This window comes from Notothenia rossii (genome assembly GCF_949606895.1).
Source record: "Notothenia rossii genome assembly, chromosome: 5".
Lineage (NCBI taxonomy): Eukaryota > Metazoa > Chordata > Actinopteri > Perciformes > Nototheniidae > Notothenia > Notothenia rossii.
Window position 1 is genome coordinate 8,853,329 of NC_136903.1, and position 67,638 is coordinate 8,920,966.

The window sequence follows — 67,638 nt, forward strand, 5'->3', positions numbered from 1 at the left end:
TCATTATTTAGTTAGTTCTAAGTGGTGCAGTTTGAGAATGTACAATTGGCCCAGTCTCCTCTGATGTTACACTGCAACCTGCCTGATACCCGCCTATGTAGAAAAGCGCTAGGCCTTAAATATAATGATAATAGGCTAATAATAATAGCTTATAATAATAAGTAATAATTAATTATTAGGCTACTTATTAGTAGTCTAATAATAAGGCCTAGCGCTTTTCTACAACTCAAAGACGCTTGCACGCTTACACATGTCCTTACGCATGTGTATTACATGCTGCAGCTGCCCAGCTGCTCACCGTTTGTAAAAGTAAATAAATAGTATTTTCATTTCAATAATGTACTTTCTATACCCTGCTTCATAAACAATACTGACATCCCTGTGCTCCTCCGAGTCTGGGGGTCCGGGGATGTGAGGACAGCGCGAGGACACAGGGAGGCTGCTTCACTTCATAAAGGAAATGGCGGTCAATATTAACAACACAGGAGCTAAAACGCTTAATAACCTTCATTACGTATTAGAGAAAGAACATAAGAAAGTTTGAAAAAGATGAGGCTGTTAAACGGGCAGCGGATCCGCTGTGTGTAGAAAGAGAGAGAGACGCTGAGCTGCACCATGCAGCGAACAGCTGATCCGGAGAATAGAGAGAGAGAGAGCTGTGGTCCGCGGGGCTCGGCCTCGCCTCCTGTCCCCACAACTCTTATTAATCCCGGTACCGGACAATTGTTATTTGTTCCTACTCGGAACAGAGTTTTGCTTCCCAACCCTGCCACTGTGCTACACTTCCAGCGCTGCCCCGCCCCGCCCTAACTGTACAGAAAGCGGCGAGATGCATTCCCTTAGGAATCGACAAGCAGAACCGAAACTAACATTTCTAAACAAACAATGGCGGACACTGACAATTTGCGAATGAGTTCTGCCTTCTGTAAACTGAATTTATCAATAAATCAGGGCGAAAAACGTCACTTGTCCGCCGGACAAGTCAATTGAAATATCTACTTGTCCGATATTGTAAATAACACGTCCCGGACGGTGGGACGTGTACTTTTTCGCACACTGAAACCAATGTGAGTTTGGAAAATTGCACAATATAAATCTATTCTAGTAGACCTGAACAATGGAATTATGATCAGTGGAAATGGCCATGACATGGGACCTTTAAACTTTGGAAACAGGGCTACAACATTGAGGCTCCAAACATGATAACGATGATTAAAAACTACAAAAATAAAATAGTCTCAAAGGAAATCACATACAGGTTGATGAGCCACTCTCTTCCTAATATAGCAACTTCAAATTTGAAATAAAAAACTGAACTTCATATTCCAATATTATTTTTAAACATTAAGATAATTTTTTCAGTTGCCACTCAGATGACACATTACCTCTGAGTACTCGGGGTCTTCTGAGGCGTCTTCATAGCTCCGGAAAAGTTTTACAGCCTTCAGGTAAGACTCCATTAATTCAAGTTTCTCCTGGGTAAAATCTGGAGGAAAATGAAATCACGTTAGTTCTAAACCCTCGCAAAATGCTGTGACACCTCTCACTAAGCAGAACTACTCACTTGTGTTTCTAAAGTGCTTCAGTGTGACCTGGTCGATGGGGAAGAAGCTGACGGTGGCGTTGTACTCGGGGCACATGTTGGCGATGGTGGTCCGGTCCGGTGCCGACAGCTGGGAGACCCCCGCTCCGAAAAACTCTACAAACTTTCCGGAGATCCCAGCCTGCCGCAAGTGCTGAAAGAAATCAATGCACAACTCACATGAGTACTGAAGGAAGGGCCGAAGTAAAGAGTTTTTCCTGCAAATAGTGTCATATAACCCTTTTTTGCAAGTCAGATTTACGTGTGTGAAAATGTACAACACAGTTTCTCAAAGTCCAAAGTGATGACTTTAAAAATCATGTTTTGTCAATCCGAAACTGAAGAGGGAAAACCACATTTAAAATCAGAGACAAAAACAGGAAATCTACATTTCTGATCTGTCATCTATCACACAAAGCAGATATCTGTTCCTCATTTTGAGATGATACATTTGATTCTTGGAGCAATAAATCTGTCCTTGTCAAGTCTCGTATTGATGACTCAGACTCAAACTCAAGAAATGGGAACTTGTGTGACGAGGCGTGTCGATTCATTCAATTGTATCTAGATCAACTGAATGCTTCTGCAACCAGGTTAAGACACAATGAAACAAATGTGCAACTAAAAATGTAAAAAGAATATCTCTGCGCAGCACAGAAATTATGAACTACAATTTGAATGTCAAGGTTATAAATCTAGCTTCAAACTATTTGTAACAGCCCTTGAAGACACACAATCCTGATAACACACGAAGGCGAGCAGTGCTACCTTATGCCGCTTTCACACCAACGCGTTTTCAGCTCGGAGCTGGAGCCTGAAAAGTACCGGTTTTTCCTGTTCACACCGCGGCGGCGCCTACTCTTAGCTCCGGAATCCGGTTCAATTCCAGCTCCAAAAAATGGTCGGCCTAGAGGCAAGAGCTTCGGAGCTAAGAGGTGGCGTCGCTTACGTCGAGGCGTGCAGGAAACTTAACCCACCTCCCCTGAACATGGGTCGACTGAAGAGTCTCGTCATGCCTGCCTACAAGCAGGAGTGCTGAGCAAAGTGACTAGAAGGCAACCACACACTTATAAAAAAGAAACACACTTTATAAAGTCAGGCAACACTAACCAGGCTTCGTGTGATTCTGTTTATTTGTATCTTCCTTTGACCATCCGTGTGCTGTTATTGATCATTGTGGAGAGAGGCAGACGTTTTGTTTTGTATTATAGCAGCTATTGGATGGAATCCATACATGGGCTGCACAGGTTGAAAAGTATAAGGTTGGAGTAGTCGGTATTTAATTTAATCTGGCTTTGCTTTAAAAGCAACCCGATCATCGACCCGACGCAGTCCCCCGTTGTTGTTTTTGTTGTTATGAGCGCCGTAACACCGTTGGGGAGCAAATCAGCGATGTAAACGGTGACGCCATGACGCAGCAGCGGCAGCACCAGTCGGGCTCTGGGTGGTGTGAACAAAGCGGGAGCAGAAAAGGGAAACCGGGGCTGAACCAGAAAAGCTCTAGCTCGGAGCTAGAAAGGGAAAAGATGTGATGCTGATAACACACAAAGCAGATCATTACTGTCGGAGCCACACGTAAAGTATTTCCTGTGTTTGTAACGTCACATCTTTTGAGTCACGAGAGGTGGCGTGTCTATTGGATTTGTGTGTGGTGACGTTTGCGGTTATATCCGGTTGCTTTTACCTGCACACTTTGTCATAGATGGAGGGGGATTGAGCTGGGGAAGGACTATTTTTGTTGACCGCATACACAATCATATACTGGATATGGACTAGAAATAATTGTATGTTTGCTTGTTTCGTTTGCAAATAAAAGGTCAAACGCATACCAGTGGAAAGACAGTTTTCTTGCACGTCAGACAATGTTTTTCTCTTGTTTCGTCCTCGCAGCACATTTATTGGATTACTACAGCCGCAACAAGTACCTTAGTGATGCCGAGCACGACGTCTATGGAGGTGGTCAGAGGGTTGATGGAGCCCACCAGCTTACAGCCCACCACCTCGGGCAGGGTCAGAGACACCGGCTGGCCGAGCATCACGGCCTCCGACTCGATGCCCCCAACACCTGGGGGACAAACGACTGTTAAACACCTGGACTTTTGAAACATCCATAACATTCATCTGTTTGAAACTCATATATATCAATATTCAGATTACTGCATATAGAATATTCTGAACTGTTTCTATTATATTCTATTTTATTTACTTGCACTATTATATGTTGTATTGTGTTGCACTGTTGGAGGAGCCTGTGACCTAAGATTTTCATTGTCATGACTACACTGTAGCTACGCACACATGGCAATAAAAGCCTTGAAACCTTGAGAACTAGGTATTAATCTACATGCCTGATAAGTCAACAAAATCACAAATACTTTCAAGCTGAGAGTTTTACCCCAGCCCAGGATGCCCAGGCCGTTGATCATGGTGGTGTGGGAGTCGGTCCCCACCACGCTGTCGGGGAAGATGAAGCCGTCGCTGACCTGCACCACTCTGCACAGATACTCCAGGTTCACCTGGTGGACCGCACCCACGTCCGGAGGAACCACGTTCACGTTCTTAAACGCTTTCGAACACCACTGAAGAAGAGAAACAGGGGGGACGCATTTAACTTTGTGTCTCACTAATTTTGTTCTGTTCTCTAAAGCAGAGGGATAACAAGTTATTTTAAAGTTTTCATCAAAAACTACTGAATATTTCCATTTACTTCATTTTTATTTTTTAGTTTGACTTTAACAACATATAAACTAGTAAGCTCTGTTATAAAAAGTGTAAACGACACATTATGATAGTCCACCACCCTCTCTTTCCAGACAACATTAAAGTGCAGTTCTACAAGTTGGGAAATGTGGGGGAAACTTCTGAAGCAATTGGAAACAGGACTCAGAGAGGCACGAGGAGAGCTGGAGCTTTGATGGCAAACACTGACGGTTTATTTTGAGTTACGGCCGGAGAATTGACGAGACAGGTGGTGTGTCACGAGATGACAGAGCGGTCGCCAAATCAATTCTGGAGAACTCTTTCTGCAGCTTGAGGTTTTAATTACACTGAACAAAAATATAAATGCAACACTTTTGTTTTTGGTCTGGGGGGGTCCGAAAACCAGTCAGTATCTGGTGTGAGGGTTAGGGTTAGGGTAATGTTGTGAATCGAGTGGCCTGTGTTCATCGTCCATACCATACGCCTGCCCATACCATAACCCCACCACCACCATGGGCCACTCGATTCACAACATTACCCTAACCCTAACCCTCACACCAGATACTGACTGGTTTTCGGACCCCCCCAGACCCCCCCAATAAAGCAAAAATGCTCGTTTCAGAGTGGCCTTTTATTGTGGCCAGCCTAAGGCACACCTGTGCAATAATCATGCTGTCTAATCAGCATCTTGATATGCCACACCTGTGAGGTGGGATGGATTATCTCGGCAAAGGAGAAGTGCTCACTATCACACATTTTTTCAGATTTGTGAACATTATTTGAGAGAAATGGTTATTTTGTGTATGTAGAAAATGTTTTAGATCTTTGAGTTCATCTCGTGAAAAATGGGAGCAAAAACAAAAGCGTTTATATTTTTGTTCAGTGTAGTTCGGAGTGTAATAATCAACATTCTTTATCAGCGAGACTAAACAATTATGGACCCTGAATCTAACTAGAGCTCTCGTCCATAGGACAGAATGTGCGCCAGGGAACCTTCGTCCCTGAACAGTAAACTACCTCATGGCGGCTTGTGCTCTGTCATAGACTGGCAACAACAATGCGCCCAAGCTGCCCCTCCTTAAGAGAGATAGCAGCGATACCCAAGGCCGTAGACCTATGCCGTGGGAAAGGAGACAGTGAGAGGAGAAAATGATGAACTGTGTCGAAGGTTGAATACCTAAGCAAATTATTCCCTAACAGGAAATACATTTCTTGCAAATAGTTTGATCAGAAGATTGATACCACTCTTGAGTCTGTTAAATAACACATATATAGGTATTTGCTTCTACCTTGAAGAACTGAAGCCTCTCCTTGTTTCTGATCAGCTCCATCTCTTGATTCTTCAGAGTTGTTTCAGTACTGCGGAAAAGAGAAAAGGAAACTCAGTGACCTAATTTGACCTTTGTAAGGGATGAAACTATATAGTTACATTTATCAGTGACTAGGTTTACGTGCACAACATTTTCGTTTTTTAACTTAATACGAAAAGACAGTATTTTTTCTAGGCTGTGTACATGGCCAGCAGACAGTGCACACTCTGATTAAAGTAATACACTCAAATGAAGTACCTCCTATGGAAACGCTGTTTAAATAATTTTACTGTTTTTGACCTATAGTCGTGTGTTTCATAATTTTTTATTTTCTATTCTATCAGTATTTGGGTTCTCTTTTTAACATGCATCTCTATCCCAGCTATGCAAACAGTTGGATAGTGGTTTTGCATATTACATGCTGGGCGTAAACAGACAGAGGCTGTGTGTTGCAAATTGCAGTAGGAAACAAACAATTGAGTCGAACGACTGATCCTAAAACCTGAATAACACCTGCATTTCCCAGATGTATTAATGTAATATGCTACATTCGGGAAAAGAGCTTAACGGGATATCAAATTAAATATGCTCTTAAAAGGTAGGGTAGGTAAGAATGGAGAAACCAGCTCGAGTGCGCTAGAATTTGAAAATACACAACCGGAAAAACTCTGCCCCTTCCTTCAGACTTCCTTACAGAGCCCCTCCTCCAACACACACCAACGCGCACATGACCAATGAGGGCACGAGATAAGTTTGTGCACAGATGGAAGGCTGACAGGCAGGTAGGCCATCCAGTTATTTTAGCCGGGCCGGCTCAGATGATTGGTCGTGCTTTTTACAGCGCCACGGCTTCCACAGATGACATCTTTTTATGTATTTATTGTCAAAGCATTTAATATATTCATTGCTATCGGGATGTTAAGAGCATTCCATGGAATATAACAAGTGTTTCGGAAGTGAATTACCTACCCCCCCACCTTTAACATTACCCGTAAAGATATTCACATTAGAAAGTCCACAAGTTTACACGTTTGTTTGTTGATGTTATAGGTGTCTTTCCTTAATGCTCGCGGTGAATTGAGCTGTTACGTGCGCATGACGTCATCAGTGCTGCCGTGCCGGTGATATGTTTACTTTCAGTTCCATTTAAGACGGTGAGATAATGAGACGACGGTGCTTTTTTCTCACACACACACACTAATTAAATATCTGAACTGTGAAAGTCTGTTCTCCGTGTTCTTACACACACACACACACACACACACACACACACACACACACACACACACACACACACACACACACACACACACACACACACACACACACACACACACACACACACACACACACACACACACACACACACACACACACACACACACACACACACACACACACACACACACACACACACACACACACACACACACACACACACACACACACACACACACACACCTCTAGAACCCAATTTCCTGGAGACCCCACCTCCTTCACATTAGTGTACCTGCAGATTTTCATGTGATTCTCAAAATGCAAGAGTTTGTAGAGGATTTCAAACTCACTCAGACACGGGCTGCAGGTGGAAGGGACAGAGGAGCGGCGTGTTCTCGATCTGTTGCCCGGACCCTCGCCCTGCGGCGGGGGGAGGGTCGCTGCAGGACGACTTACTGCAGGACCCCCGCTGAGCCCCACACTGTGAGCCCCGCCACGAGGGAGCCGGACGGGAAGGACCTGGTCCCTGACTCTGACCGTCCCCTGCTCCTGGGTTAGGAGCATTCTGTATGGCACTGTGGCTAAAAACAAAAGAATGTTATACTAAAGAAATGATCACAGTGTCGTTAGAGTAAATACATTCAAGATAAATAACTCTTTCTACTTGTGCTTTGTATGAATATAATAAAAAAGATCTAATTATCTCACAATTATTTTACCTCTCTGATCTAACTAACTTTAGCAGATTGTCAATTTGTAAAAAAGGGAAATGTAAACACACCATTTGCTATAATCAATCTGTAATGAGTGGTCTACGATGAGGTCTGTGGGGCATTTGGGGTTCACCAGGCTGGGGTCCATGCCATGTTTGGCCACTGCGTCCCTCATGGCTGCCAGGTCCACCATGGCAGGAATACCACTGTGAAGGAAAACCAGGAAAATAAAAAATAAAGTCAAACACATTTCCTTCAGGGATCTATCGGAATAGACTGTCTATTAAAAAACAACTAAAGACCCATATCTTTACACTGGCTTTTGTTTCTACTTGAGATGTGTTCTGTTCTTATGTTTGTTCCTCTCAGGACTCCACGTGGTGTGTGTTTTCTTTTTATGTTACATTTCTGCCTCATGTCCTATTCATGTTTCTGGGGTCTTAATTTAAATTGTTGTTCTTTCTTGTGAAGCAAATTGTATTGTCTGTGAAAGGTGCTATACTAAATAAACGTATTACGATTATTATTATTATTATTCAAGTATGACAATATGAATCATTGTCTAAGTCAATGAACGCAAACAGAGATCATGATGACAGAAGAACTAATGACTCGGAGACTCACGTGAAGTCCTGGAGGAGGACCCTCGCTGGAGAGAACGGCACCTCGGCTTTGCTCTGCTGCCGCTGCCAGTCCAGAACGTTCTGCACGTCTTCCTCTTTAGAGAAGAAGCCATCGCAGTTACGGACTGCCGCCTCCAGCAAGACACGGATGGACAAAGGCAGCTTGTCTACACAGAGAAACAAGATACATTCGCCCTTTAATTTTGCACAGTAAACAATGTGTAGTTAGATAAAAGTGTGTATTCACCGTTGACTGTGTGATATAAGTGCAGGTTAATGCAGCCTGGAGATTTCCTACATTTAAAGGCATATGTAAAAATGTTCTTGTGCTGTTTACTTTCACATGTATAAATGTTTACGCTGTAACCCTGGGTAACCCTGTGGTAAAAACAACCTAAATCTGTAATAGAACACGCTGAAATATTTAAACTGTACCATGCTGTACTACTACTTCTAATTCTTGCACATCTGGGTAAGAGACGAGGAATGCTACCAGGATAATGTGAGATACACGTGTTTCAATATTAGCTTCTTTTTTTTTTGTCAGAGAGGCCGAACTCACCGTATCTTGGGTCACTTAATTTCTGTAGATTGAAGAACTGGATCTTGCCATCTTGTAGTGTGTCTATAAGATGGCTGTACGGGTGCTCTGCAGAGGGGAAAACATATGTATTAGTACAACAGCAATCCAAGCTAGTGTGTCTGGACACTTCCAGATTCTGCTGAAATCTGTTTTCCTTTAGCATGTCTTCTTGCAGGTTGGCTTGGTGTAATCTGTGGGAGTTTAAAATGAGTGGTATAAACAAATTACCGAACTAACAAAATATACCCAGTGGGGATCTCTTCAACCAAGGTACTTCACACCATGAAGAGGCTTAAAAGGTATCTCGGACATACTTCCAGAAAGGCAAGGCAAGTTTATTTATATAGCACTTTTCAATTAAGAAAATGGCATTTCAAATCAGTCATTAAAAAGAAAAGATCATAAAATAAACATTACCAAAAAAAGTACATGGATAAAAGTTACAGTGCAGTTTAAGATGTGAATAGTTCAATTAAAAGCAGCGACAAAAAGAAAAGTCTTCAGCCTGGATTTAAAAGTAGTAAGAGTTGCAGCGGACCTGCAGGTTTCTGGGAGTTTGTTCCAGATATTTGGAGCATAAGAACTGAACGCTGCTTCTCCATGTTTAGTTCTGACTCTGGGGACAGAAAGCTGACCAGTCCCTGAAGACCTGAGAGATCTGGATGGTTCATCATTTAGCAGGAGGTCAGAAATGTATTTTGGGCCTAAACCATTCAGTGCTTTATAAACAGCAGCAGTATTTTGAAATCTATTCTTGGACACACAGGAAGCCAGAGTAAAGACTTCAGAACTGGAGCGATGTGATCCACTTTCTTAGTGTTGGTAAGGACTCGAGCAGCGGTGTTCTGAATCAGCTGCAGCTTTCTAATAGATGTTTTAGTGATACCTGTGAAGACACCATTGCAGTAGTCCAGTCTACTGAAGATAAAAGCATGGACACGTTTTTCCAAATCCTGCTGTGACTTTAGTCTTTTAATCCTAGATATGTTCTTTAGGTGATAGTAGGCTGATTTAATAACTGTTTTAATGTGACTGTTGAAACTCAGGTCAGAGTCCATGACTACACCTAGATTTCTGGCTTTATCTGTTGTTTTGAACATTGCAGACTGAAGCTCAGCGCTAACTTTTATACGTTATAAGAAAGCCTTATTTCCAGTTTGTTCATCCATAGAATTGACTCATTACTTACATACCACAGCGTATTAGTGGTTATAAGTAGCTGAGAATAGCCACACTTTGAGTGTACTATAGTTAAGCTTCTTAGAAAGGATGAATGCCTTTGGGGCAAAACGTAAAAGCAGAGAAATGTGATTTCTTCTTTTAGGCTTTTAAAGCAAGATGTGGTTATGTTAACCCCAAAGGAGGCTGTAAATGTTTATTGTTCATACTTTTTTCCTTGCTGTGTAAAAAGTAAGCTACGCCAGCGCTGAGCCCCTATGGACAGTCATCTTTCGATGCACAACAGAACTCTGCTCTCACACAACAGGACATCCTGTGTAACTGAACCTCTCAGGTGGCTGGCTATGAAAGCACACACTAAGCTTTCCCAATGAATTATTAGTGAAATATTGTGTAAAATAACTTTATATTGCTTTGGTTAAAGACACACAATGCATGTTTGTTTTCCCAAATCCTAATGTACCTACTCTGAAGAAGAAATGTCCTCAAAAACAATAATACACCTGTAGTGGCCGTTTGTCCTAAACTTAAACTCAAAATAAGTTAAAACCTTCAAACGGATCACTTCTGGCACCCTGGGCAGGTAATGTACGCAGTGTAGAAAGTCAACCAATTTCCAGGCATGGGTTCTGTCGTTGAGGCTGGTTTTATCGTTTTCTCGGTCACAAACAATTCTTTCTCCTTGTACAAACAATCCTCTCTCGTGCTGGTAAAAAACCATGTGCCCATTACCCAGGTGCAAAAACAGGTGGTCTGCCACTTCCTGCCTATATACACCCTTACCTGTGCTCACCACTACCCCCAGGTGTCTAAACCAAAAATCACACTAAATAAATTAACCCAAATAAAGACTAACATATAAAGCAAAGAAATTAACTAAACAAATTATTATTAACTTAACAGAATATTATCACAAATATATACTTCTAATGTGAGCAAAATCATAATAAACAAATTAAATGACAAACTACAATTACTATATGCAAAAGACTGTGTAGCTCTAACAACACCCATGCACTTTGTCATGAGGGCATTCAAATATGAAACGTGCGGAAAAGGTGTGAGCCGCCATCTCACAGAACTGGTTTCGTAAAGTCGTACAAATCTATGAATAACACAAATATTTAGTTTCATATCTTCTTAATCTGAAATATTTCCTCTTTAACAAAAAAAATGATTAGCTGTGTAGAACTGCAGAAAGAGCATTGTCACTGCTGACAGAGAAAAAGGCAAAAAAAACAAAGTATGTATTTAAGCTCAATTGAACTAAGCAGGCCTGAACCAGTTTTGAAACAAAGCTTTTAATACCCAAATAATGACTTAATAAGTGTTTCTGTTCTCAGCTCCACGGCTAAATATTTGCTAGCAAAATGAATTCTACCATGTATATGACATTTGGCATCTCTTGGCCAGATAAACAACTTGCTGACTACTCTCATTTGGTGTTTTTTGAGTGCATGACAAATGTCTCTCTCTCACTGTGATGCCTTTGTCAGCTAGTCTTTCAGACTGCATGCAAACATCTAAAAGCTGTAATGCAAAGCAAGAAGAGTGGAAAACTGGAATACAGTTTCATATAAAAGATGTTCTTCTAACAGAAAATGACTTTTCCACTTCTCAAAATCTTATCCTTGATTTAAATCAGGGGGGTCAAACTCAAATACACAGAAGGCCAAAATAAAAAGATGGGTACTAGTCGAGGGCCGGACTGGTTCAATGTTTATTGCAAAAATTATTGCACATATTAAACCTAGAACTAACAAAGCTTACATTATTGCCTATAAAAGCAACATTAAATAATCAATTTCCCTCAAAGAGAAAACCAAACATGCCCTGTTGTCGTGAGAGTAAAAAGTGCAGAAGGAAACATCCATTAAACTCAGTGTGCTGCTCTGTGATGCTAGTTCAAGCCAGATACTTGGCATCTCATCTTGGGTGCAAGGTCATCAATGTTTGGGCTCAGGCTCTGAGCTGAGGAGATCCTCGGGATTGAGTGAAGGTGTGAGTGCAATATACCGGCGGGCCAGACCTAATAGTAATTAGAAATTATCCTGCGGGCCGAAATTAAATCCACCAAGGGCCTGATTTGGCCCCCGGGCCTTGAGTTTGACACATGTGATTTAAATCATGAATTTAACAAGTATGGAGGACATGTTCAACTACTGAAAACAAGATAACATGTCAGCAGGTTTTCACAACTGAATAAAATACATGTACATAATAAATATTCCACCCCTGTCAAACCCTGACATCTGTTTATGTTAGAACTGGCTGTCCCACACATAAACCTTTTAGATGAACTGTAGTGAAAGGTGAGCACATAACAGCCATGCACTAATATAAGTATATAGAAATGCCAATGTAAAAGTTGTTTTTTAATAACTTTAAGAAATATGACAAGCGAGATCATGTGGAGATAAATCATTGAGAGAAGCAGTTTAGCCTGCTGTAATCCACTGGTATTGGATAGCTTACATACCTTAAAGATGACTCTTTGGATGTTTGTCTCATCAGAAAAGATCATAATCATGGCCTATAATCCCACATTCAACACATCCATTGTGCTCTGAATTTAAAAGCAATCCTCTTGTTCTTTGCAATGTCCCTGTGACTAATATGCCAGTCAAATCAGCCATTGCACATACAAGATGAAGTGTTGCTTATATTATTAGAGGTGACGTCTGAGAACATCTCTTCATCTGTTACTGACACGGCATTAAAGACAGCTACAAAGCTAGCTCTTATCGTGTAGCACACTCGCTAACCAGCCACTTATCGGGCTTCTGGTTGTACGTATTGACAAGATAAGAAAAAGCAAGGCAATTAAACACAGAAATAGGTAGAACGTATACTACATTTGTGTCGTTTTTAGCACATTAAAGACACCTATAGCTAGCGAAGTTGGCGACATTAACGTCTCTATTTGTAAAGCAAACAAGCTAATGTTAGCATCAATGTCTCCAACAGTTTACTTTATGTAATGATCACTAAAAGCTAACGACAGCCATCTTGATCGTAAGGATGATTTGTTGTTTAATCGATTCCTGTCTTTGACGGTAATCGGGTGAAAGGATGACTGCTTAGGTAAGGTAAGGTTAGAAGAAGATATTTACCTTTGACTGGCGGAGCGAGCGCCATGATGACTTCTGAAATGAACACGACCCTTTCTCGCAGACACTGCACTGGGGCAACACTGTGCCGACCAATCAGAGGCCAGAGATCCACAGCCACGCCCACTCAATAATTAATAAAATAAAAACAAAGCATTTTAATTGCTGATGTAATTATAACATTTTATGAACTGACCAATAATAAATAACTGACAGTTAAAAAACAATATTTTAATTACTGATGAAATAAAAGTACAATTTTAATTACTGAGAAAAAAAGGAGGAGGACATTTTAATTACTGACAAAAACAAAAAACATTGAATTACTGACCAAATTAAAAAACACATTTGTATTAATGACAGCATTCTAACCTACTTACAAAATAAAAAATAAATAGGATACAAATAAATACAATACATGACTAAAACAAATACATCTTTATTAACTGAAAGTTACTAAAATAATTTAGATTTGTAAAAAATATTTTTTAAAAGTATTTAAATTTTCAGAGGGAAATGTACTTTTTGCTACAATACCAGTATCTGATATAGTTACTAGTTGCTTTACAGACACTAAAAAAAAAGGGAACAGTTGATCAAATATGATACTGTACTCCAGATTGAACTCTCCAACAGTAGTTTCCACTTTCACCAGCTGCTATCATGCTATATTTGAATAATATAGTGTAGGACCATACCTATATAATGCATATTTATACTTTCTATTTTTCAAAATACCAAACAGATCATACATTTTAGCCATTCCTCATTTCGCTCAATTCAACACTGTCTTTGCAGGCTGATTCTTTGAGAGCAGCACCATCTACAGGCCTGGCATATTTACTACAGCGTCTCCAGCGCTTTCGAACGGCAATGTCCGTGGCTGTCTCCTCCTGATTGGTGGAGTTGGCCCAATAGCCGTAGCGCCACTTCTGTGATGTCATAGAAGTGTTCAAATCTGGATCAGCCAGTATCAGATCCGTTGCAGACCCTTTTTAAGAGATTTGGGTATGGAGGAAAATAGAGAGGGTTGTGTTTTCTGACACTTGGTGAGTTCCCTGGAACACCGGGGACACATATTCATGTATAAAAGACGTACAAAAGTGCATTTTGCATGATAGGTCACCTTTAAAATGAATCCCCTATTATACTGTTCTTCAATATTATAGATCTCATATATATACAAAACATGTCTCTGAAGTGCTTGGCTCCAAATACCAAACAGATCATTCCAGCATCCCATAATCCCCTCTGTTTCAGCCCTGTTTCAAAAGTGCTGATTCTCTGTCTGTTACTTTAGATGAAAATAAGGAGCCACTCCCCACACCCCTCTGAGAGATATTAGGTTAAAAAGAACACAATAGCCGCTTTCAAACCAAGTACTTTGCCGTACTTAGTGCCCCGGCACTTAGTGCTGCCCCGGCACTTAGATCGCGTTCACACCGGAATAAGTTCCCTGAGGGAAGATTACGCAAATGAGCCACTGACATCACTTCGTCTTCTTCTGCTTTGGGTTTACTGGCAGAGCGCAAACAACTTCACAGCGTATACTGCCGCCCGAAATCCCCGGCCGGAAGTCCCCGGAGTTGGGGACTGGCCACCGCTCCCATGTTTTTTTTTGTGTTGCCATAAGTTATTTTCTCTCCGTTGGTGCGCGGGGCTAATGCTAATAATGCTAATGCCACAAATACAATGGCGGCTTCACAAAACATTTCAGAGTTGTACAGGGCGTGGTTTGCAATTCGCCCAGCCAATAGACATTGGTACTTTTTTGGTACCACCTCTCTTGCAGGCACTAAAAATGGGGGTAAAAGTTCCCGGCACTAAGTGCTCTTTTTGGTGTGAACGCAAAATAAGGGGTACTAACGGAACTAAACGGGAAAAGTACGGGGAAATGTACTCTGGTGTGAACGCGCCTAATGGTGATCTAGGAGGAGATTCAGGTGATAAGGTGTGTGTGTGTGTGTGTGGGGGGGGGTTACCTTGGTTGGTGATTGGCTAATGGTTACACAAGCCAAAAAATCGTTATGACATCATAAAGTGGCCAAAATCTGATCAGCTCATTTTCAGACAGGTTTTTATATAAATGGATCAGGACAAAAAGAGAGAGAATCTTTTTTCCTGAAACTTTCAGAATCTCTTTACATAGAGGGGACACATGTTTATGTATAAAAGACATGAACGAGTGGATTTTACATAATAGGTCACCTTTAAGTGTTAAAAGCATCAGTAATATATAATTCACATTATATATAATAATATAAGGGTCAATCCAGAATTGGACAACATTTAGACATACAAAAAAAAATGGAAACGGTAATAAACCATCAACATTTTATCTGTATTTGGCCAGCTCAATGTACACTTTGTATTTGTGACCCATAAACTATCTGAAGAAGACCATTCTGTCAAACAAATGCCTTTCCTTTAATACCTTAAGTATTGTGATGCTAACACGTAGGGCTTTTAACTAGTTTTGAATCACATGTAGCAATATTTTACACTGTGGTATTATTTCTAATTTAGCTTGAGTAGAAAGATCTGTTTGTTCATTGTTTGTACTGGTTTCTTGTAATTCCTACTTTTGCCTCGGGCCTGAATGCATCATCATCGTCAAACTGCTAACTCGCTAATGTAAACATATCGGGTAAACATCACCATTACAGGGTCATCTGGAGGAGAAACCTAACGTCAGATCACATATTATTAATCCAAGGTAAGTTAATGATATCAACAACAAAACGCTACCTTAAACCGAGCAAAACACAACCCATGAACTTTAACCTTTGACTGTGTGTTATATCAGTGTGTTAAATCAGTAATGGACGGAAGACATAACCCACCTTGCAGCAGAGCAAAGAGTTTAACAACAACACCAACAGAGACCCTGGAGCTACTAAACCCCCGCACAGGTATGTTTTATCGGTGTGTTTTAGTTACATCTGCCTTATTTCTTACACACTTTGTATCAGTTTTGTTGTTTGCTAGCTAACACAGCGCGAGGACACTGTGTGACATTGCACGTGTTTCCGCTTTCCTTCACGAACCACTGCATAACAACATCAATCGCTAATTAGACTTTAACATGGCATGTGGCTGCTTAATGTGTCGTTACATATGTATATAAGGATAAATCCTGTTTTTGTTTTACATGCTGACCCTCAGTGATTACATTACCAGCTGCATAGAAGCTGTACATGTCATTCTCTGCTGTAAACTTCCCTCTTTGTCCTATAGTTCCGCATAACATGAAGTGAAGTTACATAAGGTAGTTCCTGAGATATGGTTTCTTTAATGTAGCATGTGTAAATACAACCAGTGGCACAGCCCTCCACATTCTTCAGTTGGATCAGCCACAGGTCTGTCCTGTTGTGACAAGTACCTTTTTAAAATGTTGTTACAATAGCTGTGTGTGAAGGGAAGTAAAAAAAACTCTTCCCCTATTGTAATCCTGCGACATGTCCTTCAATTTATTCTGCAGAGATGTATTGAATTATCTTGTAAACTGAGAATTCAGACATTGCCACTCTTGTGTTCTCAGGAACATATAATAATAATAATATATTTTATTTATAAGCGCACTTTTCATTTGTATAAACAAAACTCAAAGTGCTAAAAAATAAAAAAGGGTGAAACAAAAACAATAAAAAACAATTAAAACAACATAATAAAAGCTGTGACATTCATGCCGGCATGGCATAATGTGGGGGATTTAAAAATCTAGTTAAAGGCTATTCTAAAAAGATGCGTTTTTAGACCTTTTTTATATAGCTGCAAAGCCACAACCCATTGACCTACACATATTAAATAATAAGCAAAATAAAATGAGTATGTTTGGGGTTTTGGACCTATTATCAATACATCTAAAGACATTCCTTTTGATATATATTTAACCTTAAGATTGAGCCCTTTGATCTTGGACACAAACGTTTTGAAAGGTGTTCCTCTGGCAGGAAGGAGGCCGAGTTCCTTCAGTACTAACATTTTTATCCCATTCATTGGCCTGCCTGACAGCCATCATCCATTCCCATTCTCCACAGGCCAACACACAATGACCCTAATAAAGAGGGTTAGGACCCCCATTGACATGCATTTCCTTTCCCTCTTATTGTTTATGTATTTATTTAAACAAGGACCATGCATACATAACATTAATCTCAGAAAAGAGAAGATTTGTTTTTTGCCAGATTTGAGCTAATGGCTCATTTCCATCTGCAGTTTCTTCCAAATACACTAAAAGCAGAGTCCTAACCTTGAAAGCATAACTGTTAAAAATAAGTATTCTCAAACCTTCAAGACTTTTTACAAACCCTGGTAATGGCTCTTAACAACCATCCAAATCTGATCCTAGAAATCAGATAAAATAATTAAATACTAATATTGTATAACTTCACTAACGGTGAATGTTTTTGTTGACAGGTGTGATGGCCGTCGGAGGACCGATGACTTCAGATCCGTGGCTTTAGTGGCGCAGCGCTGCCCTCACTGGCACCATGCAGCAGAAAGGTGTGATGCAGATCATCGAATGGGAGGACCTGGACAAGAGGAAGTTCTACTCCCTGGGCGTGTTCATGACCTTGACCACCAGGGCCAGCGTGTACCCGGCCAGCCTGATCCGCACCCGGCTGCAGGTGCAGAAGGGGAAGGCCCTCTACTCCGGCACCATCGATGCTTTCTGCAAGATCATTCGAGCGGAGGGTGTGCGAGGCCTCTACCGGGGCTTCATGGTCAACACCTTCACGCTGATCTCAGGTCAGGCTTACATCACCACATACGAGCTGGTGCGCAAGTACGTGTCCCAGTACTCTCCCAGTAACACCGTGAAGTCGGTGGTGGCTGGAGGAGCAGCTTCTCTGGTGGCTCAGACCATCACAGTGCCCATCGACATCGTGTCCCAGCACCTGATGATGCAGGGCCAGGGGGAGCACCTGACTCGCTTCAAGGCCAAACCCAAGAGGATGCTCGCAGCGTCGAAGCGTAAACTCACTTTCGGCCAATCGCGGGACATCACGGTGCAGATATTTGCTGCTGATGGTTTCAGGGGATTTTACCGTGGATACGTGGCATCGCTTCTCACGTACATCCCAAACAGTGCACTCTGGTGGCCTTTTTATCATTTTTATACAGGTAAGGAAACACCCTGTTTAATAAAGTTTATTGATACCAATGTCATTATTGATTCAGCACACCGGTCAGATTCTTTATGATTTCCTGATGCATTCTCTATGTGAAAGAAAAGTTGGCCTGTATAGGATTTCATCGTCGGTGCCCGTTTCGAAATATTAAACGGGTACGTAGAAACAACATATTGGTTAAATATAACACTGAAGGACTAAGTGAAGGGATTCAAATGGAAAGCACCAGTTGGACACCATGAAGCATGAGTTTAGCCAATGTAAGAAAGAAATGCCAGCATTAATAAATATAATTGATAACTTAGGAGGCATACAATTTCAATCAGACAGATTTGAAAACAATTCTCAATTTCTCTTCATACACTCTGTTAGATTGGATTCATATTGAATGTTCTTGGCTGCTGGAGGCATTTAAATAGTGACCGAAACCACTAGTATATTGGGCTTACAGTGTTTTTATATTCTTTACGTTTCCAGAGCAGCTGTCCTTGATGGCCCCCACCGAGTGCCCCCATCTGATTCTGCAGGCTTTGGCCGGACCAATGGCAGCAGCGACCGCCTCCACCATCACCAACCCCATGGATGTTGTTCGAGCAAGAGTTCAGGTAAACACTGAGACACCATGTTGGAAAACATTAAAGCTGACATTTACTCTGTGTTGACACTCAATACAGCTGGAGTCAGTTCGTTTCTCTGTGTTGCTACACTTCCTCTTGTTGCTAAGATTACTCAAGAGCTTCCTAACATGCTCTTAACTTCATTTACTCATCAGGCTGATTCGACAAAAGCAAGGCAGGACTATATTCTGGTTTAAAAATGTTACTTAAATCTCTTTTTAATTAATCAAACCAGACTCAACAATTTTCATTGACTTCATACGATTTAAAAACCTAACGAGCAGGTGTTACACAGGACCAAGACTAAATCAAAAACATCTGACAAAATGAACACAAGTGCTCATTCATTTGGAAAAAATGAAGTAGAACTGGAGACAAATATGCAACATACAAATAGTAGAAAAATGTGTCCTTTAAGTTGCTGTTCTGGAGCTTTCCATTGTTTAACATGATCTTCCTCAGCAGATTGTTTTGTTGACTTTGAAAGACTTTACGTGCATGTTGCCTCTAGATCAGGGGTTCTCAAAGTTTTGATGAGTGAGGGCCAATTTAGGTACCCAATATTGGATTGAGGGCCGCCCAAGAAAAAACGGAACACAAAATTCCAAAACAAATCTTTTCTTTATCTCACACACACACACACACACACACACACACACACACACACACACACACACACACACACACACACACACACACACACACACACACACACACACACACACACACACACACACACACACACACACACACACACACACACACAGAGTATTGCGCTGGAGTTAGTGATATGCTGTGGATTTCCTGTCTTATCAGCAGGGCCCTGTTTCAGAACCAATTCCAGCTACTCAAGCACCACAGGATAGTCTCTGCAAGACAAATACAGAGAGACAGAGAGGGGGGAGGGAGAGAAAGAGACTTTTAAAATAGAAGCTTACCAAAGACCACAATAACACAGTATTCATCATCATCATTGTTATTATTATTGTTGTTGTATTTGTAACACAAATCGGCTATTATTGCCTGTCATCAACATACCTTTTCCTACTTTGAATGGGATTTATGGTGCTGTCGTCTGTTGGCTACTATTCCTTTGATGTCCGGTTCCATCTCCGTTGTTGCTATACGAAGGACAGCGTGTAGATGGGCATCCGTCAGCCTGGATCTCAGCTGGGATTTGTTGATGGCCATGGTGGAGAAGGTTTTCTCACAAATGTATGTGCTTCCGAACAGAGAGGCCATTCTGATGGCATGTTGGCGAAGTGCAGGGTACGTAGATGGGGAAAGTCCTTTGTAGAACTCGATGAGATTCTTGTCTCGATATGCTGCTCTGGCCTCAGAGCTCTCCTGCAGGTCGATGAGCTCGAACTGCATTTCTGCAGGCTCTTCTTCGGGTGCACATGTGAAGGGATCTTGGAATAGGTTGAATGACTTCTCGTGGTCACTGAAGTCCGAGAAGCGGTGGTGGAATTCCTCTTGGAGTTTTTCCATGAGGTTGTGGTTCTTGTCTGAACACAGGTGATGTAAAACGTCACATTCACCTGCGAGCACCTTGCAGGCGGGGAAATGGGTTAGATCCCCCTCTCTGAGCTGTCCCTGCACTAGTTGAAGTTTTCGCTGGAAAGCTTTGACGCTTTCAAACAATGTGGAAATGAGCTTCCCATGGCCCTGCAGCTTCACATTGAGATCGCTGAGAAAGGTGTTCAGGTCAACAAGGAACGCTAGGTCACAAAGCCATTCAGTGTCACTTAACTGTGGCAGATCTTGTCCTTTTGATTGCATGAACTCAGCGATTTCTTTCCTCAAATTAAAAAAAAACGCTTCAGTGTGGCACCTCTGCTCAGCCACCTGACAGCAGTGAAGTATATGACGTCACCAAATTCAGCCTCTGATTGCACCAAAAAAGTTTTGAATTGACGGTGATTCAGACCTCTGGACTTTATGAAATTCACTGTCTTGACAACAATGTCCATGACATGTTTCATTTCAAGCGTATGAGCAGCAAGGGCTTCTTGGTGAATTATGCAGTGATATTTGATTAGGTTCTCACCTCCGTTATTGGCCACTTTGTCGCTGAGCAAAGAGACAGCGCCCGCCTTTCTCCCGACCATGGCTGGCGCTCCATCTGTTGTGACACCGACCATGGATGTCAGCTCCACATTGTATGCATCGAGACTACGACACACAGCATCACAAATGTCGATTCCCCTTGTTCTGTCTTTGATACTCTCCATGCTTAGCAGTTCCTCGCCTATTTCAAAGTCCTCCGTGACCGTTCGAATGAAAATCAGCAGTTGTGCAGTATCAGAAATGTCTGTACTCTCATCCAGTGCTATAGAAAAGGACCCCTTGCCTAGGCCTTCCACACGTAGTCCCAATTGCTCTTTGAGATCATTGGCCAGATCTTCGATTCGTCGTGTCACTGTGTCATTCGATAAACTTATGTCACAGAACTTTGACTTTTGTTCAGGGCATACAATGTCAGCCACTTTCAAAATGCAGTCTCGCACGAATTCTCCATCACTGAACGGCTTGCTCCGCCTGGCAATTTCGTGAGCTACCACATAGCTAGCCTGTGTTACAGCTTCACCGGATTTTGCAAGATTTGTGAAAACTGACTGCTGGGCAGTTAAACCTCTTTGAAGTTGTTCAAGTTTAGTTCTGCGCTCCTTGCCCATGAACTCGTCATACATTTTATGATTGGTATCATAATGGCGTTTTATGTTATACATTGCATTCACCTGCTTGCAGATGAGGCATATCACTTTATCCGACCCCTGAGGTAAAACGAAGTAAGCGTTGCTCCATTTCTCCTGGAACTTCCTTTTCTCCTCACTGACAAAACGTTTTTTACGCGACGGCCCTGGCTCCTCCATCTCGCTTACACAACGAAAACTTCCAACAAATGTTGTTTCCGCTGTTCACGTGAACACTTTGCCGCCTTTGGGACGTGCATCCAATCAGGGAGTGAGTTTGGGGATGCTCGCGCTGGGGGTATTCAGTGGAAATAACAGTGTGCCTGAGTGTGGACGTTGGGAGAGACAGCTTGTTGTTTTATTATTGTATAACCGGACTTTTGTGTGCGTTCATATACTTAACCACACACGCAAACACACACACTCTTTCTCTGCCGTTACATAGCAGACACTACTTTATCTGTCAAGTTGTCTCCGATGCCACCACAACTTCCTGTCAAACAAGTTATCTCGCCTTCAAAATAAAAGCATGCAAACGGAACTGGAAGTTAACCTAAATTAAATCCAAAATACACATAAAACTACAACGAAGGCAACAAAAACAATGCAACATCTCCTTCAGTCTCAGAGGACACAAAGTTGGATTATCTACAGACAGTGACTAGCTAAAATCGCTAGCTAACTCCCGTTTCTGATAACTTACAACAGATTTTCCGCTTAACTGCAACTCGCGAGATTTGCGAGATTCAGGTTACCAAATAAGGAGTGAGAGTGACGCGTAGAGGAACCGGAAGCTGCGCTAGCCTCCGGTGGCTACCATAATGCTATCATTTAGTTTCTCCTAGTGATGGGATTTATGGCTCTTTGAAGGGAGCCGGATCTTATGGCTCCGTTCCTTTCAAAGAGCCGTTCAAAAGAGCCGTTTTTTTGGCGGGGTTACTTGGTTTGTCTGTGAAATAATCACCAGGATAATGATTGACTGTATTGCCAGACCTAATGTCAATAATCTGCTTTGTAAACACGACACAAGGTGGCGCCATATCCATGTCATTCATGTCCGTGAATGTACTACTTTGAATTTACCCTCCGTATTTGTTAAGTAAATAAAGTTGCCTTGCCTTGAATGAAATTCACGCAACTCTTAATATTAGATACTGTGTTTTTAAGTGGCGATGGAGATCATTTGTTGGCCCTGATTTAAAGGATATTTTGCCTTTACAAATGGTGCGCTTTTTTGGTTGAAGTGCATCAAAATGCTGCTGCGTTTTCGCCTTTGGCTCATTTTCCATCCGAAAAACACGTCGTCTACCTGTCCTGTAGCCTACCACTTGTTATGACTTCTCTCTCTCGCGTATTCCGTTAACACCCACCCCATCTCACTCCTCCTGCTGAAACCTACTAATCAGAGTAGGGGCGGGTCTTCACAGAATACGTTTGGGGAACAAAATCAAGCTTTTTAACAGGCGAGTGGATTTTGGCAGGCAGTGAGTGCGGACTAACAATTGAACGATAACAAGAACGGCTCTCACCAAGTACGACTCGGTTCCCCTCGTTCGTTCCAAGAGCCGTTCAAAAGAATCGGCTCGTTCGCGACCGACAGACACATCACTAGTTTCTCCGATTTTTGCACAAAAATGGATTGATGGACCATCAATAATTTTACTGTACTTGGGTTTAACAGGTTAACTATCGCGGGCCGCCAGAAACATTTCCGAGGGCCGCCATTGGCCCGCACTTTGAGAACCCCTGCTCTAGATCAAACGTGTATTCTTGTCATTGGAAACAGCTGTTCAAACAACAAGAATTCACTTTAAATCTCATCCCAAAATGGATCCACAAATATCTAAATATCTAACGATGTACCCCTCTCTCCCGTCTCCTAAAGGTTGAGGGCCGATCGTCCCTCATCGAGACGTTCAAGCAGCTGCTGGCGGAGGAGGGGGTCTGGGCGATGACGAAAGGTCTGTCGGCCCGCATCATCTCCTCCATGCCCACCTCGGTGCTCATCGTGGTGGGATACGAGACTCTGAAGAGACTGAGCCTCAAAGACGAGCTGGTGGACTCCAGACACTGGTGAGGAACCAGGAGAGATCGCACCGTGATTCACATCCACACAGAAACTCTTCCCATCCACACAGAATCTCTTCCCATCCACACAGAATCTCTTCCCATCCACACAGAAACTCTTCCCATCCACATAGAAACTCTTCACAGGAGAGAGGACCAATATCTGTGTCCAGCATCGCGATCACTGCTCTTCTGTTTATCTGCTTTTCACGAGCCTTTTTAGATCTGTGTTATAATGTTGGTACAATACAGCAGAGTGCAAATGGTGACGTTTAGGTACAATTGGGAGTTACCCTGCCTTTTTTCTATTCGTCAGACCCATTTCTACTGGCCTTACCGTGAAATATAAAGATATAAGTGAAAAGAAGGTTCTGCATTTGCCCAAAATGTCCAATCTGAAGAAAAACACACAACAAAATGATCCTAAAATGTAAAAACTATTTTAAGTATAGCATATATCTAAGTCTCTGTTTGATTAATGCCTCCCGTACTGTTTATTAACAATATGGTATGACTGCAGCAGGCGGTTTCTTTTTTTACCGCGTCATATTTCAACAACTCACAAGCAGCCTAAGCTTGTGAACACTTGCTGCACCGTTTGACTTTAAATTGTAAAGGAGAAATACATACTATCGCTAAAGTGTGAAATGTAAGCTAAAAGTGAAACCTAGCTCGATTCTGTATCGTTAGACCTAAAGCCTTTCTGTAATGTGTTCAGCTGCGTCTTGTGATTTATTAAATAACAGTCTGTGAAGTTTGAGGTGGTGCGGGTATAATGATGAATTCTACTTAAGGATACGTTGATCAGACAGGCTTCTCTGCTTCTCATTGTTCCCGCTTGTGTAAATGGACTGTACAAAACAAATGGAGATTGACAGAAAATAGATGTATCAGCCAAAGTGTAGAGTTAATGTTATAGGCCTTAGATAACGTTGAAGATGTGGACACTACTACTGATTATTTTCTACTTTATTTGGACTGTTCAGATGACTGGGGAAAAGATCTGCCACTATTCGTTTAAAGCTAACACAGAGAGAGTAAAGGCAGCGGCAACACATCAGCGAAACTTTAACGTTGCCTTCAGATTTCACCGTCACAGGCCATATGACTATTACTGCCAGAAAACATCTCGTGAGCTTTTACACGCCTCTTCTCTTGTATAAACTTCTTGTTATGCAAACTGCACTCTTGTTTAATGGACCCCAGATTCTGATGTGATTGATTCCTGAAAAGCACATTTAATGGACCTTTGCCTGAAAGGAGGAAGTGTGTTGTGAACATGTGTTCAACAACCATCTGCCGTGTAAAAACAAAAATCCAACAATTGTTAAAAGTGCAGTTTGATGTGTGTTCAAAACGTGTGGACGTTTGTTGAAAAGTAATAAAGCATTCTGAATCACTGCAGCTGTTTTATGACCCGTTCTTTATGAAAGATTTATATTTTAAATAAATGTTTAGTGCTTTGTGCAACTTTAGTTATTTGAGGCTGCAGTTCAGCTGCTGGCCCACAGAGGGAGCTCTACATCACTGCATCTCACTGCTGCTCAAACAAGATCCCTCCAAACATTTCTAATGCAGCTCTAATGTTCTCCATTTATAGGATCCCAAAGTCATTTCTTCGAATGAAGGAGCAACACAAATGATGAAAGGCTAATAGTAAAATGATCCAGTCTGAATTTAAACAAAACAGAAAACAGTCCAATGAATAAACGTGCACTCTCAGCCCGTCCACACGGCGGCGTGCGTTGAAGCTTCAACGCTTCTTTCCATTCACTTTGAATGGGGTGACGTCGGGTGACGTCCATGGATGTATAATAAGAACTTGATACAGCGTGGGAGGCGGGGTCTCGTTCTGTCCTATGAGAGCTGCTCATTGGCCCATGATGACAAAATGGCCCGACTTTTGAGAGAACGAAACGTCACAGATTACCCATCATGCCTGGCTGTCGGAGCAGAAGAACCCGTATGTGCGCTCACAGAGCATGCGCCCCTTAAGCCCCGCCCCCCGAATGAATGGAGAGAGAAAATAAATCTAGATTCGGCTTTTAGTGCATTTTACAACTTTAACGACCGAATGATTCTAATAAGGGCTATAAAATAGTTCATACTGGGTAGTTTATTTAGTTTTAGAAAAATGATCCGCTGATTTAAATACGTCTCTTTCCCAATGTTAGTCAATGGGAATAAGTTGTTTTGGGCCGGGTGACGTCACGGACTGATACGGAAGTTGCAGTACCGCCGTTTGGACACAACGAATGTTGGGCACAGAGTCCGGCGCAGTTCCTGGGGGCTTGGTGACGTCACGCTTTGCCGAACTGCATTGTGGTTCCGTCGCTTCGCTTTGCTCGCTCTAGCCAATCAAACCGCGTGCTCGTGTGTCCGGGGCGGGAGATTCATGTGATTGGCTGTTGCTTCAACGCATGCCGCCGTGTGGACGCTGCGTAAGACCTAAAAAGAGGAAACCTAAAGAGTATAAATAAAAAACACTTTTACTTGATTCGATAAGTTTAAAGCTGTATATTTCCTAATACCCCATCATTTGTTTAATCTAAAATTCCTTTACTGCCATTTGACAGTTTAAAGGCTCCATACTCATTTGCTATTTGATCTGAAACCTCAAGATAATCCATTTAAAATGATATGCCATCCAAAACAAATCCTGCTATAATACATAACTGCATGGAGAGAGCTCAGCCCGTTAACCAGAAAAAAAATACAAGGGAAACGTAAGTACAAAAGAAACCCTTTTATTGACCGCAGTGGGCCAGTGCAAAAACCCAACACATGTACAGCCCCTCCCCACACCCCCCCCTCTCTATTAGTAGCGTCCACTCCCTGATGTAGTAAACCTCTGCAGCTTCTCTCTCTGGACCCCCCTCACATGGGACAGTCGTAGATGTGGATGGAGCGGTCGTCTCCGGCCGAGATGATCTTTGAGCCGGTGCTGTTGTACTTCACGCTCCAGACCTGAAGACCACAGGAACAGAGAGGACGGGATGTTAGTTAAAGATTCACAAAACTTTACCCACAATTAGAACAAATATATTTATACAGCTTTTGATGATAATGATTATTATGATCATCTTTATGGATTTATATCACAAATCATTTTAGTTCTGCTCCTGCACAGCTGCATCAAAGATTAAAGAAGTGTTAGGCAGTTAAACAACTAACCTCCACAAGTAACACAAAGTTCAAATTGGAGCGGTCATGGATAATCTTCCAGCTTTTTACAAATACACAAACAATGCAATTCGATCAGAAACAAGGGCTGCACTATGACATGCTTTAATGTTCAAAAGGGACCTCTTTAATACAAAAAATCCTTGTTTGGTACAGACCCACCCCCCACAAAAAAAAAAAGATCAGTTTAACCCTTATGTTGTGTTCGGGTCTCCCGTGAAGTTAAAATGATATAATAACTACGCTCCAGTTTTTTATATATCCTCCACAGCAGCTATATAAACACTGCAAAACTGATTTTGAAAATGTTTGCCAAGTCTAAAGGTCTCTTAAAAAAAAGTGTGTAATTTGGTGTTCGGGTCTGGGAAGACCCGGCAGAATTGTTTTGGGTGACTCGAGGTCAAATTTGGCCCAATCAAGATTCATCTTTGACTTTAGATACCCCTCCCCCACCCCCTTCATCCACTGTAACAATAATTGTTCGCAACATGCACCTGGTCTCCCCCAAGCCCCCAGGAAGTGCGCCGGACTCTGTGCCCAATATTCGTTGTGTCCAAACGGCGGTACTGCAACTTCCGCATCAGTCCGTGACGTCACCCGGCTCAGAACAACTTTTTCCCCATTGACTAACATGGGGAAAGAAACGTCTGTAAATCGGTGGATAATATTTTTTAACTAAATAAACAATCCAGTATGAACTATTTTATAGCCCTTATTATAATCATTCGGTCCTTAAAGTTATAAAATGCGCTAAAAGCCAAATTTAGATTTATTTTCTCTCTCCATTCATTCTACTGAGCCGAGAGTGGGAGCTCGGGGGGCGGGGCTTAAGGGGCGCATGCTCTGTGACTGCACACACGTTACGTATGTTTCAAAAATGATCAGTCCCACTAATATCGCAAATCATCAAAGTTGCAAATATAAAAAAAAACATCTAAACGACGCAAAGCCAATCTATTAATTGTCTGCAAATGATCACTGTGGCATTTCTAGTTGTGCCATCTTTTTGTCATGACTCAGAAACACTAAGGCTCTGTTGCCTCCCTGAGCAGCTGTGATATTTCATTAGGAGGTTTTGTTGGAGCGCAGATCAAACCCCCCCACAGGCGTCAGCAGCCGGGATGCAATGAAGGTTTATTGCTTTAGTGCGAGCTGGAGCGTCAGATAAGGGTCATGTGAGGGGCCTCGCCCTGACGTCGGCCATATTGATTTCCCCACAACACATCAGCACCTGCAGCAGATGGACTTTCTCCCTCTGGATCTGATTATGACACTCATTATGACACTCAGTGAGGGGTTATACAGGGGAGGACTGTCACCTGGTCCTGATGGTCGAAGAAAGTGTTGATGCACGCTCTGGTGCCGGCGTCCCACACCTTCACACTCTTATCAGACGAGCTGAGGAGAGAGGAGGCAGCTCATGTTACAATCTGACGCTGCGTTTGCTTTGGCACTGTGAACTGGAAACTTCTGAGAAGAAAAAATCTTTAACTGACAAATGCTTTCACACCACAGGAGCATGGGAAAGAAGAAAAGAGTAAACACGTCTAATGTGAAGGGAGAAGGCTCACACAACTACTGGATGTTTTAATTTAGTGTATTTACCATTTTTTAACACCTATAAACATTTGTAGGTAGAAAAATGCTACGTTGCAGAAATGCATTGCTGCAATTAACTTAATTTCCCAAAGATCATAAAGTAATGGCTTTAAAGGTCACCTATCATGCTATTTTTAGGCAATAGCATTGGTCTCAGATATATAAAAATATATAAAAAACATGTCTATGAAGTGTTTTGCTCAAAATACCAAACAGATCACCCATTCTAGCCACGCCTCATATCCCTCTATTTCACTTCCTGTTTCAAAAGTGCTGATTTGGGGTATAAAGCTTTTAAAAAAAAAGAAAAAAGGAGGGGGCTGAGCTCATGCGGGAGATTCTACCGGCAGATTCTGCGGTGATGAAACGCCATATCATGGATGATCAAGGATTCTTTCTGAAACAGTATGGAGCTCAAAAGCTTTCTCTCTTGCCGGTTATACCACAAGGTGAGTTCCTTTTGATTTCCTGCTTCTTCACACACATGCTCTCCAGGACAGGTTAGCTCTGAGTGTTAGCAATGCTAATGTAAACACCGACCATATTACGTTCAAAACAGTCGGGCATTGTTTCTGATAGCAACGTTTCTGATAAGGCCGTGGGTGTAAAGCCAGCCTACATTTCAGATATTACGTCATATCGGACGCAAATCTGGATCAGCTCCGTTGTAGCCCCGTTTTTAGAGATTTGGGTATGGATTAAAAGAGACAGGGTTTTATTTTTCTTACGCTGCGTGAGTTCCCCGACACACCCGACATTTTGCATGATAGGTCCTCTTTAAGTTATGAAGCCACAAGACTGATGAAAGTAAAGTCCTCCCTTATCAGAAGTTTAACAAAGACATAACAACCACATGTTTTAATGAGCACCAAGACCAAAAAGAAAAATGTTTTTTTTTTATTAAATGTATCGGTAAGTAAAATATAAAACTTTTTTAAATGTTATGTTAAATCAAAGTGCTTTTATGCATCAATTTCACCTCTTTTTGGTCGGAACATGAGGTTGTTTTGATTTTACCTGGAGACAAAGTGTTTGCTGTCTGGAGAGAAGGCGACATTAAGAACCCAGGAGCCGTGTCCACTCAGCGTGCCGGCCAGGTTCGCATGTTGCCTGTAAAACAAAAGCTCAAAGTTTATTAAAGCAAACACATTTTTTACTTTCTTTTTTCCCCTCCTATCGTTTATTTATACCTTTTTAATGTGTAACAACTGAGGACACCCTTTCCCTCCCTTTATTTGTGTGTATACAATATAAATACTGGATATGATGACCATATTTCGGTTGTACATTATCTACAGGCCAACTGAACTCACACGTCGTATATCTTGATGTATCCGTCGTCGGAGGCGGTGACCAGCAGCTGGGAGTCGGGGGAGAAGGTGAGGGATCTGATGGGCATGGCGTGACCTGAAGAAAGAAACAGGAAGTTATATTTCTCACTGACGTCTTCTCAGGAGGCACCCTGCGCGCTGTAGGCGTCTCGTTGCACGCTTGAAGCATCGATGAGAGGGGCTGGTGTCGACTCCTCTATTCTGCTTATTTTGAATAGACTTAAAATGGTGCTTATGGCAACAAGAAATTACCGAAATTGCTGCGATCTACCGGCACTGCCTTGGCGATCTACCGGTCTATCGCAATCAACCCATTGGGCACCCTTAATGTATATTATTATTAATATATATAGTTTATTTTTGGCCTTGTATATTTATTTCTAATCTTTTTTCTGACCGATAAAAAAACAATGATCAACTAATGATTGTATATTGATTAGTCAATTCAAAGAAAACTCCTTTAAGTTGAATTCATTTATGTAAATTATCTTGCAAAAGCCTGAAAATGATACATTTCACAATTTTCAAAAGGTGAGAATTTGCCACCTATTTTTTTTGTAAATGTGACCTCATTTTTTGTAGTGAAAAAGATGTACCTTTTTCATTATTTTCTGACATTTAATAAACAAATGCTTAAATTATCAATCAAATAATCGATAATCAGACAAGTTTTGTCGCCAGTTGCAGCAAATGATTCATGCAACTTATTAATATTCAGATTTGTATTTGACCTTCCAGCGTATGGAGCAGCTTTCCAGTGGCGATGTCAAAGATGTTGATGATCCCATCGATGGCTCCGCTGGCCAGATATTTCCCATCAGGACTCTGAGGGGCATAGCATAGAGAACCATTAGATTTATTTAACACAGGGTATATGCAGGAATCCTGAAGTCAAAGGTAATACCTTGGCCTTTCCATACATTTGAAGACCTCATCGCCACTTGGAGTTCTAACCGGTTACCTTGGCGACACACTTTACCTCACATTTACTATATACAGTATTGATTGTCCTTCCTCCTTATCTTCCAACCATTTGGACGCAAACTTGCATTTCCCCATAACGATGTTGTTTAACAACCGGCGTAAACGGACCTTCGCGCTATCAAGCAGTGAGCGTGCGATGTCCTGTTCAGATCACGTCAAATCCAACGGGATGCCATAAATAAACTCCACAGAATCACACTACACACCTACGCAATGATTACATTCAGGCACACTGTAGAATACAACCTCTTTGGACAATTGATATACTTATTGGAAACAAGCTACAAAATGTAATACCTTGGAAAATGCATCAAGATGAGTGATTGTAAAGACAGAGAGGGCTCCATGCAGCCGGCCAGAGGACGATTTATGATTCCTTACGTAAGCTATGCTCAGGATGAATTTCCCTCGAGTGTCCAGAGAATGCTCCTTCTTGCCACTTTCCACACCGAAGATGTTGACCTTGCCGTGGTGGCTTCCTGTGGCGATGTATTTAGAGTCTGGGGAGAAGGCGACCGACCAGGCGTCAACTAAAGAGAGAAGAGAAGACAGAGGGAACGTTGAACACATCAAACTGACTGACAGAGTAAACCTGCTGTAGAAATAAGACGACTAAGTATTTCTGCTAAATCTTGACAAAACTGTTATTTATAAGCTAAATGTTGTTATGTAAATCCACAAATATAAAACAAAGGATTTACTTCAGATATACCAAAATACATTTTGTCCCAAGAGAGTAAAAGAAAGGTATTTAATCCAGTGACCCGGACCAACCACTGAGTGAAATGGAGTGTCTCTAATGGGAGTTGACATGTCATAAGATGAAGTACAGCTCGGTTCAAGATACACAACGACAGAGACATTTTTCTGGGAGTGGGGTTCCTGAGAGGTGAGAGGAAGAAAAAGAAACAAGCTAGCTAAGCTTCAAAGCCGAACAGAGGAGCTGACGTCACCTGCACTTCTGTTTGGGTATTTAACCGAGTGACAAAAGCAGTGACTCAACACTTAATACTGCCCGGTAACCGCACATCCACAAGGTCCAATCAGAAACCTTTATTTCAGAAGTGACTTTAGGAGCCACGATATTCACAGGCGTTAGGAATGTTCTAATAAGGGAATCATCTATACCTGTAAAATGGCAACTGGAAAGTCTCATAACCAATTACGGTACTTAAATTAAACGGTGAACATTTTTTAAGAAATTTGGAAGAATTAACTATTCTCTAAACGGAAAGGTCGGAACAAAAGGCCATTACCTAAAGATATTCAGTTTACTATGATATTAAACCACGAGAAACAGTTAATTATAGCAAAAATAAGCTACAATCATCAAGTGTTTCATAAACAGTTTGAAGAATGTTGCTTGACAACAGGCTTTAAACAATGAATCTATATTTAAAAAAAGTTGGAAATAATGTTTCTAACTAATCATTTAAACTCTAAAAAACAGTGGGTGTTTCTCAATGTCGAGGACGCTTCCTTGGTAGGACAAGCCCCTCCGAGTCAGGTCCTTCAGAAGCGAGGCAAGAATCCTTCCTAGCCTCGGAAAACGAAGAATGGTAGAACAGGTGTGCAGCATATGCGAGGCCCCGCCTTAAATGGAGCGCGATTTCCGCCAAAGATTTGGAAATTGGTCCGTGTGCAAAGCATTGTGGGGATTTTAAGACCGCGGAGGATACACATGTGCAGCCTCAAAATTTCCCGCAACGAAGGACGCCGGCCTCGGTAGAATTCAAAGTATGCTGGACATTGGAACAGTCCTTTGGCGGGACTCAATGACGTAGCATCCTTGAAATAGTGGCTCTGGAGCATCCTTCCTCGACATTGAAAAACACCCAGTATCTTACATGCCAAAAAGTATTTGCCGACTTTAATTTGTCAAAAGTTAGATAATTAACCTGATAAATTAAAATCCATGGCAAAAACGTTCTTATTCAAAGTCTTACTGAAGATCAATCATACAGGAAAAAAAGAATATATATTTAATTAAAGTCAAATATAGATCTGAGGGTGAGGCATACTGAATACAATTTAAACCAATACATTATTATCCATGATCCTCTGAGGCCTCACCAGGTCCGGCGTCCATGGACTTGATCTGTTTCCCGGACTCCAGATCCCAGAGACGGATGTGAGCGTCGAGGGAGCTGGAGGCGGCGATGGCTCCGTTGTGACTGATGTCCACCGACACCACGCCCAGCTGGTGGCCCTCCAGAGACCACTGCAGCTCCAGCTTCTCATCACACCTGCAGGGACACGTGAGGACAAACTGTCAAATAACATCACCTCAACTTTTAGGACAACATGGAGGAGAAAGTTCTGAAAGTGCCTAGAAATAAAATTCTACATTAAATGTCCCCGATTACACTTCTTTTCATCAATATCTTATAGGTCTCAGATATATACAGAACTGGCTCCAAACACCAAAACAGATCATTGCAGCATCCCATAATCCCCTCTGTTTCAAAAGTGCTGATTCTCTGTCTGTTACTTTAGATGAAAATAAGGAACCCCTCCCCACGCCCCTCTGAGAGAGATTTGGTTACAAAGAACACAATGGTGCTCTAGGAGGAGATTCAGGTGATAAGGTGTGTGTGTGTGTGGGGGGGGGGGGGTTACCTTGGTGGTGATTGGCTAATTGTCACACAAGCCAAAACATCATTATGACATCATAAAGTGGCCAAAATCTGATCAGAGACATTTTCAGACAGGTTTTTATAGAAATGGATCAGGACAAAAAGAGAGAGAATCTTTTTTCCTGAAACTTTCAGAGTCTCTTTATGCAGAGGGGACACATGGTGATGTAGAAGAGACATGGAGAAGTGAATTTTGCATAACAGGTGACCTTTAAACATCCACAATTCCATGACAAATGTCTAAATCACATTCAATAAAGATTTCTGAGAAAATGGGGGATAAAAAGGACCAGAAACAAATCCTATAGCAACAGTGAGAGGCCCAATAATGTCAACATGGCATATTCTTTTTCCTTACATTAACTATGTGCTGTTAAATACTACTATTGAAGATCTGAAATTAAATTGTAAACATTTCCTGATCTGATGCAAAGTTGAACCGTTGCTACAGATTTACTTCATGTCATTTTGGTTTGTAACAGATTTTGTTGAAGGATAAGTTTTAGATTTAAAAGCGGGGACATTGCTAAAAAGGGAATAAACTGAGGCGGGCAGTCAGGTGTGCTACTGCCATCTCCATTTATGGTCATAATCAATACCCTCACTACCCCTACAGATCAATACAAAATGACAACCGTCAGGCTTAGTTAGGATTACCTGGAATGAACACAGACAATATTATCTGTGCCGACAAAATAAAACGATGGTTTGGCTCTATGGGCTGAATGTAAAGCCTTTTCAAAAAAGACAGTTTATCTATTCATTTTGATTTAGCCTTTAAAACATAAAGCCTTTAGAACATAAAAAAATGAAGTTTCATTCTCATGAGGGAAAACAATTAAAATACACTCACCATTTCCAGACTTTCACCATGTCATCCAGTGAGCCGGTGACGATGGTATCGGAGCCGTCCGCCTCACTCTTCCCCCACGCTGCGGTCCAGATCGCATCATCATGAGCTGAGAGGAAACACACGGGTTAGAGCTCTGATGGGAGTGTGAGAAGAAATGATCCAAACCTGAAACTAGCAGAGCTGATTGGTAAAACAGGATAAGTCGAGCATCATGTATAAATGTATTTCTTATATGTCTACTCTATGCTATTGTTTGTTTTAACTGAAAGCTGTGTGATATCAATTTCCTGTGAAATGTCTATGTGAAGCGCCTTGAACTGTGCTTATTTTATGAAAGGTGCTATACAAATAAAGATGACTATTATATTATCAGCACAAATCCATGAAAACTTATGTTTGAGTTTTCAGTATGTCTTTAGCAAATGTCATTTTTTAAAGAGTACATTATGATTTCTGCATTCACTAAGGCATTTTACTGTGTGTGTGTCGGTTGAATTTGTATGAAATGTTAAGGTGTCATTAAGTACTTAAAAATATAATATTATTATAATTATCGAGGATTTACAACAGTGGATGGGACATTGACTTAAACTAAAATACAGTGTCCATGGCCAGGATAATGAAGGAATATGTCACTGCGTATCCATAATGTTACTCACCGTGTTCTTGCTTGAAAAGAATGCTGTACTGAAATCAAAACACATCTTATAGTTAATATGTGAGCTCTTTCAGACATAATGCAAACAGTCATAGGCAATATTCAGTACGAGGGTCATATATTCATTATATATACTGAATTTAATTTAAGTCATTTGAATGATTCTAAATGTACCTACACAGAGATACATAACAGTCAAAACAAAGAAATGGCTGCACAAATAAAGGTCAAGAATGGATAGGACCACTCAAAATAGCTTCAAATGTGTAAATATAGATACGAAACGCACCAATGACCAAAACACATGTTGAGTTAGTTGAATTTATTGCTTACTTGAGTGGTCATGTTTCGGTCCTGGGAGTCAGAGAGCCAGTTATTAACTTACTTTAACCTGAAAACAATAAAGTGTGTTCGTTTGACCAAGTAGGACATTGTCATTCAAAAAAAGTAGTGTCACTGACAAGAGCAACACCACATTAACAACACAATATTAAAGTCGTACAGCTGCCACAGTTAGGAGGGAATGGTCACAGAATAACAAATTAAACTTCACAGCTAAATATGTATACGGTGAGCAAAATTGAAATTAAAAAAACACGGCTAACAGGAGCTAGCTCTAACTAGCAGCGGGTGTTCTTGGGGTTTTAACAGTTAACCAGAATAGCGGGCGATCCCCCAGTTTAGCGGACAATGTTTATTGAAAATACAGAATTTAAATGTGATAAAATGTGCACACACTTACCTTCAAATCACCTTACAATGTGTTTTAATCAATATCTGAAGCTCGGTGATTTACATGTGAGACTCCATGACAACATCAGGCGTAACTTCCGCTCTGCGTCTTCTTCGTGTGTTGCAAAGAGGTAGACGGGTAATGTAAGAGGCGCACTACTGCCACCAGCGGACTGTGGAGGAAAGATGCTATTACTTAATTTGATAATATGTTTTGAAACGACTGATTTGGTTGATTTAAAGATACAAATAATAGTGCACAAATTATTTTAAAAGGGATTGTTGTGAATGAATGAAAAATGTCATATTTTTTTGGTAAATTGTTATTATAGAATAAGCCAGTAAGATTGGTGAATACATATTGAGATGGCAACAAAAAGTACAACAAGTATAAGAATGACTGGAAATGTTATGATTGAATTGCCTACAATATAAAAAAGCAGGTTTCTGCTCAGACTTATGATTAATATTTTACTTCAAACAAGCCTTCAGGATGTTCAGGAGCTTTCTGTTTCTCTTCACCACAACAATAAGAATAGTCCATGGAGGAAAGCCTCTATGTTGCAGAAAGACAGGCAATCCTGAGCCTGAAGAGTAAGCAGAAACATATTTTGACAGTTGCTGAAGCAGCAGTCTGAGCTTGGCACAAACAAAATAAAGGCTGTCAAGAAAAAGTTTCAAGAGAATCATTTCAAGTCGAGGAAAGTGAACACATTCTTTTCTAAAATAAGTCTGAATAACTGAAGGTAAGCGGATATCGGCGATTGTGTTTTAGAGAAAGGGCATCAGTGCTGACAGCTTGAGTGAAGAAGATGAGAGATTTCCTATTTAGAAAAGCGTGTGTGTGTGTGTGTGTGTGTGTGTGTGTGTGTGTGTGTGTGTGTGTGTGTGTTTGTTAAAATAGCAGTAAACCTATACTTAAACCCTCCATTAAACTCCATAAAAACAAGATGAACTATAGAATTGGCCTATATTTCAGTCAACAGTCAAGGATTTTATTATTACTTAATTATCCTGTAAGTGTTCTTTGTTAGGAACCTTAACTCCTGTTGAGGGGGATCCTTAATGAACAGGGGGACTTAAGGTTTAGTGGTAGACAACTTTTCTTTCTTCCAGGTAGCTGTTTCTCTGCTGTGACCACAAGCTGCACGCCACCTGTATGACTGCATGTAGTAGGTCAAAACATATAATGTACCTTATGTCCGGTACTTTAGTCTCAATTTTAAAACTATTTTTCCAAAGGCTGTTATATCAACATAATTATCCATCCATCTATCTTCTCCCGCTTCTCCGTGGTCGGGTCGCAGAGGTAGCAGTTCCAGCAGAGAGCCCCAAACGTTCCTTTCCCTGGTCACATCAGCCAGCTCTGACTGGGGGACAACATCATTATACTTTTTAATAAATGTTAAGCAGGGAGATTAATCATAAAAGCAACCATATGAGCACCGAGCACTTATCTTCTTCCGGCCTCATCTGGAACTTTATAATTTCTCTTTCAAGCTTCTTTCTGTTCGTTGGTCCTGCAGGCAGTTCTGATCAGAGCGCTGCTATTTTTAAACCAAGTGATTCATTCGCCTTTTCAGGGTAATAATAACAGTGGGTAATGAACCTGATGTAATGACATTAGCTGCAGCGTGCTGAAGGGAAGCAGGACTTCCGTGGTCATTATCTTTGAAATGACAAAATAAAGTGCTTCGAGAAGAGAACACAAAATATGCGTCCGTCTGTCTGTCTGTCTGTCTGTCTGTCTGTCTGTCTCTATGTATGTCTGTCTGTCTGTCTGTCTGTCTGTCTGTCTCTATGTATGTCTGTCTGTCTGTCTGTCTCTATGTCTGTCTGTCTGTCTGTCTGTCTGTCTGTCTGTCTCTATGTCTGTCTGTCTGTCTGTCTCTATGTCTGTCTGTCTGTCTGTCTGTCTGTCTGTCTGTCTGTCTGTCTGTCTGTCTGTCTGTCTGTCTGTCTGTCTGTCTGTCTGTCTGTCTGTCTGTCTGTCTGTCTGTCTGTCTGTATGTATGTCTGACTGTCTGTCTGTCTGTCTGTCTCTCTGTCCGTCCGTCCGTCTGTCCGTCCCTCTCTCTCTATATATATATATATCTCTATCTATCTATCTATCTATCTATCTATCTATCTATCTATCTCTCTCTCTGCCTACCTCTCTCTCTCTATCTCTCTCTCTATCTCTCTCTCTACCTCTCTCTCTCTCTCTCTCTCCCTCCCTCTCTCCCTCCCTCCCTACCCTACCCTACCCTACCTACCTACCAAGTTTTGAGTCAGTGGAAACAACCTGCTTGAATATAAAATTGTGGAGTATTAGAATATAGTTGAGTGGTTTATAAAATCTAATAAATGCTTTGTTCATATCTGGCCAGTGATACACATTTTTATGAGTATAATTCCATTCACATGATGTAATGTCAATCAACAATTAATAACAGTTCAAACCCATTTAATGAGATCGATGTTAGACTTCAGCCCAGCTTCACGTTCTCTCTTCCATCATGCTGCTACCTGTTGGTCTGAGTGGTGACCCTTTCCTAAAGGGCACGACTGTATCTTTCTAACTACAGCATGCAACACTAAGCGATGTCTAGGCTCTACAGAGGGAAAACATTATCACGCTGATTCCCTTACATACATAATGTAACCCAATGCGTACATAATAAAAACATTGTTAAAGCCCGAGTGGTAGTTAGGATCAACAAAAAAACATCCATAGCATTTACAATCAGTCCAACAAACCTCTTCTTTGATCCGTGTTCGAGGCACTTTGATAACATACTGGAAATATATTGCACCATTTTAGTCCACAACGCAGACTTCAAGTTCCATTTACTGCACATTCAGAGAAGGGACAATGCCCCAGATGATCAAACTTTACATTAAAATACATAATTAATAGAAAACAATTCAATGTGTTTGTAGTAAATGCACTCTTTCCATGTGTCTGCCTGAGAGGAATAAACAAAGGAACATATCTTTGATCTGTGTTTATGACTCAAACATTATTTAGTCAACTGTGCAGAGCAAAAGAGAGTAGAGAAAGACCAGGAAACATCCACAGACACAGTATAACGTGTTTGAAAATGGTATATATAATTAAATGTAATATCCAAATCAGGAACACTTTGACTGAGGATGTTATTAAAAAAAAGTTATTAGAGCTTAATAAACTTTGTTCTGTCAATTCATAATTTTGAACAAAGTAAGATCATTTTATTACTACTCCTAAAATAGCTATTTTGCCAATATATGTCAACAACAATAAAAGCCAACTTCAAAATAAAAAAGAAGTGATTCAATAAGGAGTTATTTAAAAAAGTAAAGCACTCTAAATACGCTCTGAAGGAATGAATTCAGTTGTGTTGATCCCCGGGGAGAGCAGACACGTCAGTCTGTGTTAATGGGACAGAGCGTTCAGGGGGAGGGACGTCCTCTGACTCCCATTAGAGACACAAGCTATAAAAGAGCTGAAGACGAGACTGCAGCCGGCACTCGAAGACACACGGACGGAGCAAGAGAGTGTGTGTGAAGAGAAAAAAAATTAAAAAACACTTTGGTGAACGAGAGGCTGAGCCCAGCAGCAGCAGCAGCAGAGGAGACAGGGAAGGAGGAAGAGGGTGAGACACTGAGACAGAGAGACAGAGAGAAGAGAGACAGAGAGAAGCGAGAAAGAGAGACAGAGAGAGAGACACAGAGACAGAGAAACAGAGAGACAGAGAGAAGCGAGACAGAGAGAAGCGAGACAGAGAGAAGCGAGACAGAGAGAGACACAGAGGGACAGAGAGAGACACAGAGAGACAGAGACACAGAGAGACAGAGAGAAGAGAGAGACACAGAGAGACACAGAGAGACAGAGGCATCAGGACGAGGAACAGGTTTCTTTCTGCAGCGCTCAGCCTCAGCAGACATGCCTAACTTTGCCGGCACCTGGAAGATGAAGAGGAGTGAGAATTTTGATGAACTTCTCAAAGCCCTGGGTAAGCCTCGTTCTTCCTCTCCTCTCCTCTCCTCTCTCTTCTCTCACCCCTCCTTATCCAGTGCTTCATCCCTGCACGAGGTTGACTATCCATCATGTCCTTATTGAAAAAATAGGCTGTCCTTGTTCTCGGAGAATGTCACGCCTGACTCCCAACAACACGGTTTTGTCCTGAGAAAGTGACCGCAGAGATCTTCGGGGAGATGCTGCTTTCCAGGAGATATGAAACACTGGATTCTGAATTCCAGCCTAAACAGACGTGGTATTGTTACACGAAGAAGGGAAGGGGGGGGGGCACAACATTATTCATGTAAAGCATTTAAGTAGGGCATGCATTAGGAATGCCAGGGGAGGTCTCTGGAGCCCAGTCCCTCTCTTGTGTCCTATCTTTTTCATTCTTCCCAGTCCTCTCTGATGATTGTGATGGTTAGATTTGGACCCGTTTAACTGGGTCACGACATTGTTGTGCAGCGTTTGGTCACGCCGGGAACGCTCAAACCGACAGGACACATCAAAAGGGTTCGTGGGCCTTTAGAAACATGTTGAAATCTTTAGGGATAAATCCCACTGGGAGCACGGGGAGCAGCTTCAACTATTCTCCAGGAACTGTTGACACCAAACAGGAGGATGAGTAGAAGTTTTAGACATGTATCATCCCTTTTTAGTCAAATCTGGGAAAGATAAGTTGGAATATAGACATTTTTTTCTTTGTAAAGAATAAACAAATATCAGTTTTATTGTTTGTTCAGGCTGCTGCACACATGAGAGATTTCTTGAGTATCTGAGGGCATGTCTAGCTATAAAAAGGCTCTTTAAATAACCCCTAATACCGTTTCTTCTACATTGTTCCTATCGACAACAAAAACCATACATCTATTCCAGGGTTCATACACTTTTTCACTAATGATTTTCAATGACTTCTCCATGACCTTTACCTAATTGACCAAAAACATTACTGTCTCAGCGGTACCACTGAAAATGGTTTATTTTAACATGGAACAGGAAAATAAGGTCTGCATATGAAACATGTTGTGCCTATCTAAAACAAATCAAATAGTAGGTGTACCTGCCATAATGCTACTTAGCCCAAGTTCATTATTTGTATTATTATTATTATTTGTTTACGTCACTTTTATTTGTTTGTTGAGCACTTCCGGTAATTGTCACATGGGTGTGGTTTGTCTATTTAAGTCACCTGTTTCATGTCGAGTGGGATGACAGAGGGTGAGCTTGTGCTGTCCTTTTTTCTGTTGACCGTTTTGTCCATAGTTACTATGTTTTGATTTTGTTTATTAAATATCCTTAAAACTATATTGCTTCTATATGGACTTTCTCTTCGAAAACCGCGTCACAGTTTATAGCCAAGTTTAGCCTCTCGGCGACTCAAGCGTAACTGGGGATTGAGCCGCCACAGTAGGCTTACTAGCTTCTACACGCTAAAGCAACTAAAATCTCTCACCAGCAAAATACCTCGTCAGCTAAATGCCATTTTACGTTTCATTACTATACCATACAGTATGTATTATCATTATAATATTACTATGTCGGCGATTTGATAAAAAATTAATTATATTTGATGCAACTTTAGTTACATTTCTATGACTTTTCCAAAACTTTAGAAAAAATATTGTTTTCCAAAACTTTTCCAGGGCCTGGAATTAGCATTTTGAATTTCCATGACTTTTCTAGGTTTTTAATGACCGTAAGAACCCTGGTATTCCACCATGAAGTATTGCCTTACACATACAAGAGTAACATTTGCCTTAGGTCACTACGTCATTCCTTTTTATTAACCGGGGTTCTGTAGTTTATTTTGAATAAATCCCAAATACACCAGCCTTCTACTGTAAATACCAAATGTGTATTAATCACAACAAGAAAAAGTCCCCGGCAAAAGCACATTGTTATGCCGGCTGGATTTACACTCTCCAGCTGTATTAGGTCATGTTTAAACCTTGTGGTAGAAATCAAAGCATGTATTACTGAACTGAAACAAACCGTTTACATCCTCAATAAGAATGAATGGGATTGGGGCTGAGTACAGAGTAGTGGAGACAATGATTTAGACGTGCACTAATGCAATGTTGATTTTGGTCTTTTCAATGGATTCGTTGAGAATGTAAAAAATATAGATTAATGCAAGCCTTATTCTGTAAATCACAGTTCTCTTCAACACCAACAATCATTGATGAACCCCTTCAAATATCACCCTAAAACCCATCCATTTTAAAAGTGAATGAAGAAATAATCAGTTTTGATGATTCACAAAAGTAGCCTCACAAAGACAACCACCCCACTTCCAATGATTCCTTTTAATTCCAGCTCCATGAGCCAGCATCTCTCCAGTTTCACTATACATTACATCCAAGTAAAAACCATTCACTCTCCTGTTTAACACCTCATCCATTCATGAACACATTACCCACATCTGCTGGTGCCCATCACTCGTTGCTCTTACATAAGGACTCAATGGTCAATGGGGAGCTGCGGCTAAACGGTGGATTCCAGTTCTGCAGCGCCGCCAGTCTCCATCAACATCTCCGTAATTATCAGAGGTTCCCCTACAGTTTATCCAGGGTGCAGGAAGCACAGCGAACAGAGCTGTACGAGCTGATCAGACTCACACACTGCTAATTGAGAGCAGGCATGTGTGTCTGCATTTGATCAAAGAGGAGTGCAACAATTCTGCACAAGTAAGGAACCATTTTGACACTGAGTTAATGGGGAGTGAATTTAAGAGACGCACATTGAAGAGAACATTTTGAAATACAAGCATTGGGATTATCTTAGACTTGGTTAATAGTGCTGGAGGAAATTATCTTGAACCCTCCTGTTGTCTTCAGGTCAAATCTTACCGATTTACTACTTTCATCAATCGTAACTTTTTGTTTTACATTCGATTGCATTAAGGCTTTTTGACCCACACACACACACACACACACACACACACACACACACACACACACACACACACACACACACACACACACACACACACACACACACACACACACACACACACACACACACACACACACACACACACACACACACACACACACACAGACACACACACACACACACACACACACACACACACACACACACACACACACACACAACTTAGCACATTTCCCGCTCTTTTGTGCCCATCCCCCCACATGGATCACACCTGGCACACGCAATACATGTTCAGTGTCTATTCTTTGTATATTTACTGCAGTTTTTCATGTATACCAGTATTCTGATACAATATTTACAGTTTGAAAAGGTGTTAAATGAAATTTGGTGATGATTAATGTTTTTTGTGTTAATGTAATAGCAGTTAAAACAGGACCGGTCACATTTGACCGTGAACACCAAAGCAAGGGGGGAAAACGAAGACAATAGGAGGGTTAAACAGGTTTCTGTGAGAACATGTGGTCCTTACTATTGCCTGCTTGTAAACATTTTTGTGGCAGACTTATTCGCTTTTACCATTGCTTTGGATAAAAACGTCAAACACAAATGTGGGTTAATTCAATTTTGAGAAGATGTCAATTTTTCGAAACGCTGATAAACTGCTCAGGCTCACTGATGTTCTTACATATTTAATGCTGTAAAATGCCATGGTGATATCCCTCTGATCGTGGGTGGGGTCGAGTGTAAGCTGTCTTAATTAAAATGTTTTTATGCCTGTGGGTTTAAAGAGCAACACCACGGTTTTTTTTTATCTCTAAGGACTAACAAGCAGTGCTCAAAGAACTACTTACATTTTATACTTGAAAAATAGCATTACTCAATTGTACAAATATTCTATTACAAGTAAAAGTCAAAATTGTACTTGTACTCGAAGTACTCAATAAGCGCAATTTCAGAATCAAATAGATAACTTGATAATGATTATTGACGCATTAAAGTGTCTGGGAAAGGTGGGGCACACACTGCTGGATTCTTTAACCAATGTTATGTCAAAGATGTATTTATTAGTTTACTTATAATCTGAAAATATTTATTAACTGAAGCTGTCAAATAAATGTAATGGAGAAAAAGTAAAATATTAGCTTCCAAAATGAATAGGAGTAGAAGTATAATGTTGCATACAATGAAAATACCCAGTTAAAGTACAAGTACGTCAAAATTGTACCAACCTTAAGTCAATTTATTAAATTCCACTAGTTGTAATAAGGGCTCGAACACTTGATCTTGTTAGCAATGATATTGGCTTTTTATACATCCAGTTATTTCCTTTGGTAGAAAACTCAATATATATAGAGAGTATATAGAATATATGAAGCCAGTCAAATAAAATACTTTGGCAGGACACAAAGCCAGATGGCCGTGCAGGGGGACACCAGTCACTCCAAAATGTTGCCACCAGAGTGGTTAATGCCATAAGCAGGATCCCCTCTCCTACAGCTACCAAACAAAAGGAAACACAGTGTTAACCTGCCCTGACATCCTCAACAGTTCATACTTGTTCTTTTAGACATGGCTGAATAATCCCCTACACAAACCTCAGTGCCCAAATTGCCCAGATTTCTCTCAGTTAGGAGAAATTGTTCAGTCAGAGCCAAAGTGTATTTATTGAGATTTATTTTTTCTAGATTCCTGTCATTCTTTGTTAACATTTAGGGCTGGGAGACGTTCCTGTTCAGCGTACACAGAAATACAATGAGACGTGCAGCCAGCATGGGCCACTATATTTGAGGTTTAGAGTCTGATAGAAGCTGGCATGAGGGCCCGGAGAGTCTAAATGTGGGCGGGGTCGAGGGTAAAGCAGATTAGAGAGACCACAGGACAAACTGGAAAATGCTTCTGTGAAACTATTGGCACTAAAAGAACAAAAGACGCCTCATCTTCCTTTTGTAGTGATTAATCTCTCACTTTCAGTATTATGCATGAACATATTCCACATTTTGAATTACACACAGACACTTTTCCATATTTGCGTGCCTTTAAAAAACAAAGGGTATTAGGCTTTCTATGTGACAATGTGGCCTATTAAGAACACACAATCATATTCATACTCCAATAGCTACCCAATCAGAACTGTAATGCTGTTATAAACTCTAATAACATCAAAGTCTCCTTGGCTGATTAACAACTACCTTGTTTTAAAACATGTTACAATTGTGGAGTCGTGGGTAGTGAAACCCAACCTTAAAACATCCCACAGGATATTTCAAACTAGGCAGTGAAGCATCCAACTATTGCCCCTCTAATAACTAAACAGATCGTATTAAATGGTGACACTGACCTGTTTATTCGCTGGTGTTGCTCTGATTTTTCTTCCCGGTCAGGAGTGAACACCATGTTGAGGAAGGTGGCGGTGGCCGCGGCCTCCAACCCCCACGTGGAGATCCGCCAGGACGGAGATAAGTTCTACATCAAAACCTCCACCACCGTGCGCACCACCGAGATCAACTTCCAAGTCGGGGAAGAGTATGATGAGGAGACGGTGGACGGAAGGAAATGCAAGGTAGAATCAAATCAGTACTGCTCAAACACATATTTAAACACACTGATACTCAATTGGTTATACGCTTTATAGTTTAGAATAGCAGTAACACTCGCAGCTTGAAGCGCCATACTGTACCTGTGTGTTTTAGCTCTTATACAACAAACGTAATGTGTGTTTTGGATGTTCATATGTATTTCTCCTGATGTCCAGGCTGGCATTGTTTCCCTTCTTTCTGTACTAACTATATGAACCAATTCTGACTATTTAGGCTATAATGACAAAGGTTGCATGGCTGTCACCACCGCTAAGCTAAAGGCAGCTAATGTTTGGTATGATGATGTTTAGTTTTTGATTGTGGTTTTGGATAAAAAAAAACGTTGTAATTATGGTTAGAGACAGATGAGACTTAGGCTATGTCTTCACAATGACCAAACAAGACAATGTGTGTGTGGACAGGTAGCCTACAGAGAAGGTATGATTAAGTCACAATCTTAAATTCCCTGCAAAAAATGTATCATTAAAATCTATGAACACATTATTCAGTTTTCACAAAGGGAACACTTAATCCATAACATCTACCGGTACTTAACATCTACACATATGTAAAGTAACCTGTATCTTTTCACTTCATTCTGTATGTGTGTGTGTGTGTGTGTGTGTGTGTGTGTGTGTGTGTGTGTGTGTGTGTGTGTGTGTGTGTGTGTGTGTGTGTGTGTGTGTGGCCTAGCATTACTAGACTTGTGGGGACCTAAATCTGTTTACACAGTCACGTGTGGGGACTCGCCTCCCTTATGGGGACATAATGGAGGTCCCCATAAGGGGAATCATTAATTTTCGGGTGAAGACTTGGTTAGGTTTAGGGTAAGGCATGTGTTGGTTATGGTTAAGGTTAGGATAAGTCTCCAGGAAATGCATGTAAGTCAATGTAATGTCCCCTGAAGTGATGTATACATGGTATGTGTGTGTGTGTGTGTGTGTGTGTATGTGTGTATGTGTGTATGTGTGTGTATGTGTATGTGTATGTGTGTGTGTGTGTGTGTGTGTGTGTGTGTGTGTGTGTGTGTGTGTGTGTGTGTGTGTGTGTGTGTGTGTGTGTGTGTGTGTGTGTGTGTGTGTGTGTGTGTGTGTGTGTGTGTGTGTGTGTGTGTGTGTGTGTGTGTGTCAAAGGTCTTCAAAGCTTTACGCACGCTATTGTTGATGAGGGTTGAATGAAAAATTAATACCTTCTCACAGTTTCATCACTCGGTATCATCCTCACGTCTGAAGCTGGATTAAGGGCAGCTTCAGTTGGGAGGAGAGTTTCTCTCTGAACCTCTTCAGGCCCTGAGGGGATTTCACACCCTGAAAGACAGTCAGATAGACAGGTTAAGAAAGTAAGCTACTCTTTAAAAAAAAATATTTTCAAAGTCTTCTGAACTCTCTGAACTCATTACAAATTTGGCTAAAATGACTGTAAAATGTATAGAAGGAAATTCAAATTCAAATAAAGTGTTGTTGTGACACAAACACTGTGCTATGTTACATGTAATGAGAGTAAACTGTCTTCTTAAGACACCTCTGATATGATCTCAACACTGAGACTTTTATGTAACATGTGAGGTAGGTAGTATCAAATAAAGCTCACAAGGCAGAAGATTGTTGAGTTTTATAATGTGTAAACATATTACGATTACATTCATAAAGCTACCCATCGTCTGTCATTACATATTGTGTCAAAGCAAGAAGTCTTTTCACTCATAACTTTCTAAATTGCTTCGTAAAGTTAATTTCTTTATAATAAGCCACCTATTGATGTGACATAATGTATATTGCAACATCATAAGGAAGTCATGAAGAAAGACAAACAAGTAATCAATCATTATGTCTGTTGAGCAGAGGTGTTAGAAATCTCTAACTCTAGCTTTCCCATTTGAACGCAGCAGTCAATTCCCCTCAACTATGTCATTGTCTATAAACAATGAAGGAAGTCAGCGCTCCAAAATGAAAACTTGCTGCCACTGAGTCACTTTTGTTCACGAGATATTTTGCCATAATAATCCAGACGCTGACATCTGCTTATCTCTATACTGCATAGCAACCTGTGTCTGAGCTAGAGAGAAGATGAGTGTTGTTTAGTATCAGTGAGGTCACACGGCGGGTAAACAACTCAAGATGTCAAGATGAGTTTACTTGATGTTTCTGCTGCGACTTGCTCAAGTGTCCTTGAGTAAGGCACTGCAACGCCTTACACAAAACACTTAAGATAGCTAACAGGCTGAAGAGTTTCTGTTTCTCTGCTGAAATGTATGAAAACAGAAAAGTGGCGTCCTGGAGAATTCTTTGGCAACAGAAAGCAGTGATATAAATGCTTGTGGAGAAGAAATATTTCACATTGAAAAGGGAAAAATGTGTAATTGCGTGCAATCACCACTTAAGATTTCATCCAAAAGCCTGAGATATTGGAGATATGTGTTTTCTTGGAACCACAAAGCCCCTCTGGTTATGTGAATACATAATTAATTTAGAGTGGATCTCTTTTTTACATTTATATCAACATGCATCGTTGGAGTTTGCAAAAGAGCATTCAATAGCTAATACCTGAACAGTACGTTTGTCTTTATCTGTTATTTTTAAGGCTAAACTACGTGTTGCAGTCAGGGCGACTTGACCTATTTCTGCTCCTAGGAGGAGACAGTGTGGGTGCGTCTGTCTGTGCCCTGGGGCATGCTGGGTACTGGGCAAGGCTAGACATGACGCGCAGAGTGGCTTTGTGACGCCACATGACGCCTCAAGACAACTTGTCATCACACATTTGCCACATTTACTTGTCGGGGTTGGAGCAGCAGCCTCACAGAAGGTGTTTGAACAGTGACACTGTCTCTTTGCTGCAGCACACGGGAGGGAAATACATTTAGAGATGTTATTTAAAGATTCTGAGGTTCAAGAGGCTTTAAGCTATTATCGAAGCGTTGAGCCAATTTATAACTCGGTTATTGCCATAAATTGATGTATAGTCATCAGATGGCCAGAACAAATCGAATTGAAAGATAATGTTGCACCAAATCTGCGAGATGTGTTCAAATGTCGTTAAAAACCAAATGTATAGCAGATTTAAGGAAAGATGTGGGATGGAAAACCAAAAGAGTGAGCTGAAAAACGCTGAATTAAACAGAGTATCTAAGAGTTGGTTATTCTTCTGGTGGGTTTGTCAGTACAAGTGAAACATTTCACATGGCATCATTTTTAAATTAGGAGACTTTGTTCAACGAGCTACATTCACTCCACAGCTCATCTGAGGTGGATGCAAACGCCCTCATATTGAAGCAAGGAGCTGCCGGCGTCACAGACCTGTAATACTCCTCATGTCTGTCTGTATAATAGATTTTGTTTTATTACCAAGAAGATTTATGGAGGTGGCTCTCAGCAACAAGCATATTGGGCCCTTGTGTTGCAATCATATGCAAGAATGGAGCTGAACCTGCAGGAGGCAGCGCCCACTGACACATGTGCCATGTGGGTGGGTGGGGGGGTGTCGGGTGTTGGCGGACTCTCAGGCAGGACAGCCCTCAGTGTGTTTGGGCCTTTGTGGTTAAAGGGATTACAGGCTGAACTGTGCCTGGCAAAGAGCAAAGGGTAGATTAGCTCTGCCATAAGGTTACAGAGCTCCAGTTAATCTGAGTGGTGGGATCAGAGCCCCCCCCCCCCCTCTCACTTACTGGAGGAGACAGTGATACGAGAACCAGAGGAACAGACACTAATTGATTGAAGAGAGAAAGTCATGATAAAGTGATTTACCTGATCTGAAGTGTGGAGGTTTATAGGTGGCAGACAAACATGAGCACAAGAGATGTTGCTGTCTTGTGAATTGTCAAATAATAGAACAGTGATTGAGGTGGAGCCGTTTTTCCTCTGCACTGCTCATCCTAATTTCCAACATACAAAAAATCCAGGCAAAACAGAGCCGTTGCTGTTTGCGTTACATGTACAGCAGGGGTGTCTAACTCAATTCCATCACAGCCACATTCGCATTATGGTTGCACTCAAAGGGCCGGTTGTAACTTTAAGACTATATAAAAATACATATATAAATATTTAATATATAAAATAATGTATTATATATTACATCATTGCCTCTGCATTGGATTATTATCGGCTAGGGTAATAACTTCATAATTAACTACGTCTGAAAGCAGAAGTCTAGAGCAAATCATTTTAAGTCTCTTCAGTGTGCATGTCACAAAATCATTTTAAACGACATTTTGAAAAAAAAAGTAACATTTTGAAAAAAAGTCAAATCTGAGAAACAAAATCAAATTTGAGGTGCATTGTGCTCCATGTATGGGGAACGTGCTTCTGTAAATCGCCATGTAACCGTATAACAAATATATTACATTCTTTGCAAGCTCTTGTGGGGCCACATAAAATGAAGTCGCGGGCTGGATTTGGCCCCCGGGCCTTGAGTTTGACACCTTTGATGTACAGGCAAACATGGCAGAGATGTCGTGTGAATAAAGATTTGAAACAAAGCTTGTACATACAAATATTTGACTTATCCACTAGAGAGTTGCATTACATTCTGAGACGAAGGCAAATAATGCATTTAGCCCCAACAGGAGATCCTGTAATGTAATATTTGAGGTAATATGTGAAGCTCAGACGCCTCAGTGAGGATGGAGGTAAATGGATAAAAGTTATGAATGTATTTTCCAGAACAGCTGCGACTCAAGTGAGATTTCAAGGGTGTCATTTAACATGGAACGGCAGGAACATGCCGACGGCAACATTTAAAATAATCTGTTGGGAGAAGAGATTAGGAAGACTGATGCTTTGGACTGATTCTCATATGCAGGGGGAAACATTTGAAGTGCCCTTTGCAGAATCTGTGTCCCATTATTTTAAAGGCAGGAAAAGTCTTTGTCATTCGGTCTGCTCCTCGAGTTATTTTGAAGTCACTCAAAATGTAAGGCAATTGAACGGACACAATATATTGTCTCTGACATCATCCATTGTTGGACGTGACATATTTGCAGTTATATTGATGTGGTTGCACCTAATTGATTTTGAATTGTTTCCAGAGTATTTTTTTAAACATAGACTGCGTACAAGAATTTCACGTAAACACTGCAACATAACCCTTTCTTAGAGTACTGTTTAGAAGCCTTGAGTTAGAGGGTCGCTATCTTGGTTGATTGGAGACAGAACTGACCATAGCAACATAAGCTAACAGCTAATGTTGGCTAGCTTGCTTGGTTAGCACAATACCTCCTTAATATAACGTTTTTTTTTAAACTATGATATTAATTAGGATAGCTAGCAAAACACATAATTAAAACAAACTTTGCCGGAAAAAATGAACAGCCATCTCTAAGGCAGGGGTTCCCAAAGTGGGGGTCGCGAGATGATTACAAAATAAAAATGGAAAATTAAAAAAATTATAATAATTTAAAAAAATAGATTTTTTTTATTTTTTTTATTATTATTAATAATAACGTTTGCATATAAAAGTTCAGGGGCGGACTAGCCATCTGTATAATTTCCCCGCAACGAGGCTCCCCCTTTGACAATCCACTAGCGCAGTGTTTGTGCGGAAAACTGAAATTAATTCACTAGCACCCAAGGTAGCAAGAGGTAGCTTCTTATGGAAATCCATCATTTAGGAAGTGGTGAATTTTGTTATTTTTAATGTTCTGTAATGTCAGAGAAAGACTTGCTGAAGGCACTTCTGCATATCTTCACCACTTGTTCGTTGCATTTTTCACTTGTTTAAATACGAGTTGATTCGATAAAGAGCAGCTGTTCCTCATAGTTTTGTCCTAAGGCACGCTGAGAGTTGGAAAAGTGATGAACAAGCGATGACTTGAGAGAGATAATGTGATCAAACTGTGGGAAGAGATGAGTCCAGGAGGGAGGGAGTGTGTTATTTTTTAGTCAAATCCAAATTAACATTTTTAAACCAAGCAGGAAATGAGATGTTCTCCTGACACACTGTTTGTGTCTGATAAGCAACGTAAGTCTAAGCGACTGAACAAAAGCCAAAGGCAGCAGATGTTCAGATAAATAAAAAAGCTGCAGAAACAAACTGGATTGGTAAAAACAAAACAAATGGAGGATACATTTGTCTTGGTCTCAAATGTGTGTGCACAAGCTCTCGCGTGTAATCTGGAAGCAAAAGACGATGTGTGAGAATTAGTCTTAATGTGCAACAGAGAGAATGAGAGAAAATCCATCCAAGTCAGAGGCTGAGACTGATGCTAACGCTAAAATGGAGCCGTAGCTAATCGACTCTTTGGGTTCTGGCTTTATTACAAGAAAAAATCGGAGGGAGAGCAGCAGAAAAGCCCAGCTGTTGTTCAGCTTGGCAAAGCCTGTAGACGGCAGCCTGCAGGGATCCATGATGGCTTTGCTTACCTTTGATATGGTGATTAACAGTTGCCTATGAGAAGCTGGGCCTGCTGCTCTGCGAAACACAGAGCAGTTGTGCACAAATTATCAAGTGAATTGTCTGAGCAGCATTACAAATATGCAAGAAAATGCTGGAAGAAATATGGTTTTTAGAGGCCTATCCAGACATTAATTTAGTTGGATATTAATGTTATGTTTTGATCAGATCCAGGCCTTTGGAGTGGGATCAATAGCTTAAAAGTCTCTGGTGATGGTTTGAGGGAAAATAAAAAAGTTTAGCAGTGTGGGAAAACATAATCAGAGCAACATGAAGCCAACACTTTGGAAATAATTAAACAGAAATGTGAATAGAAAAGTAAACTTTGGGCCAAAGACTTGATTGGGAAACTGTGTCATCAGACAGTTGAGGTAATGACATACGAGTGTAGTTAATGGGCCCTAAGCTGACCAATATGATAAATGCTCTCTGTAACCACAAATAAGAGAAACAGGGTCACGTAGTCCGGCTCCTTTAAGAGTTATTAGTCTGAAAGTCTGAGCAGTTCTGTTGATGTCATTTGAAATATTATCGAAGCTAATTACCAGACGGAGGGGAAAAGAAGATGTGTTTTTTCAGTCTCAGTCTGCTTAAGACTCCACTGGAAAATAATATATTATATATGAACCAGGCTCATTAGGAAGTGACAGATGTTCAGAGGTCATTAAATACTTGTCATAAGACCTTATGCTGGGCTTATGCTGCAATATTATACATGTTTCTATTAGCGATGGATGGTATGATTACCTGTATGTGAAATGTGTTGCTCATAATGAAAACACGGAGCATTTGCAGTTCCAGTCACCATTTTGGAAACAGATGTGACACGAGATGGTGCAAGTCTCACCAAACACTGAACAAGACGGCGAACAAACATATTAAATTAAACTTTAATAAACTGAGAACACACTTATAAACCTCAAAGATATTAAACACAAACACGGATTGAAACTAGACAACACCACGTGGTGAAATGTCAATCAAAGGGTAACCCCGCCCCTAAAGCGCTTCATGCTTCATACATCTATTTTAGACAACATTTTACGAAATGAATAACATGCTGTAATGAAGAAGATTTGACGCAAGCAATTGAGATCATAAACTCATCATAAAATGTTAGTGAGGTAATAAATCAAGTGAACGGTAGGGTCATGTTCTTATAGACCTCTTTAGAATCTGACCTGAGTCGTCCCAAGCACTTCTGCATTGACTTTACTTTACAGTCCGGGGGGGTTGCAGCTTTGTTCTAACGAAGAACAACTTGCCGTAGATTCGGAGCTGTAGATTCAGGAGATAAAACTCTATAAGTTCATAATTACGAGCGACCGTGCCTACATGTTTTGCTTTACTTCGTCATATTAATAAGCTCTAACTTGTCACCTTGATGCAGAAGTGTTGTCAGGATGTATCAGTACGCTTTGACATCACTGTTGGTGCACTTACGGCCCATTAGGTGACCTTTTAAAGGACATGCGTTGCTAACGTGTTTTTACCTTACTGACCTCAGAGTCTCTCTCTCTCTGCAGAGCCTCGCCACCTGGGAGACGGAGAACAAGATGGTCTGTAAGCAGACTCTGGTGGACGGCAACGGCCCCAAAACCTACTGGACCCGAGAGCTGAGCGGAGATGAGCTCATACTGGTGAGCGCACGGAAATGACTCATCTTCTCGATGAAAGATTGATGCTGAGGAAAGTGAAAAAAAGGCAAAAGCATCAGTAGATAAATTAAATCTTGTTTCAGGGTGAGGACCAACAAAGACTAGGCAAACACAAGTATTAAAGTGCTTGCCCCATGATGTTATGTTAAAGGTCCCCTATTATGCAAAATGCACTTTTTGATGTCTTGTATACATAAATATGTGTCCTGCATGAGCTATGGAGCCAGAATCAGCACTTCACTAACAGGGCTGAAATAGAGAGTATGAGGCATGGCTAGAATGGGTGTGACATGTTTTTTATATATCTGAGACCTATAATATATGCCTAAAAATAGTATAATAGGAGACCTTTAAGCACAAGGAGTCTAAGATCTGATGGGTAGCTAATCTGTATGGTTGGTCTGTTACATGGCTTGTTCCCATGGAGACCCTAAAGACATCAGTTGCATTAAAATGGGATTTCACGAGCAGCTAGTGTACTTGAAATGTTTTAATGAAACGAGGCAGGGAGTCACCAAGGAGATTCATCCGTAAGGGAAAGGAGAGGGCCCGTTTCCCAAGGAGCCGAGCTTTCATCCACCCCGCGGAGAGATGTTGAAAGGAGAACAAGAGGGAGCTGCTACGCTGACATCGCAGTAATACCCCCAGTATTTAGCCAGATTAATATAGGCACAAGTCAATGGGTCTAAAGCCCCTCGAACGAAGTGCAAGAGAGCCGTCCAAGTGAGGAAGAGTTCTCAGGGACTCAACAGCTTTTTCTCTCTCAGCGCTCCCACGCTTTGCTCTGTTGTTCCTCGAGTACTTGTGAGATGAATGTCCAAAAGGCAAGAGCTCTTAACAACAATACAGAAGGTGTAGCTACTGAAGAAGTAAACACAGGATGTTTGCAAAGCTTTATAATACAAGCCAGAATTTCAAGCAGCTTGAGTTGTATCTTCAATGCTAATCTCAATGCTAAGGTGGGAAGTAGTGGAGTACAAATACTTTGTTTCTGCACTTAAGTACATTTTTTCCTGGTATCATTACTTTACTCCACTACTCATTTTTCTGATAACTTTTTACTTTTACTTCTTACATTTTGAACACTAATACCTGTACTTTCTACTTCTCACATTTCCCAAACAGGCTGGTTCCTTTAGTTGAATGTGTGTTTGGTGGCGTGATCATTATTATTTAGAGTCATTGCGTGCCTATTGATTTGAACACGATCCGTGTATCCATCATTTCCTGGTCTTCTCTAAAGAAGAGGGACCAATGAAAACGTTGTCATGTTGCCGTTGTTCACTATGGAAACATTCATTAGCTAACAATGACATTATTGTTCTATTAATATAAAGGGAGGTCAGGTACTCTTTAAAACAGATGCTAGTTATGGGTACTTTTTACTTAAAGGGGACCTATCATGCAAAATGCACTCTTGTACGTCTTTTATACATGAATATGTGTCCCCGGTGTGTCAGGGAACTCACCAAGTGTCAGAAAACACAACCCTCTCTCCTTTCCTCCATACCCAAATCTCTAAAAACGGGGCTGCAACGGAGCTGATTATTATTTGAATTTTTCTGACGTCATAAAAGGGGTGCTCCGCCTATACAGTATGGGCAACTCTCCACCTATCAGGGGAATGAGAGATCGCTCGAAAGCGCTGGAGACGCTGTAGTACATATGCCAGGCCTGTAAGTGGCGCTGTAGTCTGCCACAAAAGCAGAATCAGCCCTTGCAAAAACAGGGCTGGAATAGAGCAAATAGAGTGAAATGAGGCATGGCTAAAATGCATGATCTGTTTGGTATTTTGAAAAAAATACTTCACAGACATGTTTTATATAGGTATGGCCCTACAATATATTATTCAAATATAGCATGATAGGTCCACTTTAAGTACATTTCAAAGCCCATACTTCTTTACTTTTACTTGAGTAAAGAAGTTTAGTCAGTACTTCTACTTTTACCGGAGTATTTTTAAACACGAGTATCTGTACTTCTACTTGAGTAAAGGATGTGTGGACTTGTTCCATCTCTGATGCTAACCCACTTGAAGATCATTGTTGTTTAGAGAAAGGCAGAACAGATTCTAGTGTTGGCGTGATCAAATGTGTCACAGCGCCTGCCTCTCTGGTGACACTCTGCCCTGGAGGAGCTGATGCAAGCAGGCACTAATGGAGATTGATCTGTGCTTCTCTGCTCTTCTCACCTCTGTCCTCCCTGCTGTTACACCGTCAGAACAACCCCAGGATAGATCGTGTTGACAGAGCAGCTTGTCGAGTCCCAATTTGACCTTTTTTCTTTTTAGTATTGGCACAGAAAAGCCCGTTATAAGATAGGTAATTGGTTTTGCAGCTTGTTGTCCTGTCAACACTGACAAGTACATCTTCATCGTCATGATTCACCTGAGACAGATGGCCTAGTTTAGGACAGCAGCTTGATCCTGTCCTTTCAGGCATTATGGACAGTAAGAAAGGAAAAGGAAATGGAAGGGAAAGGATATAACTGTTAAATTAATAACAAAGTACCGTAATTTTCGGACTATAAGCCGCGCCTTTTCCCCTATTTTTCGACGCTGCGTTTTATATAACGGTGCGGCTAATCTATGGATTTTTACAGCTAACGGCCAACACCTTTAACTCTATGGGCTCTATGGCCGGTCCGCGCCCCCCACCTTTAAGCGGCGGGTTCCAGCAGGAAAAGCTGGAGGCCGGAAAAGAGTGAGACAGGTAGCGCGCAAAAGTAAAAGTGGAACCGAGAGTGGTATGCCGCTGCTGCGGTTTATATTCAGGAGCGGCTTATAGTCCGAAAATTACGGTAACTGATGAACAAGTCATTATTGTAAAGCCTGAATGGTGAGCAGGGGGAAGCAGCAATAATGTGAAGACCTTACTCTTTTCTTTATATTTCAAATGACAGTTATTCTGTTATGCCCGACATAAAAGATGCAACATATCAAGGTAGAAATATGGATACGATAAAAGCATTATTTTTAAATTAACATTAATGCCTGCAGTGTGAACATTGCTTTGCAGACTTTCAAACAGATGAAGACAAAAGGACCAAAGATGTGCTTTAAATAGCTTCTCAAACTGAACACATACTCCACAATCTTTAACGTTGTGTTCACTGTTTATATTTCATGCCTGCAGTTTTTTCTAAGAGTTTTTCTTCCTCCAAATACAACCTCTAGATGTGGAAGAATTTCTAGTCTAAGAAATAGTCAGCATTAGTCAAAACACGTTATATTTGTACTTTAAGTATGACAAGGATGCCTCCAGAAGCAGAAGCATCCTTTAAGGATTAAAGCATAAATATTGGCACGGAGCAGAACAACTTGTTTGATTTTTACAAGACGTGTATTGAAGCCCAAAATAGTCTGCACCTTGCTGTGAGCGCTTTCTTCAAATTAGAAAATGACAGTGCATCTTTAGCAGAAAATATACTTAGCGCTCGTCCGGTCTGGAAGTATTTAGAAGCAGGAGTTGTCCTCGAAAGCGCCAGGAAAATTGCTACATAAATAACATGTATTATTATTATTATTATTATTATTATTATTGCATAATAAGTGCAACATGTACACTTTTTTGTTAATATTTGACTGCTATTTTAAGTATTATATAGCCCATTTGCAATTAACCAAATATCTCGACATCAGTTGGAAAACAACATCACAGCGTAGCATAAATAAACCTGCTCATAAAAAGTATTGGAGATAAAACTGCAAACCACACAACATCTTTTCAAATGCGTTGGACTGTGACACAGAAATAAATACTGTATCATTAAACTCCTGAGGGATGTTTAAGCCTCTTCATAAAAAAGCGGGCATGAATCATATTTGGAACCAGACAACCTATTTCTCTTGGGACAAACAAACTAGAAAACCCAAAACAAACAGTGTCTGCATCTGAATCATATCTATCTGTTTCCATAAAGCCTCCAGACAAAGAGACAAAACCAACAACTGCAGAGCTTCAGCCTCAAAGGAGCACTAGCGATCATAAAGCAACGGTCTGATTGTCTGTGGCAGTTCACACTGTAAGTGGGACACATTTCCATACGATTTGCATAATCCGTTTAATTGGTTTAGTCTGCAAACACTTTAAAGGGCAAAGTCGTGTGGATTTTCTCCGGCTTCGTCAGCCTGAAATAAAACGAAAAGATGACGGCACATCAGACGATTGGACTCAGTCACTGAAAGCTTGGTATTGTGGATCTTAAGGGACGCATGATTACGTTTTGAAGCAGTTTCTTCTGGTTTCATCATCAACAGTATGACCTACATTGATGGCCATCGTTTTGACTGTGATGCTATTACACACACATCATAGGATTTATTTGACATGTTTACATGCCTCATCCTGTGAAAATGTGGGGAGACTGTCATAACCCAACAATCTCCAAACAAGACATTTCAAATTAAAACCATAGACTTCTTTAAAAAGGTGTTTAGAGGGAATTAGAAAAGCGCTTAGACTTGTAGGGTCCAGTGTGCTTCAAAAGATCGAGTCTAAATGACATCTAATGGATTGAACGGCCACATACACACCGTCTCGTCTTGCATTTCTTTGAAGCCTTAGCATTATAATTAATACGATTGAGGACATGGTTTACACACTTTGACAATCTGTACTCAAAGGCATCCAATGCGAATGTTGTAAATTTGTATGTCGGATTATTGGCTCTAGTCTAGTAGCACAATTTTAGTCCAAAATCAGTCCTCAACCTGTGCTCTTGAAACCTGATACTGGGGGTTTATGTTTGTATGTGTCTGTTACCAGTGAGACAATTCAGGAAGAACAGTTTGGGTAACAGATCGGTCAATTTGGAGGAAATTCAGATACCAACAGGTAGCAACGCTCTCTGGGGCAATTGTCTCATGTTTATTTTTAACAATCTTGAGGTACGTTAAAAAAAGTAATTCACAAAGTGCACTTTGGCAAAAACGTAAAGCCTGGTTCAAATACATTATTTGGCCAAAACAGACTGGCCTCAAATCACTTCAAAATTATGAGGGCATTATATTCTTACTTGCATGCAACAAGTACTTGGAGCATGTTAAGGCCTCTGAGACTGACTATAACAGGTGTTTGTTGAAGATGTAAAACAGCTTGAAGCTAATGAAGCTAATTTAACATTTCTTTGCCAGCTGGCTGTAATGGGTACTCACTATCATTTATCTCAAATCTACGATTATCTTTTTGTTTCCTGCAGACTTTCGGGGCAGACGATGTAGTTTGCACAAGGATTTATGCCCGGGAATGAAGCTCTGCAACTTCATCAGGCGACGAGAGAGAGACCCGGTTGGACCACAAACGCCTCGAATAAACCCAACAACTCTCTGTCATGCTAACATGCTAACACATTTGCAACGTATCCTGTGTAATCTCTCAGCATCAGTCTGCATAGTCTCCAAAAACAATAGCAATGTGTCTGTTATCTGGTTATTAATAGTGAGTATTGTGTCTGCAGTAGCGGTGTCCATATCTGCAACCCTGGTGTCTGCTGTGTGCGTAGGCTTTAGTCATGAGATGCCTTCATTAAGTATTCATGTTCAATGACAGGAAACAATAAAAAAAGGAACAGCAGCAGAGCTTCTTTCTTGAAAACATGTATTCCCATTAATGTGCATGACATTGAAGTGCACATCAATCATGCTTAATACATGCATGCACATCTCCTGGCAGATAGAGTTTCCCTAGTTGTTAAGGCAATCAAATATTACATGTATCTCCAAAGCATGTGGAAGAGTAACTGTGTCCAATCTAATAGTCTGCCTCGGTGGTGACAACATGCTATTTCTACATCCTGTACATCGGTAATGAAGCGTGTCATTAAAGTAAGGGTTCTCACCTTCTCACCTGATAACACACAGATGTGAAGTTGGGTTGGTAAGAGGTTCAATACTTGGAACAGCTTTTGCTGGCTCCTTCCAAATTGTTTAAGTGATAAGAACAAATTGACATAAGGTGTAAAATCCACTTACAAATACAAATCTTGTTATTTGATTGAAAGCTACTTTTTTTTAACAACACAGAGTTTATCTGCAAACTGCTGAAAGTAAGATAGAAATACAGTATTTATTCATTTAAATATCATCTGTTAATAGAGGACACAAGTCAGATCAAAACTATCTTAGGCTAAATCAGGTCTTTACATTTTAAAATATTGGGAGGGATGAAACCCTCTTTAATGGTCACACATGCAGAGCACACAGTGAAATGTGTTCTCTGCTTTTAACCCATCCTAGTACCAGGAGTCTAGTACTAGGAGCAGTGGGCAGCTATTGTACAGCAATGTGAGTGAGGGGGGGAAGGGGGGTGTCCGGTGCCTTGCTCAAGGGCACCACGGCAGGGCAGGAGGTGAACTGGGACCTCTCCAAGTAGCAGTCCACACTCCATTTTTTAGGTGGTCGGGGACTTGAACCGGCGACCCTACGGCTCACAGTCCAATCCCCTACTGACTGAGCCACTGTCTTCACAAGTTTCCTGCTTTGGTGGTAATTCCTAAGCTGAAAGATAACATATGGAAAAGGTCATTTGGAAACCTTTTACAGACAGTTACATGCTACTGACATCTCAAAGACAATACTGGTGGTGCATGTTTTGGAGTATCCTTCACATCTCCCAGCTTCTACAGATCTCAGTGAAACTTCTTAAAAACCCTAAACTGCCTCTTCAAAAGAGCTTCAGCTTTTAAAACCCCACATCCCATCATGCTCCAACCTCACACGCCCTGCTGAAACTCGTCACTTTCTGTGATTTTTCCCAGACACTCCCAAGAGACACGTCTTTGTGTCTGATCGACTTCTGAGCCACAAGATGAAAGACAGAGTGGAACAGCGAGATAAGAACCAGACTGAAGAGAATACAGTTCAAGCTTCTGAGCAGTCGACTAATCAAAGAGGCAGGCGACATTAAGAGCTTTCATTCTTCACGGTGAGTTTTAAATCCCAAGAGGCAAGAGGAGACGTTTGCGTGGTGTATTTTAGAATTCAAACAGAAGTAAGAAATGAAGAAAGTTGTCCTAATGTGACTTCATCCCCGAGGGCCCTTCATGTGCAGGCAACTTTTATTGGAAGGAGCGGACACAGTAGCGTTGTGGTCACTTCCTCTCTCTGACCTCTTTCGCTTCACTGGTCTTTCCGACCTGATTGCCCAGCGGTCTGTGCTGCCCCTTGTTTCACCAACAAGTTGGTCAGTCAGAGACGAGGCTGCTGAATACAAAGTGCCGGGAACAGGAAGCCAGAGAAGCAGTGATGGGAGCAGAGTTTGTAAAATAAAAAATGCTATTACATCTAAAAAAAAAAAATGGTTCATATAGAGGCTGAGTGATCTAAATTCATGGTTGGATGGGGATGAGTTACACACGTTTAAGTTTTGGTTTTATACAGTGCAATGTTAAAGGTAGGGTAGGTAAGAATAGAGAACCGCAGTGACGTGTCCTAAAACCCGGAAGTAAGCTAGCATTTTTACCACTGCCGGTTCCTTCGACAAAAAGCAATGGGATTTCTCCATAGGGGTTTGGAAAATAGCTGGAAATAAGGTCTGTGGTTGAGACAAATTGAAGGGACAGATCACGTTTTGTTCTACGACATTAAATACATCAGCTGTGACCCCACTGGTGATTTTTGAAGAGTTTACGTGTCTGAAAAACAATGGTTGTTAACAAGTGGCTGAATAGGACTACAGAAGTTGTCGAGGCCGTTTTACATCTGTCAGGATTCTCATGTTATGTCACACTTGTAGTTTTGTATGTCTGGTTATGGGTGTTTTCCTCCTTGTGTATTGTCTGGTCCTTCTTCCTGTGTGTTTCCCCTGTCGTTAGTTTCCCTGGTGTGTCTAATTGTCTGATTGTGTTCACCTGTTCACCTGTTTCTCGTCTTGTGATTACCCCTCCCTGTATTTAGTCTTGTCTCTTCCTGTGTTCAGTGTTGGTTCGTCTTTTGTTTGTGACTGAGTTCACCGGTGGGTGTTCGGTTGTGTCCAAGTTATTTTTATTTATCCTTGAAATAAAGGCATTTTCAGCGTTATCTGGATTTCGGTTCTGCTTCCTTCACTCAACCGTAACAACATTATTACACACCGAACACGTAAACACTCCTAAGTTTTTTTCCCCCGTGTTCTGCTTGAAAGCAAGGTCTGCCTCCTGCAAACTGTTAAAACAAACGCTTCAACTTGTACAATTTTGAATCTGTAGTTTTGAATATGGATCTTAAGTCGGCGTGACGTTGAAGCAGCGACTCTGCTGTAGTTCGTTTATAGCATAACGTTAGCATTTTGCTTCTGGCGACTAGATTTATGATTCGAAAATTATAAAAGTAGGGTAGACATGTGGAGATTATCCGGCTGAACAAAACGTGATCCGTCTCTTAAATGTGTGTCAACCGCAGACCTTATTTCGAGCTATTTTCCTGAATCCTATGGAGAAATTGCATTGGTTTTTCACGAAGGAACCGAAAGGAGTTTACTTCCGGGTTTTAGGACGCGCCACTACGGTTCTCCTCCTCTTTTTTATGCAATTTTCGCCTTTGTTTTAGCAGCCGACTGAAGAGAATGGTATTAAAACAGTGAAAAGTGAACGTAGGAGGGAGAGAACATGTTAAACATAATAAAAATAGAAAATCCGGAGCTCACCTGGTAAAACGGGAACAAAGCCTCTGTCCTAACTGCAGTGGCCCTCTCCTGCATGTCTTCCCCTCTCTCTCTTCCTTTTGTGTTTATCTCCTGCTGTACTATTGAACAAGGCTAAAAAAAAAAGCACCAACAAAGGATGATATAAAATTGGAAATCGTAGCGTTAAGCAGATGTGTATAATAAATATGCTGCTCAGGTTCTTTAGCACAGTGACAGTGAGTGTTGTCGCTACTTGCAATGCTTACTGAATCCAGTTGAAGTTATTCATGTTGCCGGTAAAGTTCACTACCGAGGCCCACCTACACCCCCATGTTATGCTGGTCTGTGTATGATCAATGTCCGTCAATGCAAGCTGACCCAGAACTGTGAGTGATACCCTAAGGAGGATCTGCAGGTATGTGCTGGGGAAAGGTTGCGGACCCTCGTGCTCTGATGGGAGATGGATGGACAGGCAGGCAGAAGAGCCACAGTGCAAACATTTCTGTAAATATCTCAAAATTACTACATTTTTATTAAAAATAAATGGTTTAATTTACACTTTTGGGTGTTTCTTTTGGTATTCAAACCAGTTAATTTAAACTCTAACTTTACATTACAAGTGCCTGACATTAGAGGCCTGAAGCTCACGTGTGTATCTGTTGTACAAAAAACAAAACCGAGATTAGATTTTTAACAACCATAAACATTCTATTTATTCAGATTTTTGGAGGGGTTTTATCCATATTTCTCGATCTGTTGAGTTGGAGACAATTATTTTCTAAGATAGTTTTTTTAGATAAAGAAATGTATTCACACAAGTTGAACCAGCTCAAGGTAAAATACTGTATTACATTTATTTTTGAACTCTTGTTTTATTTTATTTGTTCAGTGTTTCAGTTCTGCTCTGGGGCTAATTTACTGTTTTGGTTCAAGAGCCAGGCAGTGCAGTGCTACCATACAAATCTTTCATCTGGAAGACCATTGGGGATCGCACTCAAATAATTTCCCCGGAGCAGGTGCACGACCCATGCGTGTGATGCTCGGGGCCAACAGAGCCTCGCTGCAGTGAAACGTGTCGCAGCCTCGGTGGCGGTCAGAGGGCTTGGCTCGGACCTCAGTCTGGTCCTCGGGGTGGATTTGACGAGAAAGTGGCACAACATCAAAAACAAAAAGCAAATCTGTCTCTGTCCTCCACGGCTGCCAGGGATTAGAAGGTTGTCCATTCAGCAAAACAGTGAAGCGGCGACTGTTCCCATTCCTCAACGCCAAGGCTGCTGGGTCGGGTCTATGCCGCCCCTGCTTTTTGACCTGGTATCCCCTGAAAGAATGAGTTTCCTCCTCAGTGCACCACAATGCACCGGGAAGCAAGGGCCAGGGCACGCGCCTGCTGTGATGTTAATTTAATGACAAGCTGCTGTTCGGATGGCAGGTCCAAACAGCAGAATAAAGGCTTGTTGTGTTTATGCTCCATTTTGTCGAGAAGGGGCCTCTCTGCCTGTCTTTCTGCTCTCTTCTGGGCACCAAACAGTGGAGCCTCTGTGACTACAGTGAAGCGGAGCGCTGCAAAAGACAAAAGTCTCCCTACTCGTCTCCACTTGGTGTCCCATTTGATCTCCTTCCTTGAGCTTGAGTGGGTTTTGGAGTTTGGGACGCGTCTCAAAAAGGCCAATTGAGTTTTCTTTAAAAATAAAACGTTAGACTCATTAGTGAATTCCAGTTTACAAAACAACCTAGGTCTTTATTTTCTTAGTTTTGGCCGCCATTTCTATTGGTAATAATAACGTTTGTTTGCACCAAAGTTCCTTGACGACATGTGGGAACGGGGCAAAAACATGAAAAAGAGGTCAGATGCAGCGAAAAACACGAGAAACTTGTTGGTCAGACAAGTTTAAAAAGAAAACATCCAAGTTAACCAAATGAATTTGGAAGAGAAAATGAGGACGAAAAGTAACTTAAAATTGTCTTCACAGTTTACAGAAATATATAACTTTGAGACACCATACTTAGTTTAGCTGAGCTTAGTCTTTCTATGCAATAAGAAATTATTATCGACACTTCTGCTCATACTAAGGCTCCAAAATCCAAATTGCAGAAAGCAAAATATCTGGAAAATGCAAAAAAGTGATCTGATTTAAAGGGGCCCTATTAGGCTTTTTGGTGGTTTCCCTCTCCTGTATTGGGTAGGTTTTTGTGCATGTAAATGGTCTGCAAAGGTTAAAATCCCAAAGTTTCTCTCCAACACGCAACCCTAGCTCATACCATAATGGTAAAACCAACTTTGTGTAGTCATGACGCTGCTGAAAGCTACAATCCATGCTTCAGAAATGTCAGAAAAATGCTAATAAGTGAACCTGTATTTGACCCTGGGCAGATGATGCTGACTAACCCTCCACTCGGGTGTAGAAGGTGTAAAAAGCAGCACATTAACGTACATGTATTGGCTATGAACACCAAGAGAGGATGGAAAAGGTCAAGTTCAGCCAATTGTGTGTTCAATTACCCAGGATGCTTTGTGCCTCTGACGTCCCCAAGGACTTTCTTCTTGTGATATATTTAGTCATGCTTAGGTCTCGTCTCGATAAATGGCTTTCTCATGAGGGGACATGCACATATAGCTCTGCACACATGTCTGCTAAGAGGAGGGGAGAGGAGAAAAATACAGAACAAATATTATAATTCTGAGAGAATTTTCTTTTTAACATTTAAGGCTTTTAATATAAAACACATGATTTTGTCTGAGTCAGTTGGGCAGAGCCACAGTAAAACAGCTATGTCAATATCTAAACATCAGTCACTGGTTAATTTTTCTAATGTGATTCAGAACACATGCTTATGACATTATAATAGTATCATGTGAGAATAGTTGGAAAACTCAAACTTTGAATGCTAGTGCGGACGTCCATTAGCCCTGAGTGTGAGGGATATTAACACCTACAGACTATGTCATACTTTCTCATGTATTTTCATGTACTCTAATGACACTTAGGCATTGCTGTTGGCTTAACAATACAAGTACAAGAAAAAAAAGTCTATAGACATGCTGCTGTTTTTGTAAGGCTGCATTCAGCAAGGTGCAATGTCTATCATGTTAGCAAGTAAGCATGCTAACAGTTGCTAATAAGCGCTAAACAAAGCCATAAAATACAGCTGAGGCTGATGGGATTGCAATCATTTGAGCAGGGTTTTTGTCATAAATGTATGAGCATATTCGAGCTAGTGTTGGCGCTGTAGATGAAATCAGCAAATTCATTCTTGGCAATCTATCCAGTAGTTGTTCACACATTTCCCAGAAAAAAAACCATAAATGTGAACCTCATGGTGGCTCCAGAGGAAAAGTCAGAAGATTACCAAAGTTACAAGGATTTATCATCTGGGAACCATGATTTACTAAACCAAATTTATTGCCAATCCATCCAATAGTTCTCAAGATATTTCAGCAAAAGCAGTTAATACCTCTAGGAAATGTGCAGCCTGTAGGTTAATAAAGACGTGAACACAATATATCCATCCAGAGTTTGGCGAATGACACCTCAGGAGTGTAAAGCGGCCGTTAAAAGGATAACAGAGTAGGTGGAGAGTTTTACATTTGACTGTTCAGCACAGGAGCTTGCAGCGGTTATGTAAGAGTGCCAGACTTCACTAATCCTTTTATAGCAGGAGAGGAGCCTGCAGGGTTTCATCATCAAGACAAATCAGCCTCTAACACATCTGCGCTAGGCTGTGCATCCAAAAAACATACAGAAAAACACCCTATAAATGAAAGGGGTAATAATCCCCCTTGAAGTCGTGAAACAGAAGAATTATCAAGAAAGATCAGAGGTTTGTGTTATTTCTAGCTGCTCCAATTCCAACCTGATATCCCCAGAATGCATGACTCCACCACGACTCCTTAACACGAAAAATAAAAATTATTATGAATACAAATAAAATAAAAGAAGCCTCCCGTGAGTTATTACAAGCTATAAAGTAGATTTAAAAAACGTTTTATAGAATAAAAGCTCACTGCTGGACGTTGTAGAAATGCGTGTGTGCACCACGAAAAAGGAGCCTCATTCACTTTACATTGGGGTTGTTTGCGTGGTGCAGACACGTAAATGTAACAAAGTTCGTGACTCCAGCACGCAATGCGAAGTGACGCATTCTGGTAAAATCAGGTTGTCCAATTCATGCTTCTTATTCTTCTAATCCGCCAGTTTTAAAAACCTTACAACCTTTTCCAAAAATACATCATCATTTTGGATTATCTGCCTTTATTAAGCATCCATTGATGTCATGTGCTCACAAAGGAAAACAGGGCCATCATTCAAATGCTGTAAACGTCTAGTCAACGTTGCCAATATGTTCAACTTCAACAAGAAGAGCAGGACACGTTTTGTACGTCATCTGAAAAAGAGCAAAAGCCTGTTGAATTTTGAAATAAAGCAAACACTGTAAAAAAAAAAACCGTGGCCACTCTCAGTGAGTTAATTGCTGTGGACGGTGAGTGCCAAGGCCTCCGAGCTGCAGACAATACGAGCTCTGTGGCGGAGACAATAGATCTGCTCTCTGAGTCAGAAGTTGCGGAAGTGCCGACATTAGAGAGCTGAAAGCTGTCGAAAGTTCAGGAGCGTGCACTCCAAAGGAAGAAATCACGCAGAAGAGCTTTGGGGAAATAAAAAAAAGCTTCCCTTCAGCCGGTGCTGCCTTTGAGGAACTCATTGTTAACATTGCCAGTGGGAGGCATGGCGGTTTCTGCTGGCATGTGTCGGCCTCACTCCTCGTCAGGGCCAGCTGGGTAGAGCAGAGGTGTCCACACTTTTTTCCCCGAGGGCCACATAGAAAAATATACGAAGGGCTGGGCCACTCACTAGACGTATATCGCCTCATAAGTTCAGTTATAAGTTAACAAAATCAATCAAATGTAGGTAAATGATGAGTGTGACTGTTGGCAGCTCATCCTTAAAACAGAAGCCTCAGATTGATTATAATAAGGAGAAATAGGAAGGGTCTATTTCAAGCTTGTTATGTAATTAAGTCATTGGGATTTTTTCTTATCAACTAAAATGTTTGATGACTGAATTTATTTGAAAAGTGGTCTCATTAACACGTGAACACTACTGTGTAAAATATTGTTACATTTATATTTAAGAAGTACAATACAAGACAAGCACAAGTTTCATTTGTGGGCCGTATTTCATATGCATTTTCAATTGGCTGAGGGCCGATTCAAAATGGTCAGCAGTTTGGACACGGTAAAGGGTGTGTGTCTTTGGGAGTTTCGAAAAAGGTCTGAAAGCTGCAGGTACTGGAAGGGGGAGTGTATGAGAGGGAGGTGAAGTTTGGGGGAGGGGACATGTCCAGCCTCTCTCTGTACAGTATGCTGGACCACCCGTGGAGCTCCCTTTGGACCCGGGCCAGATTCCCAGTGAAGCTTTTTGCATCACAGAGCGGATTGTCCCACACAAAGAGAGATCTGCCTCTTCCATCATGCAGCAAATCATTTTCAGAGCTTTAGCACATACTTATTATTAACAGAGGAGTGGTGAGTTAACGTGTGACAACAATGTGGTTCAAATTCAAATACTACCCAAATGTGCTTTTGCCATATTCTTATGACTAAATCACATTTTGGGGTAACACTGTTAGTCACATATTGCATAGAAAACCTTTCCAAATGCTAGCATTATATTACAAATCCAAGCAGAACATTTTAAATATATTTTAATGAAACTCTTTGTTGATTATCAAGACAAAATGTAAAAAAAAAAAAGACTTGTTGATACTCTGCTTTTTCTCAGGTTAATTAATTTTAAACCATTTGGTCGTCCATAGCTTTTTGGAAATCACGATGGACCCTGTAACTTTTAATGTTCATATTTTACAGACTACATAATAAAGTAGTGTCCAGGGTATTATAAGAGTATAGAGCTCTACCAATGCCAATGCCTAAAAGTGAAGAATGTGTTGTTTTTACACCTCATGATTTGAATCCTCCCGAAAATGATGGTATGTTTGTGTTTGTATGTTGCTTTTACCACTTAGAATAGTTAACAAA

General features: G+C 41.0%; 5 protein-coding genes across 5 annotated transcripts in view; 2 read left to right on the forward strand and 3 right to left on the reverse strand.

Annotated features, from left to right (window-relative positions):
• The window catches only part of ireb2 (iron-responsive element binding protein 2), a 14,842-nt gene extending 1,703 nt beyond the window's left edge, over positions 1-13,139 (reverse strand). Inside the window, exons 1-10 of the mRNA XM_079681664.1 lie at positions 13,022-13,139; positions 8,709-8,795; positions 8,148-8,313; positions 7,592-7,729; positions 7,161-7,391; positions 5,572-5,641; positions 3,978-4,161; positions 3,508-3,647; positions 1,565-1,736; positions 1,386-1,486 (exon numbers count right to left, since the gene is read on the reverse strand). Coding sequence (XP_079537790.1) covers positions 1,386-1,486; positions 1,565-1,736; positions 3,508-3,647; positions 3,978-4,161; positions 5,572-5,641; positions 7,161-7,391; positions 7,592-7,729; positions 8,148-8,313; positions 8,709-8,795; positions 13,022-13,046 — 1,314 coding nt within the window. The 5' untranslated portion in view covers positions 13,047-13,139. The remainder of the gene's footprint in view (positions 1-1,385; positions 1,487-1,564; positions 1,737-3,507; positions 3,648-3,977; positions 4,162-5,571; positions 5,642-7,160; positions 7,392-7,591; positions 7,730-8,147; positions 8,314-8,708; positions 8,796-13,021) is intronic.
• Positions 13,140-15,590: 2,451 nt separating this feature from the next.
• slc25a44a (solute carrier family 25 member 44a) lies at positions 15,591-24,937 on the forward strand. Its single transcript, XM_079681665.1, has 5 exons — positions 15,591-15,734; positions 15,825-15,930; positions 17,438-18,145; positions 18,631-18,758; positions 23,352-24,937. The coding sequence occupies exons 3-5, from the start codon at positions 17,512-17,514 to the stop codon at positions 23,541-23,543; spliced, it is 954 nt and encodes a 317-aa protein (XP_079537791.1). The 5' UTR covers positions 15,591-15,734; positions 15,825-15,930; positions 17,438-17,511; the 3' UTR covers positions 23,544-24,937.
• Positions 24,938-26,264: 1,327 nt separating this feature from the next.
• Positions 26,265-35,673, reverse strand: skic8 (SKI8 subunit of superkiller complex). The gene is made up of 11 exons (XM_079680260.1): positions 35,520-35,673; positions 35,111-35,168; positions 34,779-34,806; positions 34,120-34,225; positions 32,704-32,876; positions 31,012-31,160; positions 30,378-30,471; positions 29,629-29,722; positions 29,333-29,425; positions 28,036-28,114; positions 26,265-26,500 (listed from the first exon to the last, which is right to left on the reverse strand). Exons 2-11 carry the CDS (start codon positions 35,120-35,122, stop codon positions 26,411-26,413), a joined length of 918 nt encoding a protein of 305 aa, XP_079536386.1. The 5' UTR covers positions 35,123-35,168; positions 35,520-35,673; the 3' UTR covers positions 26,265-26,410.
• Positions 35,674-38,978: 3,305 nt separating this feature from the next.
• crabp1a (cellular retinoic acid binding protein 1a) lies at positions 38,979-58,574 on the forward strand. Its single transcript, XM_079680261.1, has 4 exons — positions 38,979-39,486; positions 44,768-44,946; positions 52,873-52,986; positions 58,204-58,574. The coding sequence occupies exons 1-4, from the start codon at positions 39,417-39,419 to the stop codon at positions 58,252-58,254; spliced, it is 414 nt and encodes a 137-aa protein (XP_079536387.1). The 5' UTR covers positions 38,979-39,416; the 3' UTR covers positions 58,255-58,574.
• Positions 58,575-62,570: 3,996 nt separating this feature from the next.
• sin3aa (SIN3 transcription regulator family member Aa) overlaps positions 62,571-67,638 on the reverse strand; it is a gene marked incomplete at its 3' end in the record, with an annotated part of 30,361 nt that continues 25,293 nt past the window's right edge. The window contains exon 21 of the mRNA XM_079684589.1: positions 62,571-62,922. Within this exon, the coding sequence (XP_079540715.1) occupies positions 62,571-62,922 (352 nt within the window). The remainder of the gene's footprint in view (positions 62,923-67,638) is intronic.

Coding starts and splice junctions, on each gene's coding strand:
- slc25a44a (XM_079681665.1), top strand. CDS start 17,512: ATGCAGCAGAAAGGTGTGATGCAGATCATCGAATGGGAGGACCTGGAC. Junction 18,146..18,630: donor TTTTTATCATTTTTATACAG/GTAAGGAAACAC, acceptor TTACGTTTCCAG/AGCAGCTGTCCTTGATGGCC. Junction 18,759..23,351: donor TTGTTCGAGCAAGAGTTCAG/GTAAACACTGAG, acceptor CGTCTCCTAAAG/GTTGAGGGCCGATCGTCCCT.
- skic8 (XM_079680260.1), bottom strand. Junction 31,161..32,703: donor GTCCATGGACGCCGGACCTG/GTGAGGCCTCAG, acceptor TTCTCTCTTTAG/TTGACGCCTGGTCGGTCGCC. Junction 29,723..30,377: donor GCTGCTCCATACGCTGGAAG/GTCAAATACAAA, acceptor TTCTTTCTTCAG/GTCACGCCATGCCCATCAGA.
- crabp1a (XM_079680261.1), top strand. CDS start 39,417: ATGCCTAACTTTGCCGGCACCTGGAAGATGAAGAGGAGTGAGAATTTT. Junction 39,487..44,767: donor TGAACTTCTCAAAGCCCTGG/GTAAGCCTCGTT, acceptor CTTCCCGGTCAG/GAGTGAACACCATGTTGAGG. Junction 44,947..52,872: donor TGGACGGAAGGAAATGCAAG/GTAGAATCAAAT, acceptor CTCTCTCTGCAG/AGCCTCGCCACCTGGGAGAC.